The sequence below is a fragment of the Gastrolobium bilobum genome, unplaced genomic scaffold (assembly GCF_033153095.1).
Source record: "Gastrolobium bilobum isolate Gb01-03AN ecotype WA unplaced genomic scaffold, APGP_CSIRO_Gbil_v1 utg16848, whole genome shotgun sequence".
In the NCBI taxonomy this organism is placed as follows: Eukaryota; Viridiplantae; Streptophyta; class Magnoliopsida; order Fabales; family Fabaceae; genus Gastrolobium; species Gastrolobium bilobum.
Genome location: NW_026899058.1, coordinates 357352 through 427714, shown reverse-complemented (window position 1 = coordinate 427714; position 70363 = coordinate 357352). Strand labels below are relative to the sequence as shown.

Sequence of the window (70363 nt, the reverse complement as noted above, 5' to 3'; positions counted from 1 at the left end):
AGAGGTCTTTGTTCTGGGAATTTTCGCTTCCGCTAAAACCCTAAGCCCACTGCTTAGGCGTTCTCTCCTTCCTCTAACGCCGTGCGTCCCTCCGGCTTGGTTCTACACTGTTCACGCGGGTTTTTTAAAAAAAAAAAAAAAGTACTGTTCACCGCGTCCGTACAGTCCGTACAATTTTCACTGTTTATCGTCCGTACAGATTTCACCGTTCACCGTCCGTACAGATTTACTGTCCATCATCCGTACGGCTCACTGTTCAGCTCGTCCGTACAGTTTATTGTTCATAGCGTCCGTACAGACACTGTTCACGCGTCCGTACAGGTACTGTTCACGCAAAAAAAAAAATCGGCCATTCTGAGACAGAACCTTCCTCTCCTCTTTTCAGATCTGGTCATCTCCTTTATTTTATTTTGTGATGGAGGGCTCATGTAATGCGTCCAAAAACACGACTGGCATCATCTCCAGTACTACCCCATCTCCATTCTTTTCTCGGACCAGTGATTCCAATTGGAACAGTGGACGCGGTCGGGGATGTGGCCGCAGACAGAGGCCTCGTTGCAATTATTGCCAGAATCTTGGGCATTTTGAAGAACGCTGTTATAGGAAGTACCCTCATTTGAAGCCATTGACTGCCAACTTTGCTCAAACTGATGCTACACCACCTTCAACTGGATTAGTAACTCTTTCAAGTGCCGACTATGAGGCACTTCTCAAGAAGGTTTCTTCTCAACATCCTACTCAAGACACTGGTAATCATGTTGCTTGTTTTTATCAATCATTTCTTGGACCCTGGATAATAGACTCAGGTGCTACTCATCATCTTTGTGGTAATAAAGATCTCTTCACTTCACTTTCTTATTCTAATAACCTACCCCCTGTCACCCCTGTCACTCTTGTTGATGGCACTAAGGCTCCGGCTCGTGGAATTGGAGAAGCCAACCCAACTCCCCTTTTAACTTTGAGTTCTGTTTATTATATTCCTGGCATTCCTTTTAATTTAATCTCTGTTAGCCAGTTGATTCATTCTCTTTCATGTACTGTTACCTTCTCTAAACAATCCTTTTCTATGCAGGATTCGGGTACGGGGAAGACGATTGGAGCAGGCATTGAGTCACGAGGTCTCTACTATCTGATTGCATCACCTTCTCCAGTAGCCTGTTCTCTCACAGAGTCTCCTGAGCTAATTCACAGTCGTCTGGGTCATCCAAGCCTCTCCAAGCTTCAGCATATGGTTCCCTTTTTATCCAGTCTTAAGTCTTTAAATTGTCATTCTTGTCAGCAAGGAAAGCACACTCGCTCCTCCTTTGCTAATAGAGTCGATAAAAGAGCTGATGCTCCTTTTTCTATTGTTCATTCTGATATTTGGGGTCCTAGTCGAACAATGTTTGTTTTGGGTTTTCAGTATTTTGTCACCTTTATTGATGATTTCTCTCGTTGCACTTGGGTTTATTTAATGAAAAATCGTTCTGAATTATTTTCAATTTATCAAAAACTTTGTGCTGAGATAAATACTCAATTTGGTGCTTCTATTCAAATTTTGCGCAGTGATAATGCAAAAGAATATGTGCCTCTTGAGTTTTCTAATTTTTTAGAGAAACGTGGGACGTTACATCAGACCACTTGTCCACACACTCCACAACAAAATGGAGTGGCCGAACGTAAGAATCGACATCTGGTTGAAACTGCTCGTACCCTACTAATTCATATGAATGTTCCACTTCGTTTTTGGGCAGATGCTATAATCACCTCTTGCTTTCTCATCAATCGCATGCCATCTTCCGTACTCAATAACGAAGTTCCACATAGTGTTTTATTTCCAGGAGCACCTTCCTATCCTCTACCTCCACATGTATTTGGATGTACCTGCTTTGTTCATGATCTTACTCCAGGAAAAGATAAATTAACATCCAAAGCCTTCAAGTGTATTTTCCTTGGATATACTCGTTTTCAAAAGGGGTATCGTTGCTACTCTCCTGATCTCAAGCGTTATATTGTCTCAGCTGATGTCACTTTCCTTGATCAACAGCCTTTTCATTCTATCCCATCTCAGATAACACAAGTTGATCAAGTTCTTCCTGTTCCTTTTCTTGATTTGTCTTTACCAGTTGCAGGAGACTATCCCGGAAGAGCATCCCCTTGCCTCCATCCCTGAGGACCGTCCTTTTCTCATCTACCAGCGTCGTCAGCCTGCGCCTCCAGCGGATTTGACCCTTACTGACTCACCGCCTGCTGCTGTCGACTCTTCCCCTTCGGATCCTCCATCAGAAATTACTCCCATTGCCCTTCGCAAAGGTATTCGATCCACTCGTAACCCTCATCCACTTTATAGTTTCTTGAGTTATGATAGACTTTCTTCACCACATTTTACTTTTGTTTCTAGTATTTTGTCTATTTCTATTTCTAAAACCACAGGTGATGCACTCTCTCATCCGGGTTGGCGTCAAGCAATGATTGATGAAATGCAAGCACTTCACTCCAATGGCACATGGGATCTTGTTCATGCTACTCCTGGAAAGTCAGTTGTCGGTTGTCGATGGGTATTCACTATCAAAGTTGGTCCTGATGGCACTGTTGATCGCCTCAAAGCTCGTTTGGTGGCCAAGGGGTTCACTCAGATATTTGGTCTTGACTATGGGGATACTTTTTTTCCTGTTGCAAAAATGGCATTTGTTCGCCTATTTCTTGCACTTGCTGCCATTCATCAATGGCCTCTTCTACAGCTTGATATCAAAAATGCATTCTTACATGGTGACTTGCAAGAGGAAGTATATATGGATCAACCACCAGGTTTTGTTGCTCAGGGGGAGAATTCTGGAATGGTATGTAAGCTTCGTAAATCTTTATATGGCCTGAAGCAGTCCCCTCGGGCTTGGTTTAGTCGCTTTAGTTCTGCTGTTCAATCCTTTGGCTTAACCAGAAGTAAAGCCGATCATTCTGTCTTCTATAGGTATAGCTCTTCTGGCAAGTGCATCTATCTCCTGGTCTATGTTGATGACATCATTATTACTGGCAGCGATCAAGTTGGGATTGATCAGTTAAAGAAGTACTTATTCAATCAATTTCAGACCAAAGATCTTGGCAGACTTCGATATTTCTTAGGAATTGAAGTGGCACAGTCTAGGCAGGGCATCTCCATTTGTCAGAGGAAGTATGCACTGGATATCCTAGATGAGACTGGTATGTTGGGATGTAAACCTATTGATACACCTATGGATCCTAATGTTAAGCTGTTACCCGGACAGGGGGAGCCATTGGCAGACCCTGGATCCTAATGGAGGATAGGAGAGGATGAAAAGGGAAAAAGAATGAAGGAAAGAACAATTCTTTATTGATTAACAGGAAAGAGTACATGGACACAATTCAAGAGCAAGCTCTTCACAAGGGGAACTCCCCTTCACACTGAGAGACTTCTCAGTCAATTCTACAATTCAATTCCCAAGATGCTAATGACAGAAAGAATGTTGCCCTTATATAGATGAGGGGCTAACTACTCCTAACAACCTAACCATCTAACTAACAAAGCCTAACTCCTATAATATGGGTCGTAACAATGCGGCCCCCTATAAAACAACCTTGTCCTCAAGGTTGAAATAGGTAAACTGTTCCTGCATGGTGATGTTATCTTCTGAGGGAGCTTCAGTAGTGAGTTAGTGCTGCAACTGCACAAAGACTCTCCTTGCTGCAGAATTGTTAACATGTCCAGCCGTAAGGACAGATTGGAACTGCACAACAGCCCCCTTAAACAACCCAGCACATGATGAAGTCTTCTGAAGGTTTCTCTTCATAAGCATTAACGTCCACTACCATTGGGTACATTATAGAACAAGAGGATTGTTTGGCCAGCATATTCAGTAAGTGTTTCAGGTGTTTCTGAATTAATTGTCCAGAATGAGAACTTATACGAGCAAAAAGTTGAGGCGTAACTCCCTGCCACGGTAACCCATGAACCATCAAAAGAGCAGTTTCAAGTATGTCTTTAAATTCCACACCACTATTGAGGAGTATCTGCAATTCACACAATGTAGCCCTCAAGGCATAACTGCCAATTTTTTGCTTCAAATCCTCGAAATCAGAACCAAGTATCTGACTATGGTAAAAAAAGGAAGAAGAATATTGTACGTAATCATAAGCTGTGTTTCCAAACAGGAACATGCTTTTCCACAAATACCACCAAATATCAACAAAAGCATCCAATGCAAATATTATGTCAGATTCTCCTAGCCCAAAATTTTCATGTACCCAACAAACTCTTAACCTAAAACATATTATGATTGAACTTGTAACATATAATAGAATGTCGGAATTGTCACATATGAATGAGGTTGAAAATGAAGGAAACGCAAACCATGGTATCTTATAATTAAGAACAATATCCAATACAGCCTGAGGGTGCTCTGCAACCAAGGGTGGAATACCAACGAACAACTCGAAAAAAATGACTCCAAAATATCGCCAATCTGCAATACCCTCATGCCAAGTTCCCCAACTTTTCACTGGTGCTAAGTAATCAGGCATATTCATAGCAGGCAATTCTTTCCTCCATTCTCCATGATCCCAGAAATGGTTATGCGAGATTCCCGCGCTTCGGAGACACCGGCTGAGCGAGCCCTGATCTGCTGTCACGTCACCCAACAGGCACAATGGCCTTTGTGGTCAGTTAACGAAACACGTCAACCCTTCCTTCTTGTGAATCCCTTTGAGCAAGTTATCCTTCTATGTTTCGTAGACGTTCTGAACGTCCAAGAATGCTAAATCCTCCGAAAAGGATGGCTCATATGTCTTGATCTTGCTAGCTAGTTCAAAGGTTCGATTGTAGTGTTTGGCATCTGACTGAAGCGACATGCGGCAAAGATTCGAAGCATGTGGGACGCAAGCACGTCGATGGTACTTTAATGTGACACCCTTCACCTTGTAGTTCCCGATCTGGTTGGCTCTGCTGGTCTAGGAAAAGTAGAGCTTCAATTTGGCGTCGTTTTTATCATAACACTGAGGTAGACTGTAAATCTTCCATGGAACCCCTGAGGTGTGGTAGAGAAGAAAAGTCTTTGGTGAGTTTAGTGATGACTTATCGTATGTCTTCATCACATGTGACCACTTGAACCCAATATCCTTTGCCCATCCACTTTTGGGCTTCTTGTCACTAATCTCATTGTGGGTCTGATCCATTAGACAAAAGTTGAGACCCATCTCTTGTCCAACGCTGCCCTTCCTCTTTCCTTCCCTTGATTTCTTCCTCGAGCATACCAATGGCATCTCAACAAGGGAAGACTGGTTGTCAGCGGCATTTGGGCTTTAATTCTGGCAACTTTGGCGGAGGTTGGGAACTGCTCACCCCTTGCGTTTTCATAGGTGCCATCTCAAGCTTCCCCATCTCTCCTTCTCCACTATTCTTCTTTTGATGGGACAGTCCTCTAATTTCAGCAATATGGGTTCACCCTCTTCCTTCACTACGACCTTCTCTACCTGTTCTCCAGCCTCTCGTTCTTCTACCACCACATCAGGTTTTGCTTCTATATTAGTGATGGATTCTAGAGCCGAAGCAAAAACACCCACAATAGAAAAAGGCTCTGGTTCAGCGGCCTTGTCCACCTTGCCTTCAAAATTGGATGATTTGATGGCCATTGCCCAAGAACATATGGTCACTGATTGCGGATTCTTGCATTTTCTTGATTCCAACAAATGGCTCCTCGTGTTCTAACTTTCGCTGCATTTCTTTCTGCAATTTTTTTGTCTTTTCTGTTTCGTTTTTCGTCTCCAATACACGAATTGATTTCGAAACACAGCCACCCATGATTGAAGAGGCCTCAACAATAATTTTGGGTTCCTTAGACAAATCGTGAAACCCACCTTCTTCTATCTCCATTTTCTGGGTATCCATATCTGGCTGGGAAACTGCAAGAGTTCCATCAAGATCGTGCTTCTTGATTTCACAAATTGGTGTTTCCCATTTCTCCACCAACCTATCAAGAATCTTTATTATTTTCTGCAACTTTTCATTGAATTCTGAATCACTGGTCTTCTTCTTGTTATGATTTCCAAAATTCTTCAAAGCTCCTCCCATGGCATTCACCCCTTCAAAGATCCGACGGATCGGACCAATTGTTACGACTCTAGATTATTACAAGGTAAGAATCACAAAAATGGGGGATAGGAGAGGATGAAAAGGGAAAAAGAATGAAGGAAAGAACAATTTTTTATTGATTAACAGGAAAGAGTACATGAACACAATTCAAGAGCAAGCTCTTCACAAGGGACACTCCCCTTCACACTAAGAGACTTCTCAGTCAATTCTACAATTCAATTCCCAATATGCTAAGTACAGAAAGAATGTTTCCTTATATAGATGAGGGGCTAACTACTCCTAACAACCTAACCATCTAACTAACGAAGCCTAACTCCTATAATATGGGTCGTAGCACCTACTTATAAAACACTTCCAGTTTTCCCCTTGGTAATAATCTAATGGATTATTCATAACCTTTATCCCAAACTTGTTTGGGTCGGGTATCTAATGGATTATAATTAATCAAGTCAATTGGGTAAAGGGCCAACCCCGATGCACAAGGCTCCCCGACTTACGAGAATAAGGAGAGGGTCGATTGTACACAAACTTATCCTTACATTTTAGCAAGAAGGCTGTTTCTCAAACTTGAACCTGTGACTTTCTGCTCATAAGACACAACCTTACTGCTACTCCAAGGCTCGCCCTCAATTAATCAAGACAATTATTTTAATAAAAAATTTAATTCAATGATATTCAAACTTCACAATACATAGAGTTAGTATTACCTCAACTAGATGTTTTTCTCCACTTGACATAAGTTCCCATAACCTCCCAGGTGTCCCGACCACAATCTCAGGCCTTGCTTTTAAAAGTCTCTCCTGCTTTTCTGCTAAAATCCCCCCAACAATAGGGGTCACTCTAACATTAATATACTTGGCAACTGCTTTCAGATGATCAGCGACCTGAAAAAGCAATTACAGCACCAAATAAAAAAATAACCACTTTTATCATTAATGATATCTGTTGGGTCCCAGAAAGCACGTTAACTATAAAGATCTTCAGATTATATTTTAGTTAATCAGATTCTAAAGGTTTACAGGTCAGCATGGCTTTCTAAGTTTATCATTAGGTCCAATGAAAACAGAAGTTGAATTCCATGACAACTGAATTTGACATTTGTCCAGCAGTACCAGTGAATAGAAGTACAAAATACCATATCCATATGCAATGACAATAATGCACAAAAATTAAACAAAAAAGAAAAAAGCAATTAATTACTAAAGGAGACGACCATTAGAATGACTGACTGTCCGACAATATCAAGCAAATGACATTGATTACTTGACAAAACTGCATATATAGTTTTAGTCATACTTTCTCTTCGTCGAGGTCATGAAAGCAAATACACTGAAGCAAAAACCTCCGAGGTGCTGAGTGTTTTCGGCACTTCTTCACTTAATTTCACTCAGTATGTATTAAACAAACACCATTGAATCGTTTTCAGTGCTTAAACTTTTCAATTAGAGCACTTATTTGAGTTTTCAAACAGACCTGGAAGTCCCAGTTTCTACCCAAATACCATTTTTAATGCCAGATTTTTTCTAAAGGTCCAAATTTTAATCTGACTTGGAAAACCTCCCCTCCATTACTGCAAGTGCTTCTAATGTCGAACCCATTATTGACTCAAAACAGATTCCATAGAGCATACAATACTGGTTGCCAGTAACAGGAGGCTCATTTTTGCATTTATTCTGTTAGATAACCCTGTCTCACTCATTACAATAAAAGCCTAGGAAATCCATTATCATCTCATAAAACTCCGGATTGCTGGCAAGTAAACAAGGAAGAAAATCCCACCAAGTTACTCCCTCTGATGGACAAGAATAGTGCCTAAATTAAGTATCTGTTTGGCAAGTCTTATTTTTAGCTTCTCTTCTCCTTATAAGCAAAAATTTAGTCAAACATAATTTTACAAAAGCTCTTATCATAAAAGAGGTTTTCTTTATAATGAATAAAAAAGGGAAAAGCTAAAAAGCTAAAATCTCCCAGGAGGAGCTTTTTTTTAAGATGTATATCAACTGTTTGGAGTTCTCATTTATTTTCTAGTTTTACCTTTATTTTATTTATCCTTTACCCTAATTATAAATCATTCCATGTCCTCTCTTCAAAACCCTAAGAACATCATCTAAAAAATTTATAATCACCTAACAGCTTTTAGCTTTATTTTTTAAGCTCTTTTTTTAAACTTCAACTTAAAAATAGCTTTTGGCTAAAAATAAAGATGTGTCAAACAAGCTCAAAACCATGAGACTTGTAAGTTGTAACTACTATAAAACTAAATATACAAGATAAAAGTTCTCACTTTATTTACATCACACAATATAAATAAAACAAACAAGCATTGCCTCAACAGTCAAGCAACTAACAATTACCCAAATGAACAAAATGCCTTGACAAGTACCTGAAGTGCAAGTTCTCTAGTCGGAGCAATGATAAGAGCCCTCAAAAGGCCTGTAGCAGCAAATTTTTCAGGTTCTTCACCCTTTTCTTCAACCATCTTCGAAGCCTTCTCTCGCTCCTCCAAAAGGCGTTGCAAAATGGGCAAACCAAATGCAAGTGTTTTCCCAGACCCTGTCTCTGCAGCACCAACAATATCCTGTCAAAAGAACACAAAAGAGTTATCCTCAAAGCTATGATTCAAACCAACACAATGCCCAGAAGAACTTTAAACAACCTTCCCTTGATGCGCAGCAGCTGGAATACAAGCCTTTTGTATGGGTGTTGGTTCCTTGAAGCCAAGCTTGTATATTGCTTTCATTAGGAGAGGATGAAGCCTCAACTCATTCCATGCATAAAATTCAGTTTCATCAATGTCGTCTTCCCCAATATCATCCTTCACATTAGTATCTAAACCTAGAAGCAGATATCGCAATTAGGGCAATGTATCTTTCCCATCTTCAATCATTAACATTACACAAACAATTCTCATTTCAGGAATCTACATTCACACAGGCATGCTTGCACATAAACATAAAAAAATAAAAATAAAAAAGGCATGGTGCTATAAAACTCCCTCTATGCGCAGGGTCTATGAAAGGGTTAGATCCATTGTGTGGTCTTTATCAGGCAGCCTAACCTTGCATTTGCAAGAGTCATGTGACCTCACATGAAGACAACACCAATCGTTGTGCCAAGGCTTCCCTTCACCCTAGCACATAATATACATATTTGGAATTAATTTATTTAAAATTAAAAATGCAATTACCAGTATCTGACTGCTCAACCTTCAGGTTCTCTTTAACCGCAGTGTTTTTCTTCTTCTTCTTCTTCTTTTTCTTCACTTGAGACTTCGTATCCTCATCTTTAACCAACTCTCCTTCGACTTGCTCTTCAAGCACATCGCTACAAGCATCATCAACTCCATCTTGCTTCTGTTTCTTCAAATTTTTGTTATGTTTAGGCTTCTGCTTCCTCTTGTCACCTTCAGGCTCAGGAATATCCAAACCATACTCAGCCTCATCAATCTCCTCAAGTTGAAGAAAACCTGCATTCATAACACAAACAAAAAATAAGATAAAAAAAATAAAAATCAGCCAAATGTAAAATTTTAAACACCATAAGCAACATTTTTCTTTATAAGAACACCAATAGATACAACATATCATTCAAATAGCAACAGTTATATAACTTACAACACCCACACAAAAATGCCTAATTCTCACGTTTATTCAATAAAATAACACAAAACCTACAAAGTTATACAACATACAACGCCGAAATGCAAAATTTATTCAAAATATTAAAAAATAAAATAAATTAGGAGAGCTAACCTCCTTCGAGTTCATTGGAGCCAATGAACAAGGCAAAAGAGTCATCGTCATCGTGTTGAGGAAGAGCGGGGTTCCACGGCAGCGAGTTCAGACGCTCGAGTTCAGGATCCGCTGCTGCCGCCGCCGCTCGCTTCCTCTTCGACTTTCTCTGAGAAGAGGATGCTGCTGCTTCCATGGCTAACTCCAGCACCGAACAACCACCGTCTCAGTTTTTACCAACTTAATTTGGGCCTAGCCCACTGTCTCAGTTTCTACGACTCAATTTGGGCCTAGCCCATTCCAAACCTTGCACAATTATAAGACGTGCATGCATTATAACTTTTCTTGCAAATCATGGCGGACCCAGAAAAAAATTTCTCTATGTTTGCACATTTAGTGGTGGGGGTTCGGGGGCGCGCCTCCGAATTTTTTTTTGTAAAAAAAGCTTAAATTAACGTTTGAACCCGCTCATAATCTAGTTGCTTCCATAACAAAGGATTAAGAAATCATGGGAATGAGAAATCATGGAAATGGATACGTGACAAGGGAGGAAGAATAAGTTTTCTCTCTAATCAATTTGTGTTGCTACGTTATTTTAATCATCTTTGTACGTTGCTAACTAATATAAGAATAAATATCGTTTTTGGTCCCTAACAAAAAATTCGGTCCCCACTTTAGTCCATTATAAAAAAAAGTCACATGGTCCCTATGAGATTTAAAGTGGATCTATTTTAGTCTTTTTGAGACTAATGTAGGTCTTTTTTGAATTTATGAGGGACCACAATTTTAATTAAATTGATCCACTTTGAATTTTTTAGAGATCTCTTCGAGACTAATTTTTGATAAGGGACTAAAATGGAGACCATATTTTTTGTTAGGGACTTAAAATGATATTTATTCCTACTATAAATATTGAATCAAGAGACAAATAATAACCTACATAATTAAAAAAAAAATCCAAAATCACATGTCCGCACTTGCGGACATGTGACCCACCGTGGGTCCGCTAGTGTCTGGAATCAATTTTTATTTTTGCTCCCGGTAGGTAGTAGAAATGGATAGAAAACTCATTTGATAAAATCGATTTTTTTTCCAGATGAACCGGTTTAATTTTTGTGCTGGAAAACAGAAAAAAATAAAAAAAAATTTACTTTTTTTTTGTTCCCGAACACAAAATAAGAAACACTTATCTCTTTCAATTACGCAAGTCGGCGAACCAGGTGTGCTTTGTTCCTGGGAGTCTTCTTCTGAATCATGGACTCCAATTTGTTCCATAATTCGTATGCGTTTGTGAACTCAGACACGTGCTCAAAGAGGTTTTTGTCGATGTACTTCCTGATTGTAGCTATCGCCTTACGACTCAAGATCTCCCACTCCTTATCAGTTTTGCCTATCGGTCTCTCATCAAGGATAGTGGGCTCATGTAACTCTTTGTAGTAGAGATGATCTTCCTTCATCGGTCTCCAATAAGAAAAGTTGTCCGCGATCAGCTTGAACAACCCGTCGAAATCGGGTTCTGATGCCACTGTTGGGTCAAGTCGGACCCTCAAGTCAATTACAGAAGCGGAACAAAAAAATGCAAGAGGAGAGAAATGGGGAAGAACACGGTCAATTTGTTTAACGTGAGAAAACCTTCTCCGATGTGAAGAAGTAAAAACCCACGGGACACTAGTTCAGAATCAAACTTCCATTATAAGAATAATGGGTTACAACAATCAAACATCCCTAGTTTTTCACTAGAGGTACAATCAAACATCACCTACAATGGTGGTAATATCAAACTTTCCTAAAGAAGTCTCATTCAAACATCTCTCTAGAGGTATTCAAACTCTTTTTCTCATATTTTTCTCATCATTTTTCTCATATCTCTAAACCTCACACACTACAAGCTTATATAAAGGATTGAGATGATTCTAGATATTGAACCACTCAAAGGATATGTCCCTTGAGCCTTACACCTTCATTAATGAAGAGACATTGAACCACTCAAAGGTTATGACCCTTGAGCTTTGCACCAAAAATGGAGAGTTCCAACCTCTTGGGACTTGAGCCAAGCATTGAAGAAGGAGCAACTCCCAACAATACTCTTCCTTTTGGTTTCATCATATTTTTGCAAATAAATAATACTAAGCTAGGTGTAGGTGGTAGACTCCAATAAAAAGAAAGTAGCATACGGGCCCACATATGAAGACCGGTGGACTGACAAAGTGGTGCACACGATGAACGAGGAGGCACAAGGTTGGTTGGAGCTAAAGTGGGGGTGGTATGTTGAAAGCAACAACTTGGTGTGGTGGCTCCGGTTGACGTCACGCCTTCATTGTGTTTGCTATGTTGGATTTTTAGGTTCTACGTGTCTTAGGTTCAAAGGTAACTTGGGGTTTTTTTCTTCTAGTTCTTATTCTTTTCTTTCTCAGATTTTTTTCTTGATTGCTTGGAAATGTTATCAGGTTTTTTGGTATTTCCACCGTGAAGTTCTTGGTGGGATTGAGGGAGGATCCCCTCTTTAAAGAAGGAACAGTGGGTAGATCTTTTCTACCTCTTCCTTTGGCCTTTTTTTTTTGCTCCTTTTTCTGATGGTTATATTGTCCTCTTTATAATCTGGTGTATCTACTCTATGTGTCTGGATTGCTGCAACAATTGTATAATACGATCCTTTTTTGTGCAGAGATGCCACTTTGACTCTCCATTTTGGTGTTGATCTCATAAGCTCTCTTCTCTGTTCTTATTTATGTTTGATTCCATTTATAGTTCACCCATTAAAATTTTTGTCTCAATGCCTGGCTGCTTTGATCTCTGTACGAAAGACTTGTCGTTGTCCTTCTCTTTTCTGTGCAATATTGCTTGCCTAAATGCACTCTCTTTTTGAAGAAAAAATTTTGTTAAATAAAATTGGGAATAAGAAAGGAGAAAGCATAAAAAATAGTGTTTACAAGTAGCTTTATTATTTCTCACCATTATCACTAATGCTAAAAAATATATCGGCTATCAAATCAAGTGATGGGATGAGACCTAATCCCTAAATTATGATATATAAAACTTTCAACTCTCATATAAAGTGGTAGTCTAAAGGAGCCATAATAAAGTGGTAGCCAAAAATGTAAAATAAATTGTGACGGTCTACACCCTCTAGGAAGTGAAATATTTTGTGGAAGTCTTTAACCTACAGAAAGTCAAATATATTGTGAAGGTTAGGAAATGCCAAAAATTGCAACATTTGTGGCGGTCCGGAACTTCCTTAAAATACTCCAACAAATAGTGGCGTTGCACAAAAAGAAGATGACAAGTCTCTGAAAGGAGATGTTAAATGTTATTGGGTGACTAGTTTTTAATTGATTTATTAAGCTTTAACCTTTTAATGTTTATTTCTCTAACACATGTTAACAAGAATGATTAACAAATTCATTTTATTATTTCAGTTTTTTTCTTGAGAGGCCAAAGTGCAAAAGCCAGAGCCCAAAAAAAAAGGCAAGCAACATCCAGCCCAACCTATTAACCTTCTGAAGGGCAGAAATGTAAGAAAAAAAATCAGAAAGAAGGGATATTCATTGTGCGTGGCTCATTCTCAATTCACAACATCCTAAGTCATCGAACCCTAACCCCTTCTCACCTTACCTCACCATTTCGAACCACCCATCTCAATCCAACCACAAAGCCATTCCAAATCAATCTTCCATCTGGATTTCTGTTAGCCATATGAACCACAAAATCCCTCTACCTAGTGATTCAATCAACCATTCACCCAAAAGTTTGACCCTAATTGTTTCCTCTTAAAAAGAAAATACACCAAACACTGACCATAATCGATTGGGTGAGCTGGAGTTTGTTAGAAATGCTTGGTGGTGCGAGTGTGGAGTTTGGTTGTGCATCACAAAAAAGAACCAAGCGTGCATATGATGGACTTGCACGTAGGAATAGAATGGAAGAGCCCAAGGCCCATGCATGTGGGAAAGGAGATATAAAAAGAAAAGAGAAAAGCTTGTAGGGTCTCTTTCACCTTCTTGTGTATTTTTCATTTTGGTTTTTATTTGTTTTTGGTACTGCAAGATTTTATTTTATTTTGTTTAGTTTTGAACACAGTGTCGAGGCTATCTTGGGGGATAGTACTTGCATTGTGGTTATAGCTTTCTGTTTACTTTATTTTCTCTGTATTTCTTTCATTACTGTTGTTAAGCTCAATCCCTATGGATTTGAGCTAAATTTTCTAAGGTTGGGTGACTGAGACCCAACAGCAGTGACTAGTGTTGATTACTTTTCTGAAATGAATTTTTTATTTCTTTAGTTCAACTTTGATTTACCTGTTCAAATTTTATTTCATTTCAACCGTGTGAAATAGGTTTGTTTAGGGGGAATTTATTGAGAAATAAATTTCTCTGAAAAATGAGTTGAGTTCATGGACTCAAATAAAGGATTGTTTAAGGGAGTATTTCAGATATGATTTTTACTCCTCCATGTGGCCAAAAGGACTTGAGCTTCAAGCTCTTAGTGCCACCTGCTTAGGAATAATTTGTGTGGGAACAAATGGGAAAAAAGATTTTTAAGGGATTAAAAATTCACAATAGTCTGCCAACTGAAAGATTTTTGTTAAGCAATTAGACACTAAGGGTTTTGGGGAAGGAATTAGAACTCAACCCAGTTTTTAATTAGACTTCTTAATATTTTGTTAAATTTGTTTGTTTTTAATTCAGTTAAATTTTTTAGTAATCCTTGCAAAAACATAATCAATTTGAAAAGTCCAAAAATAATTTTCTCAATTCATTTTATTTCTTTCATTTTGCACATTAAGAAATTATTTTCAAATTTAAATCAGAAAAACCCCAAGTGAACTTTTAATCTTCTGTTTGTTTATTTTATTTTTTGTTTATCAATATTAGTCATAATTTTCTTTATTTAGTTATAGAAATTACAAATTTTAGTCAAGTTAAAAACGCTAAAGATCCTTGTGGGAATGATAACTGAGACTCAATTAAGCCCTGTATTATTTGTTGTCGTATATACTTGCGCGCACATTTGCATAACTGTTAGCAAGGCAACACAAGACATAAAATGTGTTGTGGTGTTATGAAGGAGATTAGGAGAAGAGCAGATGCTCCAGCTTGAGTTAATCTGGACAAAACACCCCTGATATCAGTTTAAGTTGTCCCACCAAACCGTTGCTTCACTACAACTTTCAAATCCTCCCACGATTGAATTGTTCCACCACTATACAACCTTTGGAACCAAGGCCCAACCATACCCTCCATTTTCATACTAGCCAAACGAACTTTCAACTATTCAGGAATTTGTTGACACCTAAAATATAACTCTGTTCTAAAAATGCACCCTATCGGATCCTTACCTTAAAAATAAGGTAATTCCATCCTCGCAGATTTCGAACCATTCTTGGATCATTAGGATCCAATCTTGATGGGTTGGCCTCAGAATATTCGTTATTGAACACAAGATTGAGCATTTTCTCCCATTCAATTTTCTGCCCCCCAATAGCGCTGCATGAATGTGCTGAAGCTGCAAATTGATGCTAGCAAATTGAGACTGAAGATCATTGAAACGAGTTTGAATATCCTCCAAGCTTCGATCCACATGAAGTTGAAATGACCCAAACTCCTCCGCCAGTGACCCTAAGGGGAAAGGGGATGTATTGGATTGGGATTTCGAAGAATTTTAATGGATTGTTTTTGAACAAAAAAATCCGTTGGTATTCGATTAGGATTTTAACGGATTGAAAAAAAGTCACGTGGTATTCGATTAGGATTTTAAAGGATTATTTTAGAATCCGTCCAAATCCGTTGGTATTCAATCAGGATTTTAAACAATGGAATCACAATCTCGTGGTATTCAAAAATCCAACGATTTTAATGGATTTTCTATTGGTGTGGATTTCGTGAGACTTTTTAGTGAAAAATATAAATAGGATGACTCTCTCACAATCTCACCCTAACCCCTAGGATTTCTTGAGATTCTTCTGTTGCAGTGTTTTCTTCTTCCTTTGGCAGGTTGACTGCTCGAAATTGGGTTCCGCCATGGGAGCTTCATCAAAACTAAAAAAAGAGAGCATATTTTTTAGGCATTTTCATCACAAAACAACCTAGAAACAACAAACCAACGAGATTTTAATATAATCTATCTCAAAAATAACATATTTTTGAGCCATTTTTTGAGAAATTTTGAAAGTTTTAAAAGTGTTTTTTCAAGCTATGAGTCGCGGTTTTTCTTGGCACAAAAAGTGTTATTTTTGTATTAAATATAAAATAGTGAAAAAATAATAGGGGAACTAAAACTCTCAAACCAATTTCTGTTTTACATGAATAAAACAATATCAATTTAAAGAAAGATTGAAACTTTCATAATATGAACCCTATATTTCATAACAATACATTCATGAACGAAATTCCTTCACTATAGGAAACAATTTCAAACAATTTTTGTGTCAATAGATAACTAAAAACTTGTTTCTCAAAAGCCCCAAAGCAATTTAAGGTTTCAATGTATCGACTGAAAAAAATTTGAATTTTTTTCTAAACTTTCATGTAATTAAACCCAAAATTTCAGATTCAAAATTTTGAATATTCAATGAAAATTTGCATATGATATATGTTTAGAAAACTCTAATCACGTAAAATAAAAACCCCAAAGTTTTCAAGATCAATTGCAAAAATTTACAAACAAAATTTTATCATGAACTTTAGGTTCTATATGCAAATTTAGAATTATTTTTATAATTAAAAAAATTGAGTCTTATAATCATATATGCATAACTTTGATACCAAATGTAGAAGATAATTTTCAACCCATTAGATATGTGAAAAGCTGTTGTTTAGTAATTTTGAATGTTTGTTAAAAATTATATTATGTTTTACTGATTGAGAAAATTATATTAAGTTTTACTTTTTTTATTAATTTTATTGCATTTCTTTGTTATTTTTTATGGGGAATATTATACTTACAACTTATTTTTGTTTACAACATTTTACAATCATATCTTAACCGTTGATTTCTGTCAATCAATGATTATTATTTTCGCAAATCAAACGCAAACTCATTAAGAAAATTATATTAGATTATATTAGTAATTTTTGAGATAATTTTCAACCCGTTGTTAAGTTTACTTTTTTTTTATTAATATCATTGCATTTCTTTGTTATTTGTTTTTATTGACTCTTGTAATTTTGAATATTTGTTAAAAATTCATATAGTTTTTTAAAATATTATAAATCCATATTGTCCTTTCAGATCTTATGAATTCTATTAAAATTCTTTAAAATCTAATTCTACGAAATCTTGATTGTAAAAAAAGTCTATAAAATCTCTCCAATTCTAAAATGTCTTTTAAAATCTGTTGGATTTTTTATCTCGAAAAAGTCTTTTAAAATCCTAATCTAATACACTCTGCTAAAAAACTAAAATCAAAACACCTCGAAGGTGTTCTCTAATTTCTGTTTTAAAAACTAAAATTGAAAAACTGTTTTCAAATTTTTTTTTTACAAAACAGTTGGTATCAAGCAAGTTTTTTTGTTTTTAAAAACAAAAAACTGTTTTACAGAACACTTATCAAACAGGCCCTATAAAATTTAAACTGGCAATCTGCTATCTATAGTGATTGCTAGTGACAGCTTTTATATCCTCTTCTAGAAGAGAAGTTAAGCCTTCTGGAGCTGCATTATAATCAACAAAGCCTTCCTCATTTGATATAGGTTGATGAGCGCACTTGTTTGCCTCCCTATATCCGTGAGATAAGGTAACCATCCAGTTCTTTGGCAACCAACTTTTCACCCTACCAATTAGCTGCGGATCTGGGCTGTTTGGATGGGGGTTAAGAATATAGTTCAGATTGGAGATATTATCACTCTCTACTATTAATCTCCTGGCTCCTATTGACCAGGTCCAGCAATATTCCAATCCTTTTAATATGCCCCAAGCCTCTGCCTCCTGGGGTGTGCAAGCTCCTATTCTAAATGTAAATCCCTTTTTTTAAACATTCAAGATTGATGAATTCAAATCGGAATGATTCGAAGAATGTAATTTCATATTTTAATACAAGTTTATCTCTTCTAAATTATTTAAATTTTGATATAGGTGTATTTTTAAGTATTAAATTTATATATAATTGAACTCTATAGTTACTTTTACTGCAAATATCATATAAGAAAGAATAAAATAAAATTATAAATAGGAAAAAAATATCTTTCACTTAAAATAGTTTAAAAGAACAACTAAAATAAATAAATAAAAAATTCTGATTGAATCGTTAAGATATAATATTCTATAGAATTTTACATATAAAGTATATTTTTATTATTATATTATATTTATAGTTTGTTTTATATTTATAAATTTTTAATTTATACATTTTTACGTGCATTTTTTATTTTATGTAAAATATTGGACATTTGAATAAAGGATAAATTTTGGCCAGTGGATAAGCTCCAATTTATCCCACTAAATCATAGGACTCCGAGAATTTGAGGTTCAAAAATCTCAACTACAGAGTAGGCTTTGTAGGCTAAGGCCAAATTTAAGGCTTTAGGAGCTACCCCACATGCCATAATCTCCATTTTGAGAAGTGTGTGGGACCCAAGCTTTGTCTCGAACAAGTAATGCTAACCTACAATTCTTAATTAGTGCATTGTTACTTAAGAACAATACGCTGATTTTAATTGTCATTTATCAATAATGTGTAAGCACGGGACTGAAATAGAAAACCATGATCAATCTTTTTCCAACCATAGTAGTTCTACGATTCTTTCTACAAAAGGACAATGCCCATGAACAGCTCTCTCTAAAAATATAACAATAAAAATCACACTGAATTATATACACCATCAAATTTATTTATTTTTTCAACATAACCTTACATAAATTTACAGGTTCAGCACAAAGAAGTATTATTTTCATTCGTACCAATTCAACCTTTGTTCATTTCTGGTTAACCCTCATAACATCACTCAGCAAAAGAGAATATCAAAGCAGCTATAGCAATCCCATCTAAGCTTTAATTGTCAGAAAGGCTGATATATATACGTGATAACAAAAGTGAACATTCTTTGCAAATTGCAACAAAGAGCTGAACTATGATTTCTGTTCAAGAAATGGTTCAAGCACACAAGACTTGGGGTTCTTCATGGGAGGGCCTTTTTCTCTGCGCTCCAATTCTTCCACCCTGAATGTGACCAACCTATCCCAAACCCCTCCTTCAAAGAGAACCCCAGCTTTTCCATCTGTGATTCTTTGGACAATACCACAGTACATGTAAAAAGGGTTATTTGGGTTCTTCACAATGGCAATCATTCCTGGCAGTAACAAAGGAAGTTCTGGTGGTTTTGGCTTCTTTGACAGTGAAAGGTTCAGGCTTTTGTTTCCTGCACCTGAAATGGGAGGTGGGTTTTCCTCAATGAATTTTATCAAACCCTTCTCACCCCCTGGAAACCCCCCAGTTAACCCCATCAATTCTTTATCAAAACCATCTTCTACAACACTTTCTAAAGACTGTGTTGAGCCACCTAAGTTTTCTTGCTCTTTGTCACTTTCTGCTGATGTTGGTGGCTTCTCATCAACACCAACTTGCTTTTTCAGCTCTTGCTGAAGGCCTTCTTCTCCATTGCAGAGTCCTCTGCCTCCCAAGATTTGCACCATGTCAAATTTGGCACATGGTTGTACTACATTGTAGGTTGGTATGCTGTGAATGGTGGATGGCTTGCTGCGAGGGTAGAGATGAGTAAGGCTATCTTGGCCTAGGAACTGGGATCGAAGAAGAGAGCCTTGAAGGCTATGAAGAGCAACAAAAGTAGACATTCTTAACTGTTTAGTAAACTGGCCACAGACAGCATTAATGAGAGGAGAGAGTGAGATATGGAAAGAACAGAATCCTAGTCTAATTCTGACCACAAAGGTTGTTGGATAGCCCTATCTTCCATGTAAAGAAAAAATTATCAGAAAGCTTCCTCTCATTTAATCCTGACCACAAAGTTAGTTCATTGGGCCACATTCTCATGTGTGACACAACACAAGCGAGGACAAAGTATATACTCTTCCCTGGCTATTCTATTGTTAGAATGCATCCCCATCAACTTCTAGTTTTTTTAATTTTATTTTTTTACATCTCCAGAGAATCAAGCAGTCAAAAGCTAAGTAACATATTTCCAAGCATAATTAGCAGTCTTACAGAGTACATTTGAGGGTTGACACAGTGCTTTCTTAAATCCAGCAATTGTAAAGCAATTTCTATAATAATAACGCAATTACCTTGCCATGATTGAACATACATTTAACAACTTAATTCCATTTTTTTGTTACATCCAAAAATAAATGAAAACAATACGTCAGTACACTGACCTTTATTTTATTTTATAAAATGAACATTTCAAAATTTATTGGGAGAATGACAGAGATGGAAAGCCAAACCAACTTGTTGGACTAAGCGGAAAGTGATGAATGACAATTGGTGATTGGTTTTGTGACTTGATTAATTACTTATCATTTTCTAATTCCCATAAGGTCCAACAAATTGGCTTGACTTGACCTTTTCAAGAATTTACCTAGACTTATTTTACAACAATGTAAAATGTAATAAGAGCTATTGGGAGCACATTTTACTTTTAAGGCTAGGCAACAACACTCAAATGCCAATGAGGAAGCCTTTTTCGACATCCTTGTTGCCTCATTGTTTATCTCCAGTTGTAAGCGTTAATCTCACACCATCTTTGAATGAAACAGGATGAAATCTTAGGGTTTGAACCAATCTAGTGATATCCATAGATATATCAGCTGGGGACTTCACACCTCGGTCAACCTGAAAAATAAGAAAAGCTTAAATACATCTTAAGAAAGCACAATCAGAGCAAGAGAAGAAGATAAATAATGTCAGGCTAAATAGTGCTCAAATGGCCATCAAAAGATCAATAAGAAACTTTGGTGGCCATGAAATGGAATGAGGACACGAAGGGTCTCGAATCTTTGATTAAGGATTAGCATTAGAGGTTAATATTTTCATATATACATGGAGATTATGCAGATAAACAAAGAAAGCATGTTATTGATTTTGTATAACAAAATTTTGAGATAAAATGAAGCGCAATACATACCGATGAGGCAGACACTGGTTTGATTAATGAGGTGTCATACCCTCTAAATTGTGCAACAGCCTCGGCCATTTGAACGCGTGATACCCTATCAGTTCCCCCAACATTAAGTAACAATTGCATTTGCTTGCCCTCTGTAACAAGAATCAGAAAACCAGAATTCACAATACAAATTTGAGATGGCTCAGCTTAAAGTTGTTTAAACAATACAAGAAAGTAGAAGACGAGCCTTTTACAAAAATCTGGAAAAGCCAAAGGAAATCATAATTACAAGAACAAGAGGGGTCAATTGTTAGGTAATGCTAAAATTATACACAAGAAAATATCATACATAACTGGAATTCAGTTATAGTATATAAACAACTTTCTAGATAAGAATTAATCTTGTCATTGAAAATCAGTCTCAAATGCCAAATCATTCTTATTAATTTTTTTTGCAGCATACCATATGTCTAACCTATATGTAAGCTTAGGTATAAAGTCCTATACCTGATATCCATTGGCTTGTTAAAGCTAGTATGATAGTTACGAGATCCTTAACATAAATTGGACAACGGAACTCATCATGAAAGAAGTCCATTTTTTCTCTTTTAGCAAGGGCGCCATCAATCCACTGCAACAGTTAGATAGTTAAATCAAATATCAAGTAATTATAAATTCCCCCATAGACAGACACCTTTCCCAAGAACATGCCCTAGAAGAATTAGAAGCAGCTAATAAGTACTAATGGAAAATTATAATCTTTGCAACAAGGTTGAAGCAAAAATCTGAAATCATAAGCACTCTTTCAAAGAGGAAAAAGAAAGGCACCAAGGGAACAATATACAAGAAACCACAAATGGTGGAAAGTTATTTTTTAATATTGAAGATTGAAAAAATGAGAGCAAAGCATTACCACCATCTTTTTAAGAAAGAAATGTCATGTTTATCATGCAAGAAGTAGAAAAATTTACAAGCATCAGACTCTCAAGTTTCATCAATCTAAATGCTGGAAGTATTAGCTTGCCAATGAAGTGTATAATACAAAGTCTACATACTGCACATGCACCTGAATAGGAAGAGATTTTGGAACAGGTGAGACTGTTTGTGGCCCGTAGATAATACTGCTTCTCAAAATTGCAAAGTTAGAGCATTTTTCTGAAATGAACTGCTCTGCTGCCAGTTTAGTTTTTCCATATACATTAACTGGAACAGCAATGTCTTCTTCCTTATAAAAGGACTTCTCCCCTTCATAAACTGATGAGAAGAAACATGGATTACAATTTAGCTAAAATCAAACTGTAAATGGACTTGGATATGGATAACAAACACAACATATTAATCAAGAAAGAAAATTCTACACCAGAGATGATTTGTTCTCTTTGATATAGGGAAAAATAGATAAAGGCGAGATAATTATGCACGGCCATGTTATTCCCGGTCAAAATTTCCAACACTTGACAATGATGATAAAATCTTTTAGTTAAGAATGACAAGCATTACACATAGAGAAAGATATAAAGAGGGAAGTGAGCAGAGCTCAAAAAGGTTATAAAAATATCTTCCTTCTTTTTGCTAAAAAATAAATAAATTATCCAGTCCTTCACCTTCATCTATCCTGATAAGGTTGGGTTACCTTGATCTGTGGAGAGATGGATGAGAAGAGTACTGCTCTGTTTAAAACTTTGCAACCATTTTACAAGAGATGATGGCACGTTAATAGCATGCGCAGCAGCAGGATCAATTTCACAAGCACGAGGCACTGAGATGGCAGCACAATTAACAACTATATCAGGCTGCCATTAGAAAAGCAACAGAGTTGTCAGTCCGATAATAATACAAATCATAAAACTGTTTTATAAACTTTGAAATGGTAACATGTGATCCTTTATCCAGATGTTTTCTTGTGATGATTTTCTATTTGGAGACAGCAACACCCTCAAGATACATTTAATGGATGAAATGCTCAAACTCTTGTAAGACATCAGCGCCTATTGAAATTATGAATATTTTAAAATTCATTACATGAAACATGCTTTCTCTCTCTGTCTCTCCAAGATCCATGTTGTCAGACAAATTTGATCATACTCAACACTGGTATATGGCAAGAAGGATGATTAATGAGGGGCTACCAAGTTGAGAGGAAATGGAGAAGCAAACCTTTTATATAAAAATAAATTCCATCAGTTCAAAAGCATGCAGTATTTTGAAATTATTAATAAATCTCAATTTCAAGGATGATAAAAAATTAGTGCTAATCATGGAGAAAACCACAGAGCCTCAGTGTCAAACAAGAAAAGACGTAGTTATCCAAATTGGCCTAAAACCAGTTGCAAAGTTATAATCTAAATCCATTTATAATGATTCTGAAGATTTGTTCATGTAAGATCCACTAAGTATTAGCAGATAAATTGGACATGCATTTGACATCTTATGCTAGTAGCCCTTTTACATTTTGTATGGAATGTGAGCAACATACATCACATATACTAGACTATTTAAATCATTGCTATGAATAAGCAATAAACAATTAATTCAGTGATTCATATGAAACAGCCAAAGCTATCCCAACTCGAGCAAACTCAACAACATTTTCCCATTTGAGACTCCATAAATCGCAATAATAAAAACCATAAAAGCATGTTAAAGAGTTTGACATTTCACTTCAACTGTTGGTGAAAACGAAACAATCAACTAGCAATATAAAAAAAAAGTTCCAAACTTTAATCCCAAAAAGAAGCTCAGAAAACGACCCATTAATCAAAATCATTAATTTTTTTCACCCAATTGAATTGAAGACATGAACAAAACAAAATTCAAGTTAGGAGGGTGGAGCAGGGAGAAGAACAGAACCTGACCAAATGCGTTGGAAATGGCTTCAAATCCATTGCCGGTTTTCAAATCAACATAGAAAGCAAGGGAGGAAGAAATGGCATCCAACAAAGGCTGTGGAGGAGGAGTTGAGTGGTGCGTGAATGCCAGATCGTAAGCGTTGTCACTTCCATTGCCATTGGTATCAGCATAGGCTTGTAGCAGATGCTGACCCAAGTACCCTGTGCCTCCCACAACCAAAACCTTCTTCATACTCATCTCTCTCTCTCTCTCTCTCTCTCTGAGTCCTTCTTTGCTTTGAGTTTTGATTCCTTTATCGTTGTATTGTAACACTAAACATTTTCTGTTTTTGTTGTTTCGTTTTTTGTGTGTGCTTCCTATCACTAGCAGTGTTTCCCACGATTCATTTGATGACAAGCAACTTACGAAAATGACCAAAAACGATGTCCCACCTGTTAAAATTATGGAAAAAAATGTGTATTATTCTAAAGGAGGTAATGTTGTGTCATTTCAAGTGAGAGAAAGAGATAGATAAAGGAAGAAAGAGAGAGTGAACAAAAAAATATAAAGGTGTGGTGTGGGTCTCACATTTTTATGAGAGTGAAAAAATATAAGTTGTGTCATTTTAAATGATAAATATCTTTTCCTAAAATTGTATATATCAATTTTGGGTACGGTTGGAATGAGAATGAATTCATACTTTTTTTTATATAAATCAAAGGTATTTTTCATGGGAAATACACGTATCATGTTGTAGGAAATTAGTTGTGTCATACTATAGACACATTCAATGTGGACCCCATCACTTTTAAAAAAAAAAAAAAAAAAAAAGTAGTGAGGTCCACAACCATGACACGACACAACCAATTTCCTACAGCATGATATATTCATTTCCCATTTTTCACAAGACAGTAAAACCCTCCCAGTTTTAACACAAGTGACATATAATTTCCAAACACATTAAGATATTGATCTTAGGTAATCCTTATAATTTTTTTTAACCTATTGGTCCTAAAATTCGACTAAAAATTTAGAATTGACATTAAAAAAAATATATAACAACCAAATTCTGCATGGATAAAAATGACAATCTAAACTTTATCAAAAAAAAAAAAAAAAATATATATATATATATATATATATATATATATATATATATATATATGGTAAAATTATTTTTTGCAGCCGCTTTACGTACAACAACGACAGGTGTATGGTTATGATTTCTCACATTTAATGCTTTCATCCTTTGTATGGTTATGATTCCCCGCATTTAATGCTTTCAAGTATATATATGTCAAGTATTTGATTGCTGCACATACAACAACTGCAGAAATGTAAACCCCTACCCCTATATAAGGTAGGATCTTTTGACACCTGTATCAAATTTCAAGTTTGACACCTTATCTGAGAGCCGTTAGATCAAAAAAGATCAACGACTCTGATTTGTAAGCATGTGATACCATTGATCTTTTTTGATCTAATAGCTCTCAGACGAGGTGTCAAAGGATCCTATCCCTATATATATAGGGGTAAATATTTCTACAGCCACTTTAGAGAATGTTATCTGCAACTATCTCAAAAATTACGTCATTTTGATTAATGAAGGGTGTTTCTGTAATTTTTTTTTATCATATGCATTTTACTGAAACACCCTTCATTAATTCACCAAAATTATAGAAACACCCTTCATTAATCAAAACAACGTAGTTTTTGGGTAACTGTAGATAACCTTATCTAAAGTGACTGTAAAAATGTTTTTTTTTTCCCATATATAGGTATGATCCTTTGACACCAGTGTCAAATTTGAAATTTGATACCTCATCTGATAGCCGTTAGATAAAAAAATATCAACGACTCTGATTTGTAAGCATGTGATACCATTAATCCTTTTTGATCTAGCGGCTATCAGATGAGGTATCAAAAAAGATCAAATGAGGTAGGATCCTTTGACACCTCATCTGATAGCCTTTAGATAAAAAAAAAATCAATAACTCTGATTTGTAAATACGTGACATCATTATCTGAGGTTATTTGACACCTCAAATATATATATATATATATATATATATATATATAGGGATAGGATCAACTTACACCGGTGTAAGAATAATAAATCTTACACTAAATCTTAACCGTTGATTTCTGTGCATCCAACGGTTGAGATTTATTTGGAATTAAAAATTAATGAATGAGTGAGACCTAATAAATCTTAACCGTTAGATGCAGAAAATCAATGGTTAAGATTTGGTGTAAGACTTATTATTCTTACACCGGTGTAAAATGATCCTGCCCCATATATATATATACATTTACTAGTTTGAATATTAAATTATATCAATTATTTAAGGTTATTTACAAGAATATCAGTGTAAATTATTTGAGGTGCGCGCGAGTTATTCTTAAAAGAAAATATTTTTTTTGTCCTTAGCAAATTTCATAATGTCCGCTTTAATCCGTAGCAAATAAAAAGGCTATTCGTGATTCTAAGAAATTTAAAATGAACCCATATTAGTCCTTTTGATTTCTTGAATTTGTGAGGGACCACGATTTCAGCTAAATGAAAATTTCTGAGGGACTAGGAATAGTTTTTTTTTTTTAAAAAAAAGAGACTTTAATTTTAGAAATTAACTAACTAATATAAGTAGTTCTGTAGCTGATTGTTTCTCATATTTCTCATAAAAAAACTCTTAATCTAAACTTTTGAGTTTTCGTGAATTTTTCTATTAGAAGCGACCCTGATTTTTCTTCTTTTTTTTTTTTTTTTTTTTTCAATGAGTGATTAAAGCTTTCAATTTTGCATCATAAATAAATCATTCATTTTCTAGTTGGTGTAAAATGCGAGTTTGGAAATTGATAATGAATAATGCTTTTGCTTACGCTGAAGCACTCTGCGATAGTGTCGTTCGACTCGTCTTGCAGGGTTTTTCTGTTATTGAACCGGTGAGTGCATCGTTACAACAACAACAACAACAACAACAACTTTTGGAAAACACAAAGGGCTGAAGATGTTTGTTGCCACTGGTATGTTATGCATGCATTTGTTGCATAGTATTTTAACAACTATTCATATTCATTAAACTTGTTGGTTCTTACACTAGCTAGGATAAGCATGACATTCATGTGTGGTTGGTTGTTGGGGCTTGGCAGCATGTGTATTATTGGTTGAAGGAGTGAGTGGGTTTGGATTTCTGTGTTCAATTTGGATAATACTGAGAAAAAACTAGGGGTGAACACTCTACTCTGGTTAATCTTTTCATTATTAAGTTATGTACTTTCAATTACCTATCATCAAGTACATATTTTGAGGGGAAAACTCTGTTTCATTAGTGGGTAATTATCATCAAGTGAGAGGGATATATGTCTTTGTTAACTGGCCTATGAGGGTTCTATACCCTCTCCCAATAACACAAAATCGCTGCTTATTGCATAACTAAAGTGGAATTCACTTTGATCTACTTAATCCAAAAGTAAAATAGGTTTACATTGATAAGTTATTATGCCTACCTTTTTTCATGCCTACTTTACCTACTTCTCTCCTGTTAGATCAAAATCTCAACTGAACTTCACTCTTTCTCTCCCCTCCCATTGTTAGTTGAGATTGTGATCTAATATGAGAGAAATAGATAAAGTAGGCATGAAAAAAGTAGAAATAATATCCTACTTTTTATCTTCTTTTGTTTTGACCACAATTTTTTAAAACGCTAACCAATACTATTGTTTGATTGCATAAAATGTATGGAACAGGAACTGCATTCTTACTTAATGAGGTTCTAGATTAATACATATTTTCTTGTGTAGCCTTCGAGATTTTATTTGAATTAATTTGATCATCCGTTGTTAGTGTTACATGTAGCATCACAAGAGAAGATTGCTGGAAAATTTGCCAGAGAGGAATGAACTATACAACATCTACATTATGGTCTCACCGGAAATGAGATGACATTCATATCCAGCATTTCCCTTTCTCTCTAAAGGTAGCTTTTTTAATTGTTTGTTGTGTCATGATCCTTAAAGATAAATGTCCTATGAATTTTGTTGAAATTTCTTTTCAATATTTGATGGCCCCTTGGTTAGGGGCAAAACATCTTCAGTTATGGTTATATGCTTGATCAAGGCATTTGATTTCCTTGACAATTTGCTACTTCATCATTCTAAACTTTTTTATTTTGATCAATCAATAAGAAATTTGCAGAGTGGGAGCTTTATAGCTCCAAGTTGCCAAAAAGGACCTTTGTTGACATTATTGTCATGTGGGGTTCATTTGTCTTTGCTTGCTATTTAATATTTTTTTTTACCCTTTGATTTTTATGCATTGCTACAATGTTTTTCCTTTTGTATCATTGATTTCAAGAGGATATATGTCTCACTTGTTCTTGGTGAGTGGGACTATAAGTGAATTGTTCACAGAAATGGTAATATGACATACTTTGGTAATGTTTTGAATTGAATTGGCATCAATCCATGCCTATAAACCTTCCGGCTAATGATAGTTGGTTTTGTTCAATGCATCTGATTGTCTTCCAGAAATGGCAAGGAAAAAGTACCATTTGGGCATCAATTGACCTTTAATGACTGGCCGACTGCACGTGGAGAGAATGGAAGCACGTGGTTTTAGAGGCATCTATTTTGTTGCAGTCTTTACCCTTTTACTGCTGTGTCCTTGTCACAAACCTAGGTTGAAAAAGCTTCTCGAGCAAAAAGGAAGAAGGAAGAGATCTTTCCTAATTTTATTTCGGGGAGAAAGTCTGTTGTTTATATGGCTCCTAAGAGGGATGCACGCCCGATTCCTACAGGATGGACTTTAGAAACTGAAGTGCAAAAGGATGGATCCAAATTATCGGTACTTAAAAATCTCATTTACATTCTCTGATATTTTTTTTGGGGTGAAATTATTGAATCTAGTAAGGGCAATCAAGATTTTGACTTTCATTAAAGTTGATCATGTGGCGAATTGTCTTTTAAAGGGCGATTGATTCGATTGATTCAATTGATTTCATTTTGTGAAAAGATTGTGTTGCTGATTTTGTTTTTCTTTTTGAATTGACTAGTTAATATCATATCTACTAATTAAATGCTAAAAATTCTCAAAATCTACTAATTAATCTCCTCTACATTCTCTGTTATTTTTTTTGGGTGAAATTATTGAATTCTAGTAAGGGCAATCAAGATTTTGACTTTCATTAAAGTTGATCATGTGGCGAATTGTCTTTTAAAGAGCGATTGATTTCATTTTGTCAAAAGATTGCGTTGTTGATTTTATTTTGCTTTTTGAATTGACTAGTTAATATCATATCTACTAATTAAATGCTAAAAATTCTTATTACCTCTTGTTTCAATTGAAAATACTTAATAGATCTGGATTAGTATAGCATGAGCAATTTTTTTTTTCCATTTCGAAAAATAAAAAATTCTATGTAGCAAAGCAAAAAACATATTAGATTTCTTCTGTTGGTATTGTCTTGTAAATGTAATCATAGATACTAGAATGAAACTAGGTGGTTGGCAACTGTTTGTATAGCGCCTTTTTTCAATAACAAAGTTCAAAATGATTTCATTGCCGTATGCTTTGAACTTTGGTGGTGTTGAGATATATAAAATCATTAATGTAGCCTCACCTAACAGCTTAAGCTTTTAGGTTGAATTTGTTCTTTACATGGTATCAGAGCCTCGGTGTACCGGGTTCGATCCTCACCGCCCCCCACTTTCTTTCTAGTGGAATTTCTTTCTTCGCACAGGTAGGCGGGCCGGTGCATCGTCCACCCTTCAAGCCCAGTGGGCTCTCGTGTGAGGGGGCGTGTTGAGATATATAAAATTATTAATATAGCCTCACCCAACAAAGCTTAAGCTTTTAGATTGAATTGGTTCTTTACAGGTCTAATATTGATTAGAGGCAGGGAATGCAAATGCTTTGGTAATAACTTGCAGTTTGATACTAACTAAATTGTTCTAGGTTCCCATATACCCCCTGTGATGTAGTCTGCCATTCTGTCTCCGTAACAGCTATATCCCTGTCAAGATAAGCCCCTAATGGTTTTTGGTGGGTTTTTTGATGCAGACAATTTTATACTTCAACTGTTAAATATACTTTTTTGGTTTAGAGGATCTTTCTCTGTTTTCCAATTTTCCTGTGTGAGGCACCTGTTTTCCTTCTATTGAGCAGCATATTACCTCTTCCTATTACAAACAATATATGAAAGTTACTCAGGCAACAAACTTTGTGTATAAAAAGTCATTATATTTGAGATGATGATGATGGTCTAAATTAAAAAATAAGCAGACATGAAGCTATTATTTAAAGTTACTAGTGTAATACAACTTTTAAATATATTGGTTTTTCTGTCTCATAAAAGTTAATGCAACTTTTAAATAAATTTTATAAATAAAATTTTGCAGGACAGAAACACCTAATTGTATCACGTAAGTTACAAATAATAATCAAACACTTTATAAGTGGCAAAGTAATTTTTTTCAGGATGAAAGGAGCTCTCAATTACTGCCGATGTTTAAGTCTTGATTATTGTCAAACAATTACTGAAAGAACTTTAAGTGCTGATGACTACCCCCATATCTATGAGTCAGATTTATTGCTTACCATATAACCAATGTGTCTAAACAGAACCAAATCAACTACAGTAATATTTGAAATACTTCCTTGTAGACGATGTTAAAGATACTATTTGTAACACAACCAATATCATTTGTAACACAACTTTGAATAAATTTTATCAATAAAATTTTGTAGGACATAAACACCCAACTGCATCACGTAAAATACAAATAACAATTTTAATGTCTTTCTTCAGTCTCAATATTAAATGGTGTCTCTAACAGACTCCAAGCATGTTACATTAGTGACAATATTATTTATTAGTGTCATCATCCACCAACCCCAACTAGTTTGGGATAAAAGTTTTGTTGATGTTACGTTGATTTATTATTCTCATCATGGAAATGGAATAACTTTCTATTTCTCCATGCCAGTAACTAAATAACATCAACATTCCAGTAATTCATGATGTTAGATAGTTTAACTCCTGGTTCCATATTTTGTAGTGAATAGATCTGCATGAAAGGTTCTTAATCTTGTGTCTGCCTTTAATCACACATGCTGTGGTTCAAATGACTAATGACCTTTTTAAACTACATCCAATAATTAATGTGAACTTATTACATGTGGGTAGATAAAACTACATCAATGCTTGTTTTGGGATAAAGTTGAATTTTTAAATCAGTGTTTAACCTTTGTTCATAATTCAAAAACATACATGAACCAATTAGTATAATAATCCTTAATATATATGAAGTGCATGTTTGACTATTGTGATGAATTTCCATAATGTGCATTTCATTGTAGTTGCATGGGCGTTAACTAACCTAGACCATACATGCTAACTAAAAATGGATGTATATTGTAGACTGTAGTTGTGTCGCTTGTTTAGATTTGGGGAAATAGAAAATGGTAAATTGGCATGGTATTTACTTGTTAGCAGAGCATAACTAGAATTTTAACCAAACTAGGAAGGCTTTTTAATTACAGGCTCCAAACTTTCTTTGTTAGCTTTATCATTTACAATTGTGGATCTTTCTTTCTGTGATGTTTGATTTGTCAAAGTAATTTTAAATATAAATCTAGAAGAAACAACAGCAACACAGATGAAAGTCAAGAGTGGAGACTTGAACAAACAGATTTGAGAAATCCTTTTCTTCTTGTGTGAACTGTGAAGGCCGTTGTTATCTGCAGATGGTCCTTGATTTCTATAAATCAAACTCTCCTAAGCATGGCTCCATCTGGCATTGAAGCTTAAATTTGGCTCTAGTATTGTCTTAGTGCAGCGAAGGATCTATATGGAAATAAAACGTAGTTGGAATTATTTATTCTGAATTCTAACGGCTCCTGGCATTTAAATTTTTCTTCATTCAACACCTTTATGGCATCTCTTCTTGGCTTGCTTGACTCTGTCCCCCCCCCCCCCCCCCCCCCTTTGGACCTTAGACTCCTTTGGGGTGTTCTCCTATGGAATCATTTCTAGGTCCTTGTTTTCAAAACAGGGACAACTTTCTTATTGCTAATCCACCTCTCTGTTGAAATCTTTCATTTAGACTTCAGTACTGAACACAGTTAATGCAAATGATTTGTTTGCAAGTTTGCTGACCACGAAATGATCTCCCTCCTATTGATTATGTTATCTGTTTCTGTGATTCTGAGACTAGTTAACCTTTTTTTTTGGTTACTAAAAATGAATTTACTAAGGGAAGAAAATTGCAAGACAGGAGGATAAGGAATCCTCCAAACAACAAAGGAATTCAATGAAAAGAGAAATAGACATTAGCCTAAAATAAATCTTTAATCCCTTATATCTCATGCAGAACTCTCCTTAAAGAATTGATAAGCAAAATCCAGAGGTTAAAATTTTAACAATTCCCTCAAACAAAAAATACTCCCCATGCCTGCAAAAGAAGCAAGCATCATCGGTCCTTGCACTCCGTTTCAAAAATCTCATAAGACACAACGAATATGTGCCCATTAAATAAACCAAGAAGGTTTTCCCTCTCTTACCTAGCAACATCACAATAAAAATAAAGTGATTGGCCAAAGTTGAATTGCTGTTACACATAAAACTAGCATATGGGGATAAAGCCTTATGAGGCCAACACACCTGCAACATATCATTAATTGTAATCCTATGAAGATTTTATGTCCAGAAAAAAATTCTTAACCTTAGAGGTGGTGTATAAAAGGGTAAATTGTTAATAGTGAAGGATCTGAAATAAGATATAGAAAACAAAATTTACTAGTGAAGGATCTGAAAGCTAGATATTTGTAATGTAGTTTCTTTGGTTTTTTGGTAAATGTTGGATGTGTCAAATGAGGTTCTAGCACTTTCTCCTGTGCCATTTCAAATGCCTTGGTAGTAGTAGACAGAACAAGGCACTTTGATGGTGTCCAATGCATGCAATTATCTGATGCTTATGATTGGAGAGGAATGTCAGAATTTTCTGAGATGACTTTGTTAGTAGCTGGCCCCCAATTAGGGAGGTGTATGGGAGGAGAAATAAGGATGGGTCCAATGATTTAGATGGGTCAGGCCCTCTTGTAAAAGGAGCTAGAGTTAATTGAAATTGTTGGATATAATAGATAGAGCTACTTGGTATTAATTGATATTGTTGGAAATAGTAGGCACTGGGCAGAGTTACTTGATATTAACGGATATGGTTAGATACAACAGTTAGGATTTCCTGATATTGGAGGATATTTCTCTAAAGGGTTGTAGGATTTAAGGAGAAACAGGCTGCGAGGAGAGATTATTGAGTGGAAATCATTGAGTGTGTGGGAGAGACCAAGCTCTCAAAGTCCTGAGGGAACAGCTCCTTGTAGTCATTCTTTCTCTTCCTAACCTTGGGTTTTCCATAAATCCTGGGGTAAAGTAGATCATATCAATAAACATTAGCTTGTGTAAAACTGAAGCAGCCTGAACTACCTGCCATGTTGTCATTTGGATTTCCTAATATATTTCATCAGGCAACCATGAAAGCATAACCTTAGCTGTGGTTTACAAAATGGCATCACTTTCATGAAAATAGATTAGTATGAAGGTTGTCTGTGGTTTGGCATGAACGAGGAGTTGGAACAAGATTTACTGCAAGATGCATTCATTTGATCACATCAATTTATTTGGGCTTTCCATTCAAAACAAGTAAGAACTTAAAGTGATGCAAATTGGCCTCTTACTACTGCAATTGGACAGGAAGAATCAGGCTCCTCCCAAATGATGACTTTGAAATTTGTCCCAACAAAAGAAATGTGCTAAAATAAACTGCTTGATATTAAAAAAAAAGTTGCACAAAATAAGGATATCGGGATTTGATATGGAGTCACAAGAAATGCAAGGAATTAGAAAAACATATAATAAGGGTGACAAAGAAAATACCTATCTAATTGTTGGTGTATGATATTTTCATGCATATTGTTTATCTATTTGGAGCTCTCCATGTCCTCACAAATTTTTTATTTATTTATTTACATGTATCTACATTTTTTTTTAACATTACAGAGTATTTATATAGTTAAGCCCTTTTAAAAAATGTTAGAGACAGTTTCTCAAGATTTTGGGCTTCATCCTACTTTGATAGTAGTTGCTGTGTTGTTATTGAAGACTTGGAGGCTAACGAGGGGGAAACTGTGTTGATCTTATAATTCTTTTGTTAAGATTTTTTTAAATAAATACATAAAAGTTCTTTTGTTAAGACTTATCAGTTCTCTTCATTATCAAAGTTGAAACTTGAAACCTATTTGGACTTCCAAACTTTATGAACAAGTTTCCTTTTGGACTGCAGTACTTAACACACAGGTGAAGACAAATGACATGTTGCAGATTCATAGACCTTGGATAGCTTTTTTCTCTTGATATGTGTGTTACGTGCAGTTCTAGTTCAGAAATAGTAGCCCACTTATTTTTGCATTGTGAAGCTGCTAATTTTTTTTGAATAACCTGTTTGGGGCTCTTGGCTAACACTGGATGTGTCCTTTCACTTTGGAGTAGTTTCTCATTATAAATTTTAAAGATTTTGGCAGAAATACAGAAACTAAGTTTCTATGTGTGCAGTGTTGGCAATTCTCTGGTGTATTTGGTTGGATGGTTTTTTTTAGGGTGTCTTTGCTCTTACATTGAAAATGGGATATGATTGTGTTTATGGCTTTTCTTTGATGCTCTACTCTTGGCTGAGCATTTCTGTATTGATATGCGAAGAAACTGAACAACTTTGTTGAATTCTTGATCCACTCTGGCTCACTGTTTTCTTTTATTTTATTTTTTTCCCTTTTTGGTGGATTTCTTATCCTCTGATCAGATTACTCTCTCTCCTTCTTTTCTAATAATATATTTTTATTGTTTACCAAAAACAAATTTTTTATTCCCCCTCCCAAAAATAAAAGAAATTATCGAAGTGGAAACATATGCAAAAGCAATTCTGCTTTATATTGCTGACATAGAAAGCAGATTAATATTAGTGATCCAGGTAGAACGAATGGAAATGAATTTCTGAATAATGTCAACCAATATATTTTATTTTTTCTATGAATGTCTACATTGAGTGACTGTTGAATTTTCTTCTTGTAGTTCTATTATTGTCCAGGTACTGGGCAGCACTTCTTTACCTATTCTGATCTCATGCGCTATGTGGAGTATGCTAAGAACGCAGGGGTTGGCATCTACTCACCAGTGAGTTTGGTCTTTGTGATTGATGTGGCTTTAACTTAATTAGTAACATATATGGTCGTACTTCACAAATTGAATATGGATGGTGCATATATAAAAGATGTGATATCATTAATTTTGTGAATTTCATTCTTCCTAAATCATTAACTACATGTATTGTTCTTATCAGGCCTGGGATTTCCCATCTATTTTTGTGAATGTTTCTTGCATTGTGGACATGTAATCTTTTAAGGTTGCTCCATGGAAGTGTCACGTGATCTTGTTGAATATATATAAAGTTTCAATGTGCTGACTGTACTGATTGAGTCCAAGAGAGTGATTAATTCTTTGGTATTTGGCTCTCCTGCAGTCACTTCATAGATGCTGTTGTGAAAGAAAGAAACAAAAAGTGGGACTTACCAATTTTAATTATGTTAATCATTTATTTTGTTTCTCTCTCCTTCACTGTATAAGGGCATTTACTGTGGCACAATTGAGCTCAATTATTGGTTGGATATCATACAATATGTTGTGGCTATCTGCAGGGGAAACTTGCCTTAGTTCAATTGCTTCATAATTATTTTCTGGGCAAATAAATGGCATGTTTCACTACTTTGGATTTCTGGTTAACAACTGAAGCAGTTAGGACAAAATTTAATTTGTCATAGGGATGTATATTCTACCTACCTTTTTTTCTTGCCTACCTTACCTACTTATCTTCAATACAATTGGATCAGAATCTCAAGAGGGGATACAAATAGTGAGATTTTGATCCAATGGTATTGAAGACGAGTAGATAATATAGGTAAGAAAAAAAGGTAGGTAGAAAATCTTATCCCTTTGTTATATCCATCCTTAATGAATTATATGTTTTCTTTTTTATTTAAAAAAAAGTTATTATATCAAAAGAAGAGTTCCTATTAGCCAATCTTCTGAAACTAATATTAAGTTTTCAAATAATTTGATAACCATAAGTTCTACTTTTCATTCACCAATGTAAAGAACTTTAGGATACACCACCCCAAAAGCTAGCTCTAAGGGTGGGAGTGCCCAAGACATTATAAACTCCACATTAGTTGCACATACAACCAATGTGGGACTCTATATATCTCAACACGCCCCCTCATACGAGAGCTCATTGGGCTTGAAGAGTGGACAATGCAACAGGCCCAGCCTACCTGTGTTAAGAAACGCCCCAAGAGAAAGTGGGGGGCGGCGAGACTCTGATACCATGTAAAGAACCTTAGGATACACCACTTCAAAAGCTAGCTCTTAGGGTGGGAGTACCCAAGACCTTATAAACTTCACATTAGTTGCACATACAACCAATGTGGGACTCTATATATCTCAACAACCAATCTTTCAATTGTGTTTTCTCATCACGGCCATGCTTTTCAGTTTTCTGTTACCCCATCTCATGGATGGCTTGCTATGTTAATTTTGATATCCAGTTCAATTATAACTGATTACTGTTTGGTTCTATTCCTGGAAAAGAACTCTGGAACTGTTGTTTTTCTGAGATTTGGAAAATGAAGTAATTTATATAGACAACTGTATTGTTTCGAGTCCTTGATTTTGTTGTATAAGAAAGTTTACTTCTGATTTCACCCATCTTAACCATTGGTTTCCAAGCATTGGCTATAAGTGAATGTAATTCTGGTAGGCTGAAAAGGTTTTTGTTCATTAAAACTTTATGCTACTATGACATGATTCAAATGGGAAGATTTTGTTATTTCTACTTTTTTTTCCCTGTATAATTAATTTAACGAGGAAAGATATTCTCACTACCAAAATTTTCCACTACCAACTTACTATTTATCTAATCACCATTAAATTAACATTTTCTCTCTCTTCAAACACTTTTTAACATTCTCTCTCTTTGATCCAATGGTGATGTGATGGGTAGTAAGTTAGTAGTGATAATTTTTGGTAATTAGAATATTCTCACTCTAATTTAACATATGAATACTCTGAAGTTTGACGTGAAAGTAATTTTTCTGTAATCTGTTAATATACAATCTTGCTTCCCAATACTATGGATCTCTTGCTCCAGTGCATGTCATTGGCTGAACGTGGGCCAGATATCTGCATCATGTGTTTCATGAACCCCTCAAGGTGGCATTGCTATTATATGTTACCTTGTATGGCTGAGATGGCCAAGACATAGGTATCATAAACTTAAAAATTAGATTCTTTGGTAATGTTGTTTGGCTATAAATGAGTTGGATCTTTTCAATTGCTTTCACCTTACCTTAGAAAACAGCTCCGCAGATTCTTTGAATTCTAGACATTGATGATTTGGAGTCCTTGATATGCATATGACAGCTACATTTTCTATTTCTATTCTTACTTTTTCAGTTGGAGTTTGCAAATAATTTCCTTACTTTACAATAGATACTAAATTCATTGTTTTTCAACTTGGGTGGTTGATTGCCATTTAAATTTCTAACCCCCCCTTTGTGAAGATTTGTTCCTCTGTTCATGTTAGCTCCCTTTTTCTTAGAAGTTTCTACTATTTATATTTGGTTTTGAGCTGAGCTATCATCCACTAACTTCCCACATCCATCTTATGTTTCTTTCTTTTTCTTTTTCTTTTTTATTGCAGAGTTTTAAATCACTTAAAAGGAAAAGGAGTATCGAGAGTGATAAAACTAATACTATCACTGCCACTGCCTCTGCCTCTACCGAATCCAGGAAGACATCATCTGGCTTATCAATTGTGGTGAAAGCTTCAATAACTGTTAACCAGAGTAAATTTCTGAACAAAACTTTTAGTACAAGTCACGTCTATGACCATGGGCACATACAACTTTGTCCATATCTATAAATGTTTTTTACTAATACATCTAGCAAAGAATCGGAGGGAAAATCACAGGGTTACTTAATTAGAAGTGACTTTCAAAATATGAAACATTTGAGCTGCATAATGGCCTGCTTCTATCCTTTAGTGCTTAATTGTAGTCAGCTGGATATATGATTCCATTTATGTTTCTTTCAGGTATTGATGCTAAATCATCAGTCTCAGTTGAAATCACTGACAAGGAGAAAGATCAGGATTATGTGTCGGAGTCAGAGGGTGATGTCTCGGATGATTTCTCATCCCAGTGATACTGAGTTTCAAGTGAATCATTATCAGATCCTAAATAAAGAAATAGATGACCTAGTAGCTGATGATTCAGCCAGAGGCTTTATTTAATATACTCTATTTTCCTTTGATTTTGTTTTTCAAATAAAAAGAAGGCCATAACAGTGCTTATATATACATTCATTTTCTGGGATGGATCTTTATATACAACATGTCATTTGTGTTTGTCGTTGACATGTGACTTTCTATCATTGTGCTGAATTGAAATTGGCCAAGTGTTAGCCCGGCTTTCAGCAATTTCTCTCATTCTTGGAAAAGTGTTACATAAAAGAAAGAATGAAATCAAACTTGGCAATTATCATAGTTGAGTTGAAGTTTTGGTTGAAGTCTTAATCTAAATGATAGTATAGCCAAGATGAGACTTTTTGACCTTGCAAATATATATGACTATAGCCATGCTTTTGCAACTTTTACTTTGGGTGAGGAAATGTAATTGATAAAAAAGAAAATTGACCAACGTATCTTGAGTTCTCCTTATCTTCTATTTAAAAGGTGTAATTTTTTTTTGTTTGTTTGTTTGTTATATAAGAGGTGTTACTTGAGACGAGATTTAGACCAGTGTTAAGGTAAGAGGTTATGGATTCAAATATGAAAAATAACATCTTTGTAAAAATATAAGGATAAAACTATATACAAACAATGTTCACACTTATTCTTACATGCTGGGGAGTCTTGATATCATTTTATTGTATAAAGAAAAAAAAAAATTGTCAACCGACTCACTACTTTGTTAAAATATTTGCATACCATTCGATACTGACTTTTATAATATCCACAGCGTGAAAAAATAATTGTTTTTTTTTTTTTATATAATCAAAACAATTGTGAGTACGGTTACACTTTTTCTTTATCTAAAACTGATATTAAAGATTTTTCTTTTATTATTAAAAATAAGAGAAACATGTCACTCTGACCAAATAACTTGACTCACTTTACGAGACCTTTACCACATGTAGGCGAAATCCAACAATATTCTTAATAATAATAATAATAAAACTTCCAACAAAATAAAATAACACTGCTCATAAATAAAAGGTTTGGTGCATAAAGGACAATATGTTAACCACAATTCAGTTTAAATCAAAATGAAGGAAAGCAACATAGCAGCACAACACCATAAGATATCACACCAGAAAACACAGTAATTGAAATTCCCAAAACTGCATGTTTTTGGTTCTAAAAGTAATTCTTGGCCTGGGAAAATATGTAAATCCTTCCTTCACTTTAAAATTCCCTACTTGATTCTCTCCATCCACCATAGCTCTCCCCCTCTGCATTGTGACCATAGCTATCCCCCTCTACATTGTAACCCTGGTGGTCAGCAACTCTCTGCAACCAGAAGTTAATAGTGTGTTTTGAATAATGAGAATGGTAGGCATCAAAGCATGAAGAAAAATAATAGAAAAATAGATTCTAGCATTACCTCAGGAGTAAAAGTGAGAGCCACCTTAATCTCCCCACAAAATTCTTGGTCCTTCACAACATTGTAAGCAGTCTCAGGAAAGGTACCCTCTTCTAACACTGCATCCAAAGGAATTCTGCATATAGAAATGAATGCATATTTTGTAAGCCAAAAGTGCAAATGCCCCATTCTGACTACCTTTTTTTGTACCAGCAACAATTGCTCATGACATATTAAAATAAATGCAAAATGAAAACCAGTTAATAGAAGACAAGTCACTGCAATTAACTGGTAAGAAAATTGCAACATTTTTTAGTCCATCAGAAATTCAGAATTTATACTATTACTCTCCTCTCTTGAATTCCATCCTATCTCCAATGAAATTTGAAAGGAAAAGCAAAATGTGAAAGTCTAGAGAAGAATTTAACTCACGTTGCCTCGCCAAGAAAATCATCTTTACTAAACTTGTCTTTATCCATTATCCTTAGATTAAGTTCAGAAGCACTGTCAGAAATAGTGAAAAGAAAGCTCTCATTCCATTGTGGGTTAGATCCAGCACCTGGTATTCATAACACAGTAATCAAGCCACCAAGAGAGAAAATGGTAAAAACAAGCAAATATATAATTGAGTTGGCAAGAAATGCACCTTCTTGCACAGTGCTCTTGTGCTCCTGTGCCCGGTAAGTAAGAATCACATAAGGATCTACGCTAGCTACACATTAAGAACAAAATCGATCCTTCAGAGGATGATGTTGACAAATTATAAACATTTTATGATTGTAACCAGTTAATTGCAATGCCTTTGGGATATTAATACCCATTAATCAGATTAAAGAAAAAGTCAACAGAATTGATCTCAAGTTTAATATACAAATAAGATTGACACAATTAACAAAACTTCATGAACAACAAAAATATTTAGATCAGACCAGCTTAAGCTGAACTTTCTCTAATTTAATCTGTAAAAAGACAGGGATTTAAAACAACAAAAATCCAGATCAAACAATCTTAAAGTGAGAGAATTTTGATGTATCAAAAAATTGAAAATCAAACTCTCTGATCCACAGTTTCATGCAGAGATTTCAATGGAAAAGAGAAAATTATTGACATATACAATGTATGATTTTGCAATCTGTTAAGGATAGTACATAGTACTTACAGAGAAAATCATTGTCCTCAAGGCCTTTGGCACTGACCAAAACAACTTCAAGCGTCCCACGAGGCATCTTAGGTTTTGGGGTTGGAGTTTGGACAAATTCAATATGGACAAGAATATTTGACTTCTCTATGATATTCTACGTTGTTTTTTTTATAAAGTTGAAGTAAAAGGTGGAAGTAACTGTACCAGAAAGTGCCTGAACCAGTACAGTACCAATTGGAGCTGGATTTGCCTGTATCCAACTTTTTCTATTATAATGTTTCCAAAGAAACCACACTCTCATCTTACTTTTCATTTACGATATGTAATGGTATTTTAATCGTTAATTTTTGTTAATTAATAATTATTATTTATTATAAATTATTCATTAATTAATAAATTTATTTATGAAAATAATAATTATTGATCGACGAAAATCAACGATTAAAATATATTTATAAAAAATTCTAAACAAAAATACGTTATAAATATAATTTTTTTTTTAATATCAAAAAGTTATAAAAAAGACAAAATACTAATGCACTGTCATTCGTGTATATATGCTAATCCTTCCACATGCGTTACACTTACCTCCCCTAATTAATTCATACTTAATTCACCAACGTAACCTTTAATTCACCGTCATTGCAGCAATGTTTCAAATTTTACTTCATCTTAATTCAATTTTTTTATTTAAATATTTTCTAGACCCAAGCCTAATTCATAAATTTTTTAAAGATTTTAAGTTATAATTTATTTTTTCTTTTCTTACACTATTGACGTAAAAAAAAAGCTTTACTCCTACATTTTCAAATAAGAATAATGTTATTACTATCCACACATATATAGATATCACTTGTCTTAGATTTTAAGTTTTTTGATTAATATGTCTCTATTCATGCGATTCAAGTGTAAATCAATGGCAATTGGATTGGGATCTCAAATGATTTCAATGAATTATTTTTAGACAAAAAAATCTATTGGTATTCCATTAGAATTTTAAAGGATTGAAAAAAAAATCACGTGGTATTCGATTAGGATTTTAAAGGATTATTTGAGAGTCATTCCAAATCCGTTAGTATTCAATCAAGATTTTAAATAAAGAAAAAAAATCATGTGATATTCAAAAATCTAACAATTTTAATGAATTTTCTATTACTGTAGATTTCGAGAGACTTTTTAGTAAGAAATATAAATAAGATGTCTCTCTCATAATCTCACCTAACCCCTAGGATTTCTTGAGATTTCTCTTTTGCAGTGTTTTCTTCTTCCTTTGACGGTTTGATCTGCTCGAAATCGAGTCCCGCCATGAGAGCTTCGTCAAAGCTCAAAAACAACATATTCTTGAGCGATTTTCATCACAAAACAACCCAGAAACAACAAACCAACAAGATTGTAATATAATCTATTTCAAAAATAGCAGATTTTTGAGAGCTTTTGGAAGTTTAAAAAAATAATTTTTTAAGCTATGGGTGGCGATTTTTCTTGGCACAAAAATGTATGACTTTTGTATTAAAAATAACATAAGACTGTGGGAAAACAACAGAGAAACTAAAATCTTCAAACAATTTTCGTTTTACATCAATAAAACAATATCAATTTAAAGAAAGATTGAACTTTCATAATATAAACCCTATATTTCGTAACAGTACATTCATGAACGAAATTCCTTCATTATAGGAAATGATTTCAAACAAATTTTGTGTCAATAGATAACTAAAAACTTGTTTTTCAAAAGCTCCAAGGTTTCAATGTATCGATCGAAAATAATTTGAGAAATTTTCTAAACTTTCATGTAATAAAACCCAGAAATTCAGATTTGAAATTTTCTTAGAATACTCAATGAAAATATGTATATGATATATGGTTAGAAAACTCTCATCACATAGAACAAAAATCCAAGGTTTTCAAGATCAATTGCTAAAAATTCCAAACGAAAATTTATTATGAGCTTTGGATTTTATATGCAAATTTAGAATTATTTTAATATTCTATATGAAAATTTAGAATTATTTTAATAAATAAATTTTTTTTGGGTCTTATAATCATATATACATAGCTCTGATATCAAATGAATAAGATAATTTTCAACCCATTGGTCAAACCCAAAAGCAGAAACGAAAAAATGCTAATACATGGAGGACTAGTATAGGTTTAGATATGTGGAGAGTTGTTGCTAAATAATTTTGAATGTTTGTTAAAAATTATATTATATTTTATTGATTGAGAAAATTATATTAGGTTTTGCTTTTTTTTTTTTATTAATATCATTGCATTTCTTTATTTTTTTATTAACTCTTGTAATTTTGAATGTTTGTTAAAAATTCATATATTTTTTTTAAAATCTTACAAATCCATATTGTCCTTTCAGAACTTATAAATTCTATTAAAATTCAATCTTATGAAATCTTGATTGTTAAAAAAGTCTTTTAAAAAGTCTAAGTCCTTCCAATTATACATAGCCTTTTAAAATCTATAAGATTTTTTATCTCAAAAAATATTTTAAAATCCTAATCCAATACACTTTCTAAATTGAAATGCCCAATTGTTTTTATGTATTTTATGAACTTTCTTAATAACATTATGACTTTAATGTTTCTAAAACGACGTCGTTTTGGGTTGAGAAATTAAAAAATTATAATGCAAAAGACTATTATAACCCTAGAATAAATTATAATTACAAAAATGTCTTGATTTTCGTCTCAAAACGACATTGTTTTGAGTTCACTGTAGATAAGTTATCTACATTGACCGTAGAAAAAGCAAACCCTAAAATTATATTATTAACATGTCAATGAATAATTATAGTTTTTTACATAAAATATCATATTATAAACATATGAAAAAAAATCCAATTCTCATTCTTTCCATTCACAGCAGTTGAATTGAATCTGAGATTTTACTTAAAAAAAACAGGGTTCGTTTTTTTTCGGTAGATAAGTTATTTGCAGTAAGTCTAATATGATGTCATTTTTGAGCGGAAATCATATTGTTTTTGTAATTTTAATTTATTTAAGGGTTATTATAGTCTTTATAATTATAAGAGTAAACACCCTTTTTAGTCCCTGTCAATATCTACGAAGTTCTTTTTAGTCCCTGACAATAAAAAAGGACCAAATTGGTCTCTGAAATTACAAAAAAAGGGTCATGTTAGTCCTTATGTCAACTCCCAAATATGTAGAGTGACCCTTTTCTTGTACTTTCAGGGACCAATTTGGTCCTTTTTTTATTGCCAAGGACTGAAAAGGACTTCGTAGATATTGCCAGGAACTAAAAATGGTGTTTACTCTAATTATAATTTTTTAATGTTTTAATACCAAAACGATGTCGTTTTGAGAGTAAATGCAGATAACTTATCTGCAATAAGTGCAGAAATATTTTTTTGAAAAAAATAAAGAACTTTCTATCACCAAAAAGGGTAATTTTTTTTTTTAAAAGCCACTCTGTGACCCAAAAGGTTTAAGGGTTCAATAATTGCATCCTTCCACTCACGATGGTTCTCTTCACCATAGACCTGGTCGGCAAATTAACATCAACATCAATATTAATATCAACAGTATCTTTAACTTAAGTTAATTAGGTTCAGTGGTAGATGAATCCAATGATAAATAATAGGAGATTAAAAAAAAAAATTGGGGAGAAGAAAAATAAGATAAAAGACAAAAAGGGAAAAGAAAGAAAGAGAGGATTAAAGAGGAAAAGGATTAAAAAAAAATTATCTGAAATGTAAGAATAACAACGGATTTTAACCTTGAACACTACTTATAATTTTTCTTCATTTCGTTCTAAGATACACTAGGCAAGATGTTGTTGGCAAAATTGAGAAAGAGAACCAACAGTTAAAAGCATTAAAATCCAAAAGAGCTAGGTATGAAAATTAAACAACATGAAGAATTATGAAAATTAAGATTTAACTACAGCACTCGTCATTTTCTTAAAGAAGAGTCACATCAGAGAAAATAATAAAAGCTAGTGTCTACCTTAATTTGGAACAGTTTTTCGGGGGAAGATTCTTAGTGTCAAGTGGTGACCAGTAATTTTATCTCCTTCTAGTTATATGAATGGAACATCTCAACTACTTAATTAAAGAGAATTTAATTCATTTTTAAATTTTTTCTTTTAAGAACGACCTCTAATACCCAAGATGTGAAGATGATTCCAATGCTAATAGAATTATGAACTTATATGAATTTACCTGAGGAGTAAATGTGAGAGCCACCTTAATCTCCCTGCTATCGTCTTGATTCTTCACCGTATTGTAAACAGCTTCTGGATCTAAAGGAATTCTGCAAATGAGCTCTGCAAATGAGCAATGCATTTTAGCGTTTAAGTTGCTGATTTCTGTCTATTTTTCGTTTGAATAAAGTTTTGATTTTTTTTTTTAGGGTTTAATGTTTCTAAGGTGAATGTAGATAAATTATCTACATTCGCCGCTAAAACGACGTCGTTTTAAGTTGAAAAATCAAAAAATTATAATAAAAAAGCTATTATAACTCTGAAACAAATTATAATTACAAAAATAACTTGATTTCCGCCTCAAAACGACGTCGTTTTGGGCTCAATGTAGATAAGTTATCTACCGTAGAAACAATGATTTTTTTTATTATACAGAAAAAAATAATTTTTTTTAGAGCTTTTTATAGAAGTGTATGTTATTTTGTGTTTGATACGGTTACAATTTTTCATTCATTTTTTACTTTGAAATGTGATTTAAAGCCGTTTTTGTTGCGTTGGAACCAAACACAAATACAAACAAACAGTTGCAAAGTAAGGGGAAAAAATGCAGACACAGAATTTGATCTGGTTCATATAATGTGTGCTATATCCAACAATATTTATTATATTCTTTTTACCATATCTGTTTTTGTTACAAGTTACTCAGTTTACGAAAATGTAAATAAGCTTAAATAACCCTTAGCAACAATGTTTTTTAATGAACCTAAATTCAAACTACTAAAAAACAGAAATAGAACAAAATAAAATAGGCGGAGGCTCACAATTAGGGGTGTAAATGAGTTGAGCTGAGTCGTGCCAAACTTTAGCTTAAACGAGTCAAGCTTATGAAACATATTTTGAGCTTGGCTTGACTCATTAACTTAATACGAGCTAAATTCTAAGCTTGACTTGGCTTATTTATAAAAAAAATTAAAGGCTTGACTTGAGCTTGACTCATTTACAATTATAAAATATTTTTTTTCCAAACTTACATATGTCCAAATGTTGAGATTATAAATGCATCAAATTTTGTATTTCCCTGTCAGAAAAAAAACAATCATAGAACCCACTCAGTTCACATATTTTTTAAGATCGAATAATGAGTTTCGTAATTTCTTTTTAAATATTGATCCAGCTCAGGATATAGAGAATGTGAGGGAAGACTATTTTAAGAAAAGTATGTAATATAGACTAATCTTTAAAAAATTTCAGTGATAATAATTTTTAATATTAAAAAATAACAGTTACTATGACCTTTATTAAAATAATCAAACAAACACGACAAACAATTGAATCTCATCTCCTGCCACCATCATTCTCATCCTCAAATTGGAACAAAGAGGTTAACAATTAATATCCAGTGACAACACTACTCCAGGAAAACTTATCACTTACCCTTACCTCAAAGTCCATCAGTAGCTTCATATAAGCATTTTGATATAAAAAATAAGGTTACTGATTTAGTGACATAAAAATATATTATTTATTATAATAATATATCAGACTAGTTCACGGGCTTTCAAGCCAAGCCTCATTAAATTAGGCTTGAGCTTGTTTGCTAAATAAGCTTTTTTAAAGCTTGAACCCATTCTATTTATCAATTAAGTCAGGCCAAACCAAACTTAAAGCAAGTTAAACTGTGGGTCCTCGACAAGCCGCTGAACTAATTTACATCCAGTCACAATAGTATTAAGCTTCCGTAACCGTTGGCTTTCTATGCGTATCGCCCACAAGAATCTGATCAGGAAATATAAGTCATACCAAATAATTTGAATATATCAATATAAAAGTTTTCTTTTTCTTTAATCTCCACACGGTAATTTCAAAATGGATTAATATCCAATGAAACACAAAAAGAAGGCGAAAGCTATATGCATTGGTCTTATATAATGCCATTCCTCCTTTATATATATTGGTCTTATATAATGTCATTTCTCCTTTTATATATATATATATATATATGGGAAAAGTGTCTATACTTTTAAATTACACAACTTACATCCTTTCACTCTCACAAAGAGGTGGGACCCACAACTTTATTTTTTTTTGTCAACTCTCTCTCCTCCTTTATCTATCTCTTTCTCTCTCTTAAAATGACACAACTTTACATCCTTCAAAATTATACACACTTTTCCCTATATATATATGGGTTTACATATTTGCAGCTATTGTATGTGCAGTAATCAAATACTTATCAAATATATACTTGAAAGAACTAAATGCGAGAAATCATAACCATACTAAAGATGAAAACATTACATGTGGAGAATCATAACCATACACATGTCGTTGCTGTACGTAAAGCGATTGCAGAAATAATTTTACCACACACACACACATATATATATATATATATATATATATTGCCATTTCTCTCATAATTTCACTTTATTAAGCAAGTCAATATTATTAAATTATGATAACTCATCGACTCCGTCAAGATCAAGATACTTAGTTAATAAGTCGCTGGTTCAAGTGGGGAGTTAATGATTGAACCAATCAAATTAAATTTATATAAACTTATGTAATCAATATAATAATAACAAAACTATACTGAAAATATAGTGGTTAGCTAAGTGGTAAACCAATAAACATCAAGTGATTCGAGTCAAGATTGCAATTTTGTCAATATTTTGCATAAAGTTTTATAAACTCCTACCGGTTTAACTCGGTTGTTGGATGGATCAACCGGTTCATATCGGTTCAACTGCGCAATTGATCGAATTACTAGACCAGAGTTCGATTCCCAATTGAACCGATCGAACTGGCCAGTCTGATCAGGTTTAATAACATTGAAATTAGCTTCTGTATTACAATTTCTTTTCTTTTAAGAAACCAATGGCTTCATTGCTCTAATTGAGGTCAGCATTATGGAACGGGCAGCAACACTCCTGACTTCGTTGCTCTGATCAGGAGTAATGAGGACAACTTGGGTGGCGTAATTTGTAAGCTACCTAGATCAAGAGCATCTATAATCATCCCAAATCTAATAATGTAAAAAAAAATTAAAAAAAAAATGCTTTTGATCAAAGGAAATGAACATTCTACGTACTTCTGAGACCATGGATTTCTTTAGGGCTGTGGGGGCCAATAATAATAATAATAAACTTGCAACAAAATAAAATAACACAGCTCATAAATAAAAGGTTTGGTGCATAAAGGATAATAATATGTTAAGCATAATTCAGTTTAAATCAAAATGAAGGAACGCAACATAACAGCACAACACTATAAGATATCATACCAGAAAACACAGTAATTGAAATTCCCAAAACTGCATATTTTTGGTTCTAAAAGTATTTCTTGGCCTGGGAAAATATGTAAATCCTTCCTTCACTTTAGAATTCCCTACTTGATTCTCTCCATCCACCATAGCTCTCCCCCTCTGCATTCTGACCATAGCTATCCCCCTCTACATTGTAACCCTGGTCAGCAACTCTCTGCAACCAGAAGTTAATGGTGTGTTTTGATTAATGAGAACGGTAGGCATCAAAGCATGAAGAAAAATAAGAGAAAAATAGATTCTAGCACTACCTCAGGCGTAAAAGTGAGAGCCACCTTAATCTCCCCACAAAATTCTTGGTCCTTCACAACATTGTAAGCAGTCTCAAGAAGGGTACCCTCTTCTAACACTGCATCCAAAGGAATTCTGCATATAGAAATTGTAAAGAACCAATTCAACCCAAAAGGGTAAGTTAATAGTTGAGGTTACATTGATAGTTTATATATCTTAACACGTACCATGAGAGTCCACTAGGCTTGAAGGGTGGACAATGCACAGGCTCACCTACCTGTGCTAAGAAATTCCACAAGAGAAAGTGGGGAGCGGTGAGAATTGAACTCGGGACACGAGGCTCTGATACCATGTAAAGTGTTGGGTATGGCTCATACTTCGCATATTGATGATGACCCTAGTTGTCGGGGTCAGCAGAAAGGCAACTGGGGTCCCGCTCCCAGGTGAGCGGGCGGAGGTCCGGGGGACCGCGCCCCGAGGCCCGTAGAGGCTAGGTACTGTTTTGGGCCTATGCTTTATTGTAATTTTCTTAGCAGTTTGGGCTTGGGCCCATGAATAGCTGCTGTTAGGGTTTTGTAATCCTATTTATATTTGCCTTGTAAACCGAGAGACTTGTAACGAGTGGTGGCGAGGTGAATATAGTACAGACAAGCTGGACGTAGCCTAAATTGGGTGAACCAGGGTAAATCGTTGTGTCTATTCTCTCTCTCTTTTTCTTTTCTGTTTTCGATTTGTGTGTGGTCGATTTCCAACATAAAGAACCAATTCAACCCAAAAGCTTAAGCTAATGGTTGAGGCTACATTAATGATTTTATATATCTCAACAGAAATGAATGCATATTTTTTAAGCCAAAAGTGCATATTTTATCTTAATCCTTAATTGTTTATGACACATTAAGATAAATGACAAACGAAAAACCAGGTAATAGAAGACAAGTCACTGCAATTAACTGGGAAGAAAATTGCAACATTGTTTATCAGAAATTCAGAATTTATACTATTACTCTCTCTTGGGAATTCAAACCTGAGTAATAAAAAAATCCCACGTTGAGAAGGAATGAGCTATACGCATGGTACACATAATTAAAAGGATCTATAAATCCAATGCCTTAGGCTTTATTTGAGAGTTTGGAGGGGAAGGAAAGGAAAGGAATTCAAGGAAAGGGTATTAACAAGAAAGGTTTTGAAGGATTTTGTGAAAATTCCTAAACCCTTCCTCTCACTTTTATAAACTTCCAAACAAGGGAATGAATTAATAAAACCCTTCCATTCCTTTTCTTTCCCTCCTGAAACTAACTTGCAAACAAGTCCTTAAGGTTTTGAGTTGAGATATGGCATTGGACCTCCCGGGTTTGTCATTTAGGGGGAGATTGATGGGAATTCAGAATGAGTAATAAAAATGACTCATATTTGTGTGTCGTAGTCTTCCCTAATTGGACTCCTCTGGCTGCTGCACAACACTCTCCTCTCTTGAATTCCATCCTATCTCCATTGAAATTTAAAGGAAAAGCAAAATGTGAAAGTCTAGGGAAGAATTTAACTCACGTTGCCTCGCCAAGAGAATCATCTTTTCTAAACTTGCGTTTATCCATAATCCTTAGATTAAGTTCAGAAGCACTGTCAGAAATAGTGAAAAGAAAGCTCTCATTCCATTGTGGGTTGGATCCAGCATCTGGTATACAGTATTCACAATACAGTAATCAATCAAGCCACCAAGAGAGAAAATGGTAAAATATGCAAATATATAATTAAGTTGGCAAGAAATGCACCTTCTTGCACAGTGCTCTTGTGCTCCTGTGTTCGGTAAGTTAGAATCACATAAGGATCTATGCTAGCTACACATTAAGAACAAAATCGAGCCTTTATAGGATGATGTTGACAAATTATAATAGTTAAATTGGTGACTCAACTAGTAAAGAGTTGTTCCAGCTTAACCAGTAATCTTGACCTATGGAGAAACTTCCAAGATTGGTGACTCAACATTTTATGATTATAACCAGTTAATTGCAATGCCTTTGGGATATTAATACCCATTAATCAGATTAAAAAAAAAGTCAACTGAATTAATCTCTAAGTTTAATTTGCAAATAAGATTGACTCAATTAACAAAGCTTCATGAACAACAAAAATATCTAGATCAGACAGCTTAAGCTGAACTTTCTCTAATTTAATCTGCAAAAGAGAGTTAATTAACAGAGATTTAAAACAACAAATATCTAGATCAAACAATAAAGTGAGAGAATTTTGATGTATCAAAAAATTGAAAATCAAACTTTCTGATCCACAGTTTCATGCAGAGATTTCAATGAAAAAGAGGAAATTATTGACATTACAATATCTGATTTTGCAATCAGTTAAGCATAGTACATAGTAGTTACAGAGAAAATTATTGTCCTCAAGGCCTTTGGCGCTGACCAAAATAACTTCAAGCGTCCCACGAGGCATCGTTGGTTTTGGAATTGGAGTTTGGACACACACTTCACAAACTCTATATGGACAAGAATATTTGACTCAGGACACTTACTTCTCTGTAATAGTCTATGCTGTTTTTATAAAGTTGAAGTAAAAGGTCGTAGAAGTAACTGTACCAGAAAGTGCCTGTACCAGTACACACTACCAATTGGAGCTGGATTTGCCTGGATCCAACTTTTTATATTTTAATGTTGCCTAAGATACTCAGATTCTATGTTAAAAAAGAATTTTCCAAAAAACATAAAAAAAGACAATATACTAATACGTTGTTCAGGATTAAGACTTTAAATTCTGATTAAAACTTTAAATTCTTCCAAAAGGTGGTACCGAAGAAGAATCGAACTCGAACATATGCTATTATTTCATCTATTTTCATTTCATGTGTTAACTGAGCTACTACCATTTTGATCTAATGCGCTGTCTCTGTTTAGTGTCTTGTATATGATATTCGTTCCACGGAAGTTACGCTTACCTTCCCTAATTAATTCACACTTAATTCAGTAATTCACAAACGTCACATTTGATTAATCATCAATGCATCAACGTTTCAAAATTTACTTTGACGGGTTTCCCGATTAGCTAAGTGTGAAAAAAAAATTTATTAAACCAACAAAAAAAAATAAAAGTTATTAGAAATTAAGAATTATTATTTATGGTTATTGATGGATTAATGGTGAATTAATAGGACATTAATAAATTTTCCTTTTTCCATTTTGTTGAGCATGTATGTATTTCACCAAATGGTGAGTTAATGATGATGTTGGTAAACTAATAGTATATTGTTGGGGATGAAAGTGAGGCACGTGACCAACGTCTTTGAAAACGCTAGTTTCACGCTCTTCCTTTTTTTTTTTTTAGAAATACATCAGAAATTAAAAACAAAACACCAAATTAACCAGGTCTGGGAACTGTTATTCTCCTCTCATCAGTATGGATCAGGCTATTACATCCCAAAGGAGGGTTAAGAAAAATCTGCATATCCGTCGCATGAGCAAGCAATTTTCTGTTTTGCAAGCCAATTAGCTACTTGATTTTCTTCTCTCAGATCATGCTGAACTCTAACCACCCAAGGCCTACTAAGAAGCTTCCTAATCTTCTGGACTAAATGTAACAACGGATGCCCTTCTTCACAATTCTGAAAGAGTTGCAATGCATCTGTAGTGTCTCCTTCAAGATAAACATTTTTATAACCTTGCTCCCAAGCCAACTGGAGTCCCACATAAGCACCCCAAATTTCAGCTCTAAGAATATTTCCATACCCCAATGTTTTAGTGAAGCCTATCTGCCATGTTCCAACACTGTTACTTATAACTCCTCCACAAGATGAACTACCCCCATTACTAGCCCTTGAACCATCTATATTTAATTTGACACAACCATGTGGCGGAGGTTCCCACTTCATCATACGTTTTGGTTCCCTAATAGGTCTTTTGAGAAGGAAAGATGGAAACAAAAATTTTAAAATTGTAATTTGAATAATAAATTACAAAATTAATGTCGTTTTTAAATATTTCATTTAATTAATGCAACTGGTTGCACATTAATTTAGGTGTAACTTTATCACAAAACTTTCTTGAGTTGCCCATCCAAATTGATGCTTATGCATGAATTTGAATGCAACTCATGAGAGTTTGCCATGTGACACTAAGAGTAGACATGGTCCAATCGAAAAGAATCAAAGAAGTTTAAACCATTTTTTGTTCCGAAAATTGAACTATTTTATTTTATCTAAACTGATTTTATTTTTCTCAAACTGATTCATGGTTCAAAATCAATATATGATTTATATAAATGGTTCGGAACGAGTTATAATAGAATCGACAAATTATCTTTATTCAATAAAAAATTACCAAATAAACTAAGATTCACAATACCCTTAAATAGGTAATGAAAAAGAAAATAACACAAATTACGAAATTATCCATGTTAAAATATAAATAGAAAAAAATGAAAACGACTCCAAAAGTTCAAAAGCTCAATGCCTTAAGATTTTGAATTGTAACACAATGTCAGATTCACTTGGTGTCATTTGTCTTGTTTAGTCCATTGATGATATATTCCCCTAAGTACCATAGACTATTGAAGGATTCTAAAATCCTATTCATTGCAATTTTCTCTAGACCATACTATAACCCAATGTATGTAGTAAAACATGAAATAGAAAATGCTAGATGAAAATTTTGATTTTTGATCTTTTACTTGGACATGAACATTCTTTGGTACGTTTTGATATGTTTTATTATTGAATTTCTCACTTAAAAAATAAAGTAAATGAATTTCATGTTTATGCCGTTGGAGTAAAAGGACGAGAAATAGGATACCAAAAAAAGAAAGAAAAAAAGGACGAGAAATAGCATTCAGAAAGAAGAATTGTGTTTTCATTTTAAGGTTTTCGTTTAAACAATTTTTGAAATTATTTTCAAAATTATACAGAAAAAACTAAAAAGTAACTTTTTTCTATAGCCTTTTGATAAAAGCGTATGTTATTTTGTGTGTGACACGGTCACAAATTTTATTATTATGATTATTATTTTGAGTAAATACTATTTTTGGTCCTTAGCAAATTTCACGATCCTCGCTTTAGTTCCTAGCAAATAAAAAGACCCATCGTGATATCTAAGAAATTCAAAATGAATCCATTTTAGTCCTTTTGAGGGACTAACATGAGTCTTTTTTGAATTTGTGAGGGACCACGATTTCAACTAAATAGGTCCATTTTGAATTTCTTAGGGACCACGATGAGCCTTTTTATTTGTTAGGGACTAAAGCGGGCATCGTGAAATTTGCTGAGAACCAAAAAAGATATTTACTCTATTATTTTTGAAATGTGACTTAAAGCCTTTTGAATATGTCAATATAAAAGAATTATTTTTTCTTTATAAATAATCTCTGCACATGAGCAATGTCAAAATGGATTAATATTCAATGAAACACAGAGAGAAGGCCAAGGCTACATACATTGGTCTTATATAATGTCATTCCTCTCCTAATTTCACTTTATAAAGCAAGTACATGTTATTAAATTCCAGTTATTCATTGACTCAGTGAAGATAGTAAATCAATGAGTCACTGGTTGAACTCACGAGTCAACGATGGAACCGGTCAAACTAAATTTATATAAGTTTATATAATAAGTATAATAATAACAGAATTATAATGAAAATATAGTGTTTAGCTCAGTGGTAAACCCGTAAACATCAAGTGATTCAAGTCAAGCTTGCAACTCTGTCAATATTTTGCATAAAATTTAATAAACTCGTACCGATTTGAACCTGGTTTTTGGATGGATCAACCGGTTCGTATCAGTTCAACTGCACAACTGATCGAGTTATTCAACTGGAGTTCGATTCTTGATTGAACCGGTCAAACCGGCCGGTCTGATCTAGGTTTAATACAGCTTCCTTTCTTTTAAGAAACCAATGGCTTCATTGGACTTATTAAGGTCAGTATTATACATGGAATGGGCAGCAACAATGCATGTGATAAGGGTTGACTTCATAATGTTAGCTAATGCAGACAAAACACGTGTGATTAAATGCACCTAACAGCATGCCGAGAAGATTTTGGAGGAGTAAGGAGGACAACTTGGGTGGCGTAATGTGTAAGCTACCTAAATCAATAGTATTATAATTCTCCCTTAAACCCGACTAGCGAGTGTGGAGTGAAAGAAATTCTTTTACGCAACTTTTTCCTTGCATAATTATAAAGAGGCTTATGGGATGGAGAAAATCTTTTTACGCAATCTTACCTTTGCATAATTGCAAATAGGCTGTTTCCTATATTCGAACCCATAAGTATGAAGAAACAGTTTTATCAATGTTTCGTTTCGCCTCCTTTAAATCTAATAATGTAAAATAAAAAATAAAAAATTGCTTTTGATCTACATTGAAGGACAGAGCTAAAAACAAGTGATTGAATTATATAACAATTTTGTGTTGTTAGTTTGACTTTTGATGATCAATGTAAAATCTTAAAAATAATAAATTAACATTTAAGAAAAGAAAAACACAATTTCTCATAATACAACCAGTATTGTAGATGAAGGGTTAAGATTATTGGTCAAATAAACTGATATTTAAATATTTGAGTAGTCTTCTTTTTGAACAATGGAGGGTGTCGTGAAAAGCATATAATAATATTGTTTTTGTTGCATTTTCATTACAACACAACGTTGGATTTCAATCCTGTCCAGCGAGAGAAGGTCAAGAATGGCGGCAAAAACTTCCTCTGCTGCTAATGTGTCTGAAACTGTGTGTTCCTCGCCATCACTGAAAGTTTCAAAGGAAATGAACATTCGACGTATTTCTGAGACCATGAATTTCTTAAGAGCTGTGGGGGCCAACTTTATCGCTCCAGAGACTACCAATAAGCATGGCTTCTACAATGGCTTCCTTCGGAGTTTCATCAAAGTAGATCATATCCAACGGGGAAGAATAGCTTGCACTGTTGTAGCCAAAGCCCAAATCTGTGTAAACCCTTTTATTAGTTTAGTTTTGTCACGTTATGTTGTGTTATGTAACTTATGTTCTGTTTGGTAGCTGACAAAATTGATTAAGGGAATTCATGCCTATTGTAATGAATCAATTCAACTCAAAAACTTAAGCCGTTGGGTGAGACTATATTAATAGTTTTATATTTCTCTAACACTTATATTTTAATATATTATTATTGAAGTTGTTTTTATTATCAGGATGGAAAATTGTTTGTATTGATTAAGCATTATTTGGGGAGTATTGAAGTTTTTGGTTGGTTGAGACTTATTCAGTCAATTGAAAGGGTGTGTAATTTGGGGTTCTGTGAAAGTTTTCCTATTTTCTTTGTTAACAACTGAATTTGTTTTTCTGGGTTTGAATTTAAAAATTTGCCTAAAAAACGTCATGTGGTTGTATGTGGACTTTTGTTTTTCATTTTCTTTATTGGAATTGCAGAATGCCTTTGGAACACTGCATGGAGGGTTTATTGGGTCCTTGGTTGAGATTCTGTCTACTGCTTGTGCTAGAACTGTAGTTGCTGAGGACAAGGAACTTTTTCTTGGGGGAGTTAGTATTTCTTACCTCTCTGGTACTCCAATGAATGTGAGTTCTTTTGTATTCTGTTTTAATTCTTTCCATTTTTTGTCTATTGCAATACAATACTATTTTGCTTTTTCTTCAAATTAGCATGTGTTAAGACAAATTGCATGGAGTTCAACCCCGGCCCTTAGAATGGTTTGTTGTGCTGACTGAGGAAATGTTATACTTTATTTGATGGCTCCGATTCTCATCCCTATCTATTAGTCTTTAGAATGTGCCATTTTGATGTTCATATACCCTCTTCATGGCTTAAACCCTTTTATTAAATGGATTTTGCACTACATGTTTATGCAGGAAGAAGTGCTAGCTAATGCTTCCGTTGTGAAGACTGGAAGAAATTTGACTGTCGTAGCACTTGAGTTCAAACTGAAGAAAACTGGGAATTTGCTATATATTACTCATGCTACCTTCTATAACATGCCAGTTGCCAGTTTATGAACATTTAGCTTTATGGCCGACGTAATTCTGCAGTTCTATTCAGTGCTTGTCATAACAAAATTCTTCAATTTTTAATTTATGCCTATGTTTTGATTTATCATTATTAGTTCTACTACAATTCTTGATGTTCTGTTTGGCGGCTGAGAAAACTGGCAAGGGGAGGGAGTTTCATACTTATATTAAAGATGTTTTCTTGTTTTGATAAATGTGGTCCATCGAAATTTATGATAATTTGCAAGACAATTATCAGAAATTCCCAATGCTTCATTTTTTTTCCTGAATGTTGCTCTGGATGTCCTGTCCTGTATGGTCGCTCAGGAGTTGGGAAGAAGATACTTTTATTTTATATAATGTTTGGTCGATTAGTGGTTATATATAAAACCAATTACCAGTCTTTTATTTATTTATTTATGGATTTTATTAATGTTATGTTACATGACTTAAGTTTTGTTTCCAACACACACAATAAAAAAAGGGAGAGAGAAAATGGAATGACGAAAAAGAAAGAAAAACACGTGGACCTCACCTCTTTAATGTGTGTAAGAAAGTGAAGTTGTGTTATGTTACATGATAAACATAAAACTAGGGGTGAAACTGGGCCGGGCCGGCCTACAGGGGCCTACGATTTGACCTACATCAGGCTAGACCTGACCTAGTATATTTTGTATAATAAGGCGGACTTGGGCCTTAAAAAAGCCTTTTTAATAAAAAGGCCGTATGCCCACTTTTAAAAGGCCGGGCCTATAAGCCTGCAGGACGACCTATATTATACTATTTATTTTAAATAAAATAAAGAGTAAATACCATTTTTGGTCCCTAACAAAAAACACGGTCCCCACTTTAGACCCTTACAAAAATAAATTAGTCAGTTAGTCCCTAACAAATTCAAAGTGGACCCATTTAATTGAAATCGTGGTCCCTCACAAATTCAAAAAAGACTCATAATAGTCCCTCAAAAGGACTAAAATGGGTTCACTTTGAATTTGTTAGAGACTAACTGACTAATTTATTTTTGTAAGGGACTAAAGTGAGGACCGTGTTTTTTGTTAGGGACCAAAGAAGATATTTACTCTAAAATAAAATAGAGTAAGTATGCCTTGAAGGAAAAATAAAAGATATAAATTTAATCAATTACAATTATTTATAACTTAATTATATTCGATTATATTTTAATAGAAATCTTACTTTATTTCTTATATAGGAGGAACCAACTTCTCAACATGTTAGATTGTGTATATGAATATATTAAAAGATTTTTGGGAAAGGTTATACTTAGTACAAGCATCATGATGTGTTTGTTGGATTCACGTAGTTATTTTAATTTACATAGTATATGGATTTGTTTGTTGGATCTGATAAAATATATGTTATTTAGTTTGAGCATTTTGCTTTTGAAAATGGCTTAAATGCATATTATATGAGTTTTGTTATGATTCATGATTCTGATTGGACGTTGAAATTATGATTTTTGGTGTAGCAACAGAATTTGAGTACTTCGTAAAGTTGATTCATGGTTATGCTTGGAAGTTAAAAATTAACAGGCTAACAGACCAAGTCAGGCCATTTGTTTTTTTATAAACGGGACAAGTCAGGCTAACAATTAGACTCATACTAAGCTTGGGCTAGGCCAAATTGAAATTTTTTGGCGTAGGCTTGGGCTTTTCGAAACAAAGCTTGACCCAGCCCAGTCCACTTTCTCCCTTACATAAAACCCTTTATTTATTTGGTGAAGTAATCACCAGTGTTTACTTAAATAAAAGTACAGGCATGTATAAAAAAAATAAAAAATAAAAGGGATAGTCTTAAGCTTTTTTTAAAAATGGGTCCTTTAATAAGATATTGAACGTCTATAACAAAATGTTAAATATGGATTTTGTAGCGGTTATTTTAGAAGTTCTGAAAAAAAAGGGCGTGGGAGAGGAACCAATTTTTGGTGCTACATCTGTACATACATCCCTTCTTAAAGGGTAAAAAATTTAGATTTGAAGGAAAATAAAAATAAAAATGAAGATTTGATTTAAATGAGATAATAATTTTTTTTCATTTAGAAAAAGAGGAGCACCAAATTCGATGCTTGCGTACTAGGTAAGATTTATTTGTGGTAGAGGAAACAGAGAAGAAGGAGCAATTATTCAGCGATCTCGGCTCACGTGAGCCGGATAGAAAGAAAGGAAAGAAGAGAAGAGAGAGAAAAGAAAAAGGAAGAGAGAAAAAGAGACCATGGAATTATTTTTGGAGAAGAAGGTTGGAGAGATAGGAGAGAGAAGGCATGCATTTTCATTGTTATTACTAGTTACACTCGTTAAGTGGGAACTATTTTCAACTCTCTTTCTTTTTAAGTTTCTTTATTTTGTTTTCTTTTCCCAAATAATTAGTGGGTTTTTGCGAATTTAAGATTTTTCTAGCCTATCTTAAATTATTTTCTTCATGATTGATTGAGTTGAGTTGACTGTGCAAACATAAATAGTAGATAGGACAATCTGATTAGTATTTTTTTTTTTAAATTGTTCCGAGGATATTTCTCGTCCGAAAGCCAACTATGAAAATTAATGTTATTAAAATTGGTGTAATCATTGAGTCGGTTGAGGTACTGGAGTGAGTTACTGGTTCAATCAATGGATCACTGATTCAATCGTATAATCCGATGATTAAATGTAATTTTATAATTTATATTAAACAATTATAAACATACTCAAATATCTAAAAAAAAATGATAAAAATTTCAAATATTTTAATATAAAAAATAATAAATCACATATTATTATCTAATAAAGGATCAAACAAAAATATAACGATCGTGATCTAGGGCTTTAGGTTCACAAATTAATTTTTTTTGCATAGTACATAATTGAGATAATATAAGTGTTGTAGATACATAACTTATGTAAGTCAATAAGCAAAAAGATATTCAAATATGACCATTATGAATTTTTTTTTTAAAATAAAAATTTGAATTTTTTTTAGGACCGGGTCGGATCACCGATTTTCATGAAAATTGGTCGGATCGGACCGGTCGCATCGGTTCTGTTGCATGATCGGTCTTTTTCTTCAACCGAACTGATTATATAACCGGTTTATTGATTTTCAGGTCGACTCAGCCGGATTGGTCCGATTTTATTAAAAGTGATGAAATCTATAGCGTACATTAGATGATTGGAATATTAGTTCTGTGATTAAGAGTAATAGAGATAGAGAGTAAAAAATTGAATTATTCGCCCATAACTGTAAGAGTTGAGACTAAACAGTTATTATTTTATTATGTGTGAACTTCATTTTGTGAAAACGCTCTCAAACTAATTTTGGTTCTTGATCAAGATAGTCTACAGAATGCACTTATTGAAATGATAGAGACCACTAATAAAGCCTAACACACTTGATAAATAGTTGTATTTTTTAAATATGCTGTTAGAAATTCGATCTCTGGTCATATACATGAAAAATGCTATTGGTGAGAGGATATCTTTAAAAAACAAAAAAAATAAAATGATAGAGACAATTTTTTTTAAAAATAATTAGTCAAATAGAAATCCATTATATTATATCCACGACCAATACACTAATGGCATTTAAAAAAAAAAAACATCTACAATAATCTCAAATCTAATAATGTAAAAAAAAGAACACTCAGGTTGCTTTTGATCCATATTGAAGGACACGATCAAATATTTCAACACAAGTGCGTGGTTGAATTATATAACAATTGTGGGTTGTTAGATATTTGATGATCAATATATAATATTAAAGATTTTGTAATATTTACGAGTAGAATAACACAAAATTTCTTAAATATTTATTTACATTGTACATGAAGGGTTAAGAAAATTGGTCAGCTAAACAAATATTAAAAATTTGAGTCGTCTACGTCTCTACTTTACTCTTTGAATAATGACTCCACCTAATGGCGCACTAGTAAGGAGCAGCTATAAACTATAAAGTGGTGTGTCATGATAAAGCATGGAATGATTATTTGTTTTGTTGCACTTCTTTCTATTTATTCATAACAAGGTTGGATTGCAAATTTGCAATCGTGTAAGAGAGAGTCTCTCTCAAAAATGGCTTCGAAAACTTCCTCTGCTGCTGAGCCTGAAACTGTGTGTTCCTCGCCATCACTGAAAATTTCGAAGGAGATTAACTTTCGACGTGCTTCTGAGACCTTGGATTTCTTTAGAGTTATGGGGGCCAACATTATAGATCCAGAGAATACTAATACGCATGGCTTCTACAATGGCTTCCTTCGGAGTTTCATCAAAGTAGATCATATACAGCGGGGACGATTAGCTTGCACTGTTGTCGCCAAAGCCCCTATCTGTGTAACCCTCTTTTATTCTCTTGCTTGCTTGCTTATTCCTCTTGTTTTTTTTTTTTTTTTGTCATGTTAATGATGTTATGTTGGGCTTTTTCACCCTTTTACCTCTTATTAATTACTTAATAATCATTTTGCCCTTGATTCGAAACTATTTATCAATCTGCCCCTCTTTAGTCGACTACCTTGCATTTTTAATCGACTAAATGGCCAAAACAGACAAAAAATGGCTGCTGGGAGATTTAGTCGACTAAATCTCCCTATTTAGTTGACTAAATTTTCATATTTTACAAAAAAAAAAAAAATAAGTCAGCATGATTTTAATCGATTAAGTAGAGAGATTTAGTCGATTAAATCTCCCAACAACCGTTTAGTCGATTAAAAATGCAAGGTAGTCGATTAAAGAGGGACAGATTGGTAGATAGTTTCGAATAAGGGGCAAAATGGTTATTAATTAATTAATAAGGGGCAAAAGGGTGAAAAACCCTGTTATGTTGTGTTATGGTTATGTGTCTCCTTGTTCTGTTTGGTAGCAGACAAAATTGATCAAGAGAATTCATGCCTATGTTTTAATATATTATTATTGAAGTTGTTTTTACTTTTTATTATCTAGATCGAAAAGTGTTTATATATTTGATTAAGCATAATTTGGGGATATTGAAGCTTTTGGTTAGTTGTGACTTACTCAGTCAATTGAAAAAGGCTGCAATTTGGGTTCTGTTATAGTTTTCCCATTTTCTTTTTCTGCAACTGAATTTATTTTTCTGGATGTTAGAAATTTGTCAAAAAATGGTAATGTTTTGAGGATAATATCTATAAAAACATACTATGGAATAGATTATTCTAGTAGTGAGGGATTTGAGTAACCTGTGTAAGGTTATAGGACCTATTGTATAAAAAAAACACCAATAAAAAATATGGCATTAACGTTTCTTGTATCATAAAATCATCTCTTATAATCCCAAACGAAGGTTTAAGATTAAAAATAATGGTTTTATAAAAGTTATGTTATAGAAAAAGTGATTGTGTAATGTTATACAGATTTGTTTTGCGTGCTGTAGTTTTTTTTTTCTTCAAAAAGTGTGAGCCCCACAAAATATTGTGTGTGTAGAAAACTTTGTTGTGTCATGATAAATGACAAATACAAACCCCTAAAAATAAAGGGAATTTTAGTAAAACTTGTGATGCAAAAGGAAAATAAAATTTCTAAATATCTTTTATTTTTAATCCTAAACTCCAAAATAATGTTGTTTAGGGTTGTAGGAGATAATTTTATCTCCCTCCTATGACTTTCCAATATATATACGTCCTTTTGAGATTTACGAGAATTAATGAAAGGTGTTTTAGTAAAATTTATATAACAAAGAAATAAATAAAATTATTAAAATATCCTTCATTAATTCTTTTAATCCTCAAAATGACATAATTTTGGGATTGTAGGAGATAAATTTTATCTCTTGTGATTGAAGAAATAATATATATATATATATATTCAATTATTAAAGAAAGGGAAAAAGATAAATCATTTCCAGCAACTCAAAACTATGTTGTTTAGGGAGAATCAAGAGAATTAATGAAGGATATTTTAATAATTTTATTTGTTTCTTTATTATATAAATTTTATCAAAATATCATTTATTAATTACCTCAAAATAATATAATTTTGGAATTGCTGAAATAACTTTATTTTCAATTAAAATACAAACAATAAACCCCTAAAGAAAATATAGCTAGCTAATTGTTTCACTAACTTGCTGCTTAAGTTAGACTTGACTGAATTGACAAAATGCTGACATGAATCATATTAATTTAGCCAGACACGACACAATAGGGGAATAATTTCTTTTTCCTTCAACATTAAAAAAGAAACTATCTGTAATAAAAGAAGTGGCCGCTGTGGGAGTAAAATATTGGTGGTAGAAAACTGGACAGTGGTAACACTGTCATATTATATAATTTAAATCATATTTTGATTAATTTTCGTAAAGATGAAAAGCTTAGTAAACATCTACTTAAGCTGTATAAAATATATAATAAGAATACTCAAGTTAAACTTTGCAATGTATTTCACCTCAGTTCTCATTTCTTTTCTTCCCTTCTCTCTCTTCTCCGCTTTTTTTTTTTTAAATATTTTAATCAATTCATCTCTTTATTATTAATTTGATTCAGGACGAGTTTAGGATTAAGGTTTTAAACACTTCCCAAATATGGTATTGAAGAAGATTGAACATGTACTCTACCTTCACCTGCTCAAATCTCGTGCGTCAACTTTTCCGCTCTCTTTTGGGGTCTCTTGTGGACTTTTCTTAAACCTAACCTTAGTGATGAGATTTTCTTAACAAAAAATAAAAACTTACATAAACTTATGATTATATATTCTATAACATGATGTAAATACATTATAATTTTTTATCATTCTAGTTTTGATAAATTTAGTATTTAATTCCAAGTCTTGAGAGTTGAGACGGAGGAATCAAGTATCCAACAAGTCAACAATGGCCACCAAGTATCCATCACTGAAAATTTCGAAGGAATTGCACCCTCAACATGCTTCTGAGACTTTGTTGTTCGTTAGTAGTGTTGTTGGGGCTGGCATCCCTGTTCCTGACAAGTGCAACACGCATGGCTTCTACTCTCTCTTCCTTAGGAGTTTCATTAAGGTCCATCATATCCAAAGGGAACGAATCTCTTGCACTTTTGTTGCCAAACCAACTATCTGTGTAACCCCTTTTTGTTCTCTTGCTTTGCTTACTTCTTCCTTTTTGTTTTGTTATGTCATCTTATTGTTCTTGATGTTCTGTTTTCTAGCTGAGGAAATTGGGTAAGGGATGTCATGCCTATGTTTTAACAAGTTTTGTTAATAGAAAGAAATCCCCACTATCGCTTGATTCATACTTATATTTAAAATGTTTTGTTCAATGTGGTCCATGGAAATTTCTCATAATTTGCAATATGAGAAATCACTAATGAATTCCTAGATAATTATTAGGAATCTTTGCTGTTGTTTATATATTGATTAACCATTATTTGGGAAGTTTGAGAATTTTTGGTTGGTTCAAACTTATTCAGTCAATTGAAAAGCTGCAATTTTGGTTTCATTATTAAAGTTTTCCCAATTTCTTCGTTAGGAACTGAATCTACTTTTCTTGGTTCAAAAGTAAAATTCTGTTTAAAAAACTGTCATGTGATTGTACAATGTACATTGAATTTTTTTCATTTTCTTTATTGGAATATCAGAATGGCTTTGGAACACTGCATGGTGGGGCTGTTGGGTCCTTTGTTGAGGTCCTTTCTACTGCTTGTGCTAGAACGGTAGTTGCTGAGGACAAGGAGCTTTTTCTTGGGGAAATTAGCATTTCTTACCTCTCTGCCACTCCAATAAATGTGAGTTCTTTTGTATTCTGTTTTGATTCTGTCTATTGTTGACTACTGCAGTACCAGGCTAAAAGCATTTTGTAGAATGGGAGCCCTAGCACATAATTAATAGTTATAGTTTCATAGTCACTCAATAAATGAATTTTACACTATGTGTTTGTGCAGGAAGAAGTGCTAGCTAATGCCTCTGTGGTGAAGACTGGAAGAAATTTAACTGTAGTTGCACTTGAGTTTAAACTGAAGAAAACTGGAAATTTTCTCTATATTACTCATGCTACCTTTTATAACATGCCTGTTGCCAGTTTATGAACATTTAGCTTTCTGGTGGATGTTGTTCTGCAGTTCCATTTAAAGTTTGTAATAACAAAATTCTTCCAATTAATTAGACCTGTTAATATCATAATAGATGTAAGATGCTCTAATGGAAGGTCTACCCGTAGGAATATATCTCCACAACAATAAAAGAGAGGTTATGAGACTTATGGCAACAGTTGTGACTTTTGTGAGTGTTTGGCTGTAATTTTTTCTCAAATTTAGGGGCTAGTCCCTTGGCAAGAGAGTGCTCTTGTATTCTTTGCTTATTTAACAAAAAAAATCTTCATTTCTGTTATTTTATTTATTTATTTTTGGAAGATTGAACGCACGCTCTCAAATACGGTACCGGAGAAGATTGAACGCATGCTCTCACCCCCACCTACTTAGTTCCCTGGTGTCAACTGAACTACCATCATTTGGTTGTTATCCTTTTTATTCCAACAGTCAATTATTGAATTCCTAGACCAGAACCATATTAGTGTGTTAATTATGCCCATTGTTATATCCATTATGTTGATAATTTCTTATGCAACTAATGTGATATTGTTGAAATTGTGTTGAACAGAAAAAAGATTTAATATAAAGGTTTTGTATGTTTAGATGTTAAAATTAGGTAGAATTCGACCTATCTCATATTAGAGGCTGCTTTGAAACATCAAAAAATATATGTTGAGCTTGAGTTGCAGGATAAGAAATATGCTGCTAAATAAAATAAAAGGAGTGTGCCTATATATATGAAGATTGGGACTATGCTCACTAAATTTGATCATTTTTGTTAAGATATGTTACGAAGCTATGTATATATATTCGGAATTGGGAAGAGGATTCACCAAATGTGTGAATCTAGGGATGTAAATATGAGTGTCATGACTGAGAGGATGAGAAATAAATGTGATTGATACCAAAAAATAAATAAAAATATGATCATAGGTATAAAAAGAGATACGTAACTTATTTAATTTTGATCGATTAATCGGATAATTTCATTTCGTAGCTAAATGTATAAAAAAGTTGGAATGTTGTTTCAAGTCACTTTTTGAGGAATTGAATGACCGTGAGGGGAGATCTCAACGTGATTCCCATCGAGCACATTTGATGATAATGATAATCACGGTAGTTGTGATCAATTTGTATAATCAACTGGGTGCAAGTCAAATGCTAAGAAGTTTTTGAGACCTTGGCAGAAGCTAAATTCAAGTCAATTTCTGATTTTTGCAAACTCGATCCTTGTAGTAGTAGTTTTAACACCTAAAATGATGGAGGGCACGAATAACCATTGATTTACGTGGAAATGAGTTTGTTCCCGTTAATAGTTTTTCTTCTTAAATTAGAGATTAAAGTTCAAATTCTGACAAGGACAAAAATGATGTTAGGATTGTCACATGGGTCAAATAATGCTTCAACCAGATTAAACCGACTATATAGAAAAGAGAAAAGTGTTAACTTATATCATTTTACTCTCATATAGGAGTGTGATTCACATATTTATTTATTTATTTTTGTCCATTATCTCTCCCTCATGATTCATCTCTATCTCTCATTTAAAATAACACAACTTTACATCCTTTAAAATGATACACATTTTTTTCATAAAAAAAAAATTGGTATAATCACTTATCTGCACACAGGATTGGCTAAAAGGAAACATCCTTCTTAGTAACTTTGAACGAAGAGTTTGAGGAGCTTAAGAAATTTGATAAAGGTAATATAATGAGATTAATTGAGGAGTTTGAGGGACACCGTTCACACCAAATTTGCATTTCTTGATTGCTTTTGTCAAGCATCTTTGTTCCTCTTTTCTTCTTTAAGTGGCTATTGCAAGTTGAAAATTATGTATTGATCTCATAAACAAAAAGTATTCAAGAGTGAGAGAATGATCTGAGAGACTCGAACGAAAAAGATGAGACTTGGATCTCCCAACAAAGAAGAAATTATGGTCAAATTCAGGGGAAACGAAAACACATCGAATTAAAAGTTATGCATTTTGATGAAATGCAACTAATTGAATAAAGAATGGATCACAGAAACAGAAGAAAAAAAGGGCAATTTTTCTATTAAATTCTTAGCTGGCATTTACAAATAATATACATGAGAAATTTAAAAGATGGAGAGATAATATAGATTATGGTGGATTTGACTTTGGTAACACAAATATTTTTTACTTTACATAATTATTAATAAAAATAGAAAAAAATAGAAAATAGAAAATAAACCAAACCCACTTAAAATTTCTTTGAAAAAGAAAATGGTCGATCCATGATTTGCACATACAGCAAATAGTGTTAAACTCACTTTCTAAAGATGGAGGGACTAAAAATTTAAGTTGTCCTTACTGATTGTGGTTTATATAGTTCGGTTAAATTCGCCATTTAAAAATATTCATAAGCTTGATTTAACCCTTTTGATCGTCTGATCGGTCCACTAAAATTGTAATTAAAATACTCTCTTTGAAAATGTTAGCTATGCTTATATCTATAGTTTTTTTTTTACTCTGATTCCATAGTCTCGTCAATCCAAATTAACATAAGTGCAAGTTACATTGAATATGATTTAACTCTGGTGAATTATGAATTGATATTATAACTCCAATTATTGATAACAAATAATAATTAACAGATGCAGGAATAATTTTTTTTTACTAGGAATGGATTTTTCATGATCTTTGTAGATTTTGCATACAATATTACACGCATAAAATTAAATGAAGGTTCATATTTCCTAACAATATTTGCATGATTTTATTTTATAAATAACAGTTTCAATGATTTTAAAGATGTCTCTCTTAGCCCCTCAGATTTGTCTAGTAGTAAGAGATTTATGTAGTTTGTATTAATTTATGTGTTCAATTCTCATTATTCTATAAAAAAAATGTCCTAACAAGCTTATATATAGCCACTTAAGAATTAAACACACAGTATTAATTTTAATTGCTACGCTTAGCATTTTTATCCCAAACTCAGGATTCTGAACCTACTCAATTTTATAAGAATTATCATATTTTTATTTTATTTTTCGGAGTATCTTTCCGGTACGCGCTTTTCATAGCCAGTATCAGTTTCTGGCACCAGTTCTCATTATTTTAACTTGAAACTTGTTTTACTAGTCCTATTTAATATTCTAGGAATTATCATGTACTTATTATAATTTTCCGGGATACTTTTTTGGTACGCATTTATACCGAGTAGCAGAACCGGTATCTGCGCTTTTCGTTCGAAAAGCGACTTTCAGCATTATTAACCACTTTCTATATTTATTTAAGCCTCATAATAATTATTATGGTCAATTATTGAATTATTTCTTAATTCTCGTATTTAATTAATTAATTTCCTTAATTAACAGTGCGGGTTCTTACAACCTCCATGCCTCTAATCTTCTCAGATTGCCTCAACACAGAATTGAAGTCCCCAAGAATTATCCATGGAGAATTCACATATTCAGATAGATTCTCCAATTCCTCCTGAAGGATCACTCTCTCACATCTCCTCGGGCTCCCATACACAAAAGTGACTAACTCCACTCTACTATCTTCTAAATAATGGACTCTAGTATGGACATACTGATGATGGGATTGAATAATCTCCACCTCAACATCTCTATCATCCCACAACACCCAGATACCTCCAGAAAACCCAACAGCCTCCTGCTTGAAGGATTTAGAAAATCCAAGCTTCCTACTAATAGTTTCTCCCTTGTCACCATGAACTCTGGTTTCCAGCAAAGCCATAACTTTTATTTTAAATCTATATTTGATATCTCTAATCAGAGCAGGGAATTCTTTTTCCCCTACTCCTCTACAGTTCCATGAACAAATATTATTATTCATAAACATAACTAAGTAAAAACAGATAACTTCAATCACCAAGGATTGAATCATCAAGAATTATTAAGGATTTTAGCCCCTCCCAGGCCTGGACTGACCTATTCGATCTCCATAGCATTCTGAGTAAGAGTCCCAGTTTTCAGATTATTCATAGCTTCCTCCCCTTTTAATCTCCCACTAACTAGAAAGTTTCGATCCTGAGATGGTTGAAGAACTCCTCCTTCAGCAGCTTTGCTTCTATTATTCAACTTCTGAGCTCCCAAACTCAAAGAATTGGGATATTGATTCTATGAGGATTGGACTCTACTCACAACCCCTTTTGTATTAGGCTTTCCTTTCTGTATCCCACTGGAACTCACTGCTACTCCTTTAGATGGACCTGTTCTTATTCCTCATTTTTTTCTGTTTCTCAGGGCCTGAATTCTGAGTATTAGGGGTAGGTCCCCTAGTTTTCCTCTCATTTAACCCACCTCCATCCTTCTTATTCATTACCCCATTTTCCTTGTCAACAGATTCAGTAGCTTCCTCAAGCGCTACTTCCCCCATAGGACTATCAGAGTTCATCAACTCAACAACAACATCATTATCTGTAACATTGATCTGCTGATCTTCATGCTTCATTTGGTTAGCATTGCTAGCAGCATGCTTAACTGGGGATGCTTCCAATTTACGCCCTCTTCCTGTTTTTTGAACTACCATCCAGGTTCCAAATGCATCCTCACTCTTCTGTTGTTCTTCCACTATCTCTTTTCCCTTAACCTCCTGAGCCTCTTTATTAGCACCTCAATCACCAGAGCACTGCTTATGCTTTTCAGAAGTAGGACAAAAGTCCTTTCTGTGGCCGTACAAGCCACAAGCAAAGCAGATCATATGCAGTCCCTCATAGCCCACATGCAAGGTTCTCCCACCAATTTTGAATTTCGACAGGAAGCTCTTCCTAAGGTCCACTTCCACACATATATGAGCAAATGTGGCTCTCTCTGTAATGTCCCCATAACCAAATTCATTCCTCCTCAGCGAATTCTTATCAATCTTCAGAGTTCTTCCAAAGATACTACCAATTTTCCAAAGGTTCTGGGTAGTGTAGAACTCCAGGGGCAAGCCAGGAATTCTGATCCAGACAGCTAACCTCTTTACCTTCTCATCATAAGGGTCAAAAAATGGCCTCCATCTCTGCACTGTCAAGTAGTGGTCTGCAACTATCCATAGTCCTTCATGGAGCACATGGTTATAATCATTGTCTTCCTGAAATCTGATAACAAGGTAGCCATTATCCATGTCGATAACTTCATAAACACCCACTAGGTTTCACATTCTCACCAATCTAGTCATTAGAAATCTAGCACCCAACCTCCTTCCCAGAAGTTTAATGATAAGTGCTTTCCTCCATTGCTTACAGCCCTCCTTATGCTGGCTTTTCGAGAACTTGTAGGTAGGGCATAACGGATCATCCACTACCTCTTCTGAATCTTCCTCAATCATATCCTCTTCTTATTCTTCTCTTCTTAGCTTAGCCATCCAGTCTTCATCTTCGCTCTCGAACATTTCTTCCGCTCCATTAAGCCACAACAATTTGTCCTTGTAAGACACAACCCTTCGACCCTGACCACTTCTTTTCCCTGATGAACCACCAGACAGATGATCAGGACCACTATTCTTCACCTTCCCATGGTTTTGCAAATCGCAATCTACAGCTTCTTTCCCCCTGCACTCGATGCCGGAGTGATTGGATCTTCTCCATGCATGTGCTCATCAATCAAATCATCCTGAACTACCAACCCTTTAGGCTTCTTGATGCTCCGATTCAGGTTATCCTCTTCCTCAGTCGACGCCGATCTTGTCTCTCCCATAACCAACGGAAAATTTCAGAGAAAAAATCTTAGGCGCGTGAGATTCACTCGCTCTCAGTTCTTATATACATTATGTTTATAGTTGTATCTTTTGAATGATTGATCATATTATAATTTCCTCAAAATAGTTGCTCATAATTTTTTTGCAAAATGCTTAATTGCTAAATGCATTTTGCAGTGATGTTAATTGGATGTATACTTTTTGATTTGCAGCTATAATTGCTTAATTGTTTAATCTGAAAAATAAAAAAATTTAGCCCGTGAGCTGGCCTTAATCCATCGGGTTATATGATTTTTTGACCCATACACACTGTTTAATATCTGGGCTTTTTGGCCCTGGCCCACGTGGACTAGGGCCGGTGGCTCATTTTGACAGCTCTTTCACAGTTTAGTATAAATTTAAGTGTAAA

At 34.0% G+C, this 70363-nt stretch overlaps 8 protein-coding genes across 14 annotated transcripts in view; 3 read left to right on the top strand and 5 right to left on the bottom strand.

Annotated features, from left to right (window-relative positions):
- LOC133286733 (DEAD-box ATP-dependent RNA helicase 13) overlaps nt 1–10009 on the bottom strand; it is a 15947-nt gene extending 5938 nt beyond the window's left edge. Inside the window, exons 1-5 of the mRNA XM_061484184.1 lie at nt 9835–10009; nt 9270–9548; nt 8739–8917; nt 8466–8660; nt 6790–6966 (exon numbers count right to left, since the gene is read on the bottom strand). Of these exons, the coding sequence (XP_061340168.1) occupies nt 6790–6966; nt 8466–8660; nt 8739–8917; nt 9270–9548; nt 9835–10009 (1005 nt within the window). The remainder of the gene's footprint in view (nt 1–6789; nt 6967–8465; nt 8661–8738; nt 8918–9269; nt 9549–9834) is intronic.
- An 8568-nt stretch (nt 10010–18577) lies between these two features.
- Nucleotides 18578–19675, bottom strand: LOC133286723 (NAD(P)H-quinone oxidoreductase subunit S, chloroplastic). Its single transcript, XM_061484178.1, has one exon. The coding sequence runs from the start codon at nt 19597–19599 to the stop codon at nt 18877–18879; it is 723 nt and encodes a 240-aa protein (XP_061340162.1). The 5' UTR covers nt 19600–19675; the 3' UTR covers nt 18578–18876.
- Nucleotides 19676–20153: 478 nt separating this feature from the next.
- LOC133286746 (uncharacterized) lies at nt 20154–24012 on the bottom strand. 2 transcript variants are annotated; one of them, XM_061484195.1, is made up of 6 exons: nt 23718–24012; nt 22501–22660; nt 21934–22121; nt 21375–21498; nt 20885–21019; nt 20154–20613 (listed from the first exon to the last, which is right to left on the bottom strand). In XM_061484195.1, exons 1-6 carry the CDS (start codon nt 23952–23954, stop codon nt 20465–20467), a joined length of 993 nt encoding a protein of 330 aa, XP_061340179.1. In that variant the 5' UTR covers nt 23955–24012; the 3' UTR covers nt 20154–20464. The 2 variants fall into 2 exon arrangements, with proteins under 2 accessions (XP_061340179.1, XP_061340180.1); XM_061484196.1 differs by having other exon boundaries at nt 20154–20596; nt 20889–21019.
- Nucleotides 24013–26552: 2540 nt separating this feature from the next.
- On the top strand, nt 26553–38325 carry LOC133286754 (uncharacterized). Of its 2 annotated transcripts, none has more exons than XM_061484206.1 (6): nt 26553–26720; nt 27553–27673; nt 28224–28539; nt 34817–34918; nt 37500–37644; nt 37893–38325. In XM_061484206.1, exons 3-6 carry the CDS (start codon nt 28456–28458, stop codon nt 38000–38002), a joined length of 441 nt encoding a protein of 146 aa, XP_061340190.1. In that variant the 5' UTR covers nt 26553–26720; nt 27553–27673; nt 28224–28455; the 3' UTR covers nt 38003–38325. The 2 variants fall into 2 exon arrangements, with proteins under 2 accessions (XP_061340190.1, XP_061340189.1); XM_061484205.1 differs by having other exon boundaries at nt 27541–27673.
- A 701-nt stretch (nt 38326–39026) lies between these two features.
- Nucleotides 39027–40818, bottom strand: LOC133286743 (16 kDa phloem protein 2-like). 2 transcript variants are annotated; one of them, XM_061484193.1, is made up of 6 exons: nt 40601–40818; nt 40088–40153; nt 39874–40000; nt 39463–39577; nt 39366–39368; nt 39027–39335 (listed from the first exon to the last, which is right to left on the bottom strand). In XM_061484193.1, the coding sequence occupies exons 1-6, from the start codon at nt 40665–40667 to the stop codon at nt 39264–39266; spliced, it is 450 nt and encodes a 149-aa protein (XP_061340177.1). In that variant the 5' UTR covers nt 40668–40818; the 3' UTR covers nt 39027–39263. The 2 variants fall into 2 exon arrangements, with proteins under 2 accessions (XP_061340177.1, XP_061340176.1); XM_061484192.1 differs by having other exon boundaries at nt 39029–39368; nt 40601–40807.
- Nucleotides 40819–47978: 7160 nt separating this feature from the next.
- LOC133286748 (16 kDa phloem protein 2-like) lies at nt 47979–50830 on the bottom strand. 4 transcript variants are annotated; one of them, XM_061484197.1, is made up of 5 exons: nt 50687–50830; nt 50078–50143; nt 49854–49980; nt 48326–48443; nt 47979–48234 (listed from the first exon to the last, which is right to left on the bottom strand). In XM_061484197.1, exons 1-5 carry the CDS (start codon nt 50751–50753, stop codon nt 48133–48135), a joined length of 480 nt encoding a protein of 159 aa, XP_061340181.1. In that variant the 5' UTR covers nt 50754–50830; the 3' UTR covers nt 47979–48132. The 4 variants fall into 4 exon arrangements, with proteins under 4 accessions (XP_061340181.1, XP_061340183.1, XP_061340184.1 ...); XM_061484199.1 differs by having other exon boundaries at nt 47979–48204; XM_061484200.1 differs by having other exon boundaries at nt 47979–48186.
- Nucleotides 50831–54988: 4158 nt separating this feature from the next.
- Nucleotides 54989–56290, top strand: LOC133286700 (uncharacterized). Its single transcript, XM_061484149.1, has 3 exons — nt 54989–55249; nt 55709–55855; nt 56147–56290. Exons 1-3 carry the CDS (start codon nt 54989–54991, stop codon nt 56288–56290), a joined length of 552 nt encoding a protein of 183 aa, XP_061340133.1.
- Nucleotides 56291–60231: 3941 nt separating this feature from the next.
- Nucleotides 60232–64564, top strand: LOC133286749 (uncharacterized). Its single transcript, XM_061484201.1, has 3 exons — nt 60232–60600; nt 63831–63977; nt 64134–64564. The coding sequence occupies exons 1-3, from the start codon at nt 60343–60345 to the stop codon at nt 64275–64277; spliced, it is 549 nt and encodes a 182-aa protein (XP_061340185.1). The 5' UTR covers nt 60232–60342; the 3' UTR covers nt 64278–64564.
- Nucleotides 64565–70363: the final 5799 nt, after the last annotated feature.

Bases quoted from the DNA above. Each gene is read 5' to 3' on its own strand.
- LOC133286754 (XM_061484206.1), top strand. From the start codon at position 28,456: ATGGCTCCTAAGAGGGATGCACGCCCGATTCCTACAGGATGGACTTTA. The intron at 28,540-34,816 runs GTACTTAAAAAT...TTCTTCTTGTAG, and splicing joins AGGATGGATCCAAATTATCG to TTCTATTATTGTCCAGGTAC. The intron at 34,919-37,499 runs GTGAGTTTGGTC...TTTTTATTGCAG, and splicing joins GGGTTGGCATCTACTCACCA to AGTTTTAAATCACTTAAAAG.
- LOC133286749 (XM_061484201.1), top strand. From the start codon at position 60,343: ATGGCTTCGAAAACTTCCTCTGCTGCTGAGCCTGAAACTGTGTGTTCC. The intron at 60,601-63,830 runs GTAACCCTCTTT...TTGGAATATCAG, and splicing joins TCGCCAAAGCCCCTATCTGT to AATGGCTTTGGAACACTGCA. The intron at 63,978-64,133 runs GTGAGTTCTTTT...GTGTTTGTGCAG, and splicing joins TCTCTGCCACTCCAATAAAT to GAAGAAGTGCTAGCTAATGC.
- LOC133286743 (XM_061484192.1), bottom strand. From the start codon at position 40,667: ATGCCTCGTGGGACGCTTGAAGTTGTTTTGGTCAGTGCCAAAGGCCTT. The intron at 39,578-39,873 runs GTGAGTTAAATT...TTCTATATGCAG, and splicing joins GATTTTCTTGGCGAGGCAAC to AATTCCTTTGGATGCAGTGT. The intron at 39,369-39,462 runs GTAATGCTAGAA...TTCTGGTTGCAG, and splicing joins CTCTCACTTTTACTCCTGAG to AGAGTTGCTGACCACCAGGG.
- LOC133286748 (XM_061484197.1), bottom strand. From the start codon at position 50,753: ATGCCTCGTGGGACGCTTGAAGTTATTTTGGTCAGCGCCAAAGGCCTT. The intron at 49,981-50,077 runs GTGCATTTCTTG...ACTGTATACCAG, and splicing joins CAAGAGCACTGTGCAAGAAG to ATGCTGGATCCAACCCACAA. The intron at 48,444-49,853 runs GTGAGTTAAATT...TTCTATATGCAG, and splicing joins GATTCTCTTGGCGAGGCAAC to AATTCCTTTGGATGCAGTGT.
- LOC133286723 (XM_061484178.1), bottom strand. From the start codon at position 19,599: ATGTCTACTTTTGTTGCTCTTCATAGCCTTCAAGGCTCTCTTCTTCGA.
- LOC133286746 (XM_061484195.1), bottom strand. From the start codon at position 23,954: ATGAGTATGAAGAAGGTTTTGGTTGTGGGAGGCACAGGGTACTTGGGT. The intron at 22,661-23,717 runs GTTCTGTTCTTC...TTCTAATGGCAG, and splicing joins TTTCCAACGCATTTGGTCAG to CCTGATATAGTTGTTAATTG. The intron at 20,614-20,884 runs GTATTGCGCTTC...GATGTATTTAAG, and splicing joins AGTGTCTGCCTCATCGGTAT to CTTTTCTTATTTTTCAGGTT.
- LOC133286700 (XM_061484149.1), top strand. From the start codon at position 54,989: ATGGCGGCAAAAACTTCCTCTGCTGCTAATGTGTCTGAAACTGTGTGT. The intron at 55,250-55,708 runs GTAAACCCTTTT...TTGGAATTGCAG, and splicing joins TAGCCAAAGCCCAAATCTGT to AATGCCTTTGGAACACTGCA. The intron at 55,856-56,146 runs GTGAGTTCTTTT...ATGTTTATGCAG, and splicing joins TCTCTGGTACTCCAATGAAT to GAAGAAGTGCTAGCTAATGC.